Genomic DNA, 72,089 nt, shown 5'->3' on the forward strand with positions numbered 1-72,089 from the left:
TCAACTGCCTTTTCAGATGTCAGCCAGGTCACGTGATTCACTTCTTCTTTTTTAAAGTTGACTCAGCTGAATAAAGCATTCTGGTTTTTAATGAGAGGGCTTTAGGATAAGGTCTGAGTTCATTGATTCCTGATCTATCCATACATTTTCTCACTTACTTTTGTAAAGAATAAATTGTGTCTCTTTAACTTTGAAAATGGAATTTAAATTTTCACTGATTAATTTCTACTCTCATGCAAAGGACATTTGTCATATAGCCTCATGTTTTACTAATGGATTGGTTAGTTGTATTGAGTTTCCAGGTGACATTAATTTTCCAAACATTGATTTATCATCTATGATCTGATGATGATTTAGTATTGCAAGGGTCCTGTGGACTGCTTACAAACACACAAACACCTCATCCTTGGGCATAGTTGCATAAAGATGAATTAGACATTTCATAACTTGTAGGTTATGGTACAAGAGAGCACAGAAAGTGGTTCACAATGAGTTTCATTATGAAAGAAAAATGCTATGGCCAAAAAAAACAAAAAAATAAAAGAGGGATGGAATAATAAAAAGTGTTCTTCATTTGTATTTGGTGCTGGGCTCTGTGAATTATTTATGTCTCTGGGCAAGGCCTGGGAAGTATTTCAATGAAGCCTAATTTGTCAAGGTTACTTCTACTTTACCATATTTTTCCTAACTATATCTTTCTGGATAGTACCACACATAAATATTTTCATTGTGTTGTGCATTTATTTGCAATATTGATGGCACTGTAAAATGTGGGGTATTAGCACCTCTTTAACGAATGTCAGGCAAGAATTAAGATCGGAAACACCAGTGTCTTCCTTTTAGAAATATGGAGGTTAACTTTGATTATTATTCAGCTTTTGTGGCTGATGAGCCAGCTATAAGTCATACTGTGGAAAATTTATTGTCTAGAAATCATGCTACTGAATATTTTATCTTACTGGAAATGTGCTATAAAGGGGCTGCATCTTTAATCAAGTACATGGCGATGTTGCAATCTCTTGGTTGCACCGTCACGTGAAAAAGTTGAGGTTAAGCAAAACTAAAGGCCTGGCCTCTGGGGAGAGTGGTGGTTGTGGCTGTGTATGTAGACATGATTCCTCTAGGAGGTCATTTTATTTTGCCTTTGACTTGAAATCTCTAAATAAGTTGCAAAGGAAAACCTTGGCTCATTGTAATGTTCGGGTCGCAGTTGCACCAGGTGGAGACGTGTGAGTGACATGGCGGCCAGGGAGGAAAGAAAGAGGAGAATCAAATATTGTCTGCTCGAGTGTTTTCGGTTTCTATTTCTGATGTATGTTCAAAAGTTCACAGAAAATCCGAGGAAATTTCCTGTTTACAGAGGAACGACTATTCTAAGGGCAGAGATGAAGTGCCCAATTTGTACGTGGAAGTACCTTAAGTGTGCACTTGTTCTCAACCCCTGGTTGAGGGGGTGGGCAGTGCCTCAGCCCCTCCCCTCTGCCACCCCACCCATGGATGCTTGAGGGCTTTTGTTGTTGTATTGGGTTTTGTTTTGTTTAGACCTTGAAGAGAGGAAATGATTGTTTGTTGTTGGATCTGACTTTCCCTTCAAATCTTGTGATTATTGGACAACTCCATCGTGATGCTTTTATTCCTTTTCAGTGACTAAGAAACATGAGAAAGGGATTCTGAAGGAGGTTTCAGAAAAATAGCAGAATCTGAAAAGACTCTAGCTGGGAGAAGAAGACCTGTAGGGAGGTTAAAAATACCACTGAAATATTATCAAACCAGCATCAAGCTTGTTTTGACCTTGTTTAGTTACTTTTAGGGTCAATCTTACTCCTCTTTTATAATTTTTCCCCAAAGCCTAATTCTTAGCCCTTAAATATCTTTTTCCCTGTACCCCTCATAACCTGGGAGAGCCTAACTGCTTGTTGCACAAGATTCAAAACCACTTTACTTAGCCTTATAGTTGCTAGATCATTCTAAATCATTGGTATGTAAACCAGTGCTGTTCAGCAGAACATTTTTGGTGATGGGAGTATTTTGTACCGCGCTGTCTGATGCCATAGCCACTAACCACATGTTGCAATTGGGCACTTGAAATGTGGTCAGTGTGCTTGTGAAACTAATTTCTTATTTGAATTTAAATAGTCATATACAACTCTTGGTTACCGTGTTGAAACAGTATAGCTATGTACATATATTCAGTACATATAAATAAGTTGACACTTGTTTCTTGAGCAAGTTCAGTGATACTCATTTAAAATATTTCATGCACGTACTGCATGGGGCCCTGGGTGTTATACGCAAACAATGAATCATGGAACACTACAGCAAAAACTAATGATGTAATGTATGGTGACTAACATAACATAACAAAAAATATTTTTCTAGGTAAGATGCCATGTCTTATTGCATTAAACGTAATCTGAATATACTCATTTTTGTATGTTTGTGTTTGTTGGTGTTGGGAGAAGTGGGTAGTGGAAGGAGAGATAAGAGCCAATTATATTTTTATGCTTATATATATTATAGTTAAGAAAAGTTCAAGCTCTTTTGTAGGGAATATGCTTTACCATTAAGAATTTGGGTAATCTTTGGGTGCCTGGATGGCTCAGTTGTTTAGCGTCTGCCTTCGGCTCAGGTCATGATCCCGAGGTCCTGGGATCAAGCCTCATGTGGGGCTCCCTGCTCAGTGGGGAGTCTGCTTCTCCCTCTGCCTCTGCCCTACCACTCCCCCTGCTTGTGTTCTCTCTCTGTGTCAAATAAATAAATACAATCTTGGAGAAAAAAAAAAAAGAATTTGGGTCATCTCGTAAAGGAGGCCCGGTGGTGTGCTACTGTAGAACGAACAGGAGTGACAGTGACACTCTACTTGTCTGGCAGTCAGCGTACCATGAACTTTGCTTATAAGGAGGGAAGCTAAGAAGCCAGAAATAATGAAAGAGGCTTCTGAGTGGCTAGAGTATACGGCCCCAGATGTTGCCTACAGCTTTAATTTCCTATACTCTTGTACACATGTGCCCTGTGCTCTATCTCACTAGACTGTCACCTCCTCCTTTTACAAAATGTGGAGTTTTCCATCCTGCCCTGAGACTCGATTGTGTTTCTCTTCGCTCCTTTCTCTGTCTGCTGAAATCCTATCCACCTTTTGAAAGGCAAGCCCATGCTCTTTGTATTTGGGCCCTTGAGCTTCTGCTTCTTAAACACTTTGCCTGGGAATTCTTTCTCTGCTGCTAACAACCTAATAAAACATGAATGGACCCAAAAGGGAGGAGGCTGCACAGGTTTAAAGTACACTAGAAAGTTTGCTGCTGCTTGAAAACTGCTTTCCAATTAGAAGCATCATTTTCTTTGACAGCTAGGAGTTAGAAAGTGTGATGTACATGGAGACGCAAGGAAGATCAGACTTCACAGAGTCCCCGGCTCTTCTCATCTCTTTCCACTCCCATTTCCAATATTTATAGTTTCCTAATTGGTCCCCACTTTTAGGATATGATCATGTGTTTTATTCTCTTATTCACAAAAATATTTGATTATCAATTTTCATTGACCTTGAATCACTAGATAGAAAGCATTTTCCATAACAAATTTATATTCCTCCATTTGTTCTCTACTGCTTTCAAGTGGACTGGCTTGCAGTGTTGTTGTTTTTTTTCCCCTTAATACCGTACTTAAGTTTATAAGAGTTAGCCAACAGTCTTCAGTTTCCTTAAATTTTGATCTCTTGTCCTCAATTGCTCTAGGTTTTGTGAGTGTGTCTTCTGCATTCAAAAGACAATCAGTGATAGCTTAACCAACTGCTTTGCTGTTATAGAGCAAGGACTGCCATCTGCTCAGCTCAGGATCTTGGAATCCTCACACTTCTCCCCTTTTCCCAGACACAGTCAGGTCTGTCACTTGCAACATCTCATCCCTGGAAGTGTATGTACGAGTTAGGTTTATTTGGATTTCAAGTGGCAAGATCTCAAATGGACTCAGCTTCAGCAAAAGATGAGATTTATTCAAAATATACTGGACTATTTTATAGAACGATGATATCCTGGGAAGAAGCATCACAAAGCTGTTAGGCCACATTAACAAGTGAGCGTCTAGACTTAACTACCTTTAGAAATCTCTCTGCCTCTCATCTTTGCTTTTCTCTATTGGTGTCACTCTTAATTACTGCCTAGATGTATTTTCCATTGTGGGAAATATGGCCAACAACCACCCAACTTGGCTTTCTAGGTCGCAAAGCTAAATATCATGGGAAAGGCTCTGGTTTGAGTCAGCCTACCCCTAGATCATTCAGCAATAGCCAAGAAGGCAGGGTTATGTTTGATAATATGCTATCTTCACACTAACTATAGGCCTGTTGGAGGTGGGGCAGGGACACACTTTCCAGAGTACCAGGGTTGCTAGGTGCCCCCCCCCAAAAAAGCCTTTTTTAGCTCTCTCTTTTTTTTTTCTCCCTTCTTCCCACCCCTGTTGACTTCCAAGTACAGCTCAAATGCCACCATAACCACAAGACTGACCCTTTAATAATGCTGTCTAAAAGTGTGAGAGGGACACAGTTTAAACTAATTTAAGTTAAAATCCTGGATACTACTCTGTGACCTTGGCCTCATTTTCCTTACCAGTGAAAATGAAGGGATGGAAAGTAAATTGGGACTAGATTTTAAGACTTTAAATCTCATCTAGCTAAGGAAGGTTTGTATAGTTTTTTGAACAAAAAATACCAAGTAGTGTATTAGGAATTATAATCTGGCAGCTAGCATAGATCAGGAAATTTATAGCCATATTCAGTGGGTCTTGAAGATGATCAGGGCACTATTTAGCACTGGAAGATCTAATCAGATAAGAGTGAAGCCCCAAGGGATACAGGAAGTCATTCAGTCTTGAAAATAGGCTGATGGCTAGATGGTTGCTTTTTTGCCTCATTTCTTAGCACTCACATACTCTTTCTCCCTTCATATTCTATACTGAATTTCTGCTTTTTATTCACCAAACCAGCCATTTTTTACTCTTAACTCCAGAAATTTTGCATGCTTTTCTTTTTATCTAGTGAATCAAAGTGATTTTTTGAATCTTAAACTAGAATTTTTAGTGAGTGAGACAAAGCTGAGAAAATTAATAGAAAAAAGGAAATATCTTCACAACAGATTACTGGAAAACTCTAAGAGAAGAACAAATTCAATCCAATAAATCTTTCTTTTCTTATCTACTCTTTTCAAGATTGTTTCAGTCAAAAGGACTACAAAATTTCTGGATTTGGAAACAAGTCAAGTAGGGGTTAGAATAAGAAATTAGGGTAGTTGTTCTCACTTTGTGTAGATGGCAATACATCTGATATTCATAATGCTTATTGGGCAATGGGCAAAAATAATAAAATATTTGCTATCCTAAACTTAAAGGAAATAAATATAAAAATTTGTGCTTAATCAGATACCATCTTGTGCTAGATTTTAGCATAGATAATCTCTAACATCTGTCAAAGATTTAGAAATAATTATTGGGGAAAATCTTTAAACTGAGGACATGCTGTTAGCTTAATATTGTTCTCTGAATTAAGAGAAAAAATTGAGTATTTGATTTTAGTGATTGAACATTTTTTTAAATTTTAATTTCAGTGTAGTTAACGTACAGTGTTATAGTAGTTTCAAGATTACACATTTTGATAGAGCTCAGTAAAAACATGATCTAAGAACTAGTGAATTAGGGGTCAGACTTTGAGTATGCACTCCAGGGGGCAGTGATGTAAACTTCATCACGATGCATATTCTTTGCTCCCTGCCTCTTGCCTTCAGTTACATGGAGTTAAGGGTAAATAGCTGAGCATTACACACCAAAAGAGACAATGGGTTCTCCATTCTGGTTATGTATTAGAATCACTTGGGGAGCTTTAAAACAAATGTAGATGATAGAGCCTACCCTAAACCAATTCAATTAGAATCTCTAGGGTGACACATGGACATGGCTGTTTTTTAAAATGCTCCCTGGTTGATCCTAATGTGCAGCTAGTGTTGAGAATCACTGATGGAAAAGCTGAAAAAGAATCACGAATCTTCTAGTCTAGCAATCAAGAGTCTTTAGTTCTTATTCACACTTAGGGCAGTGCAATACAGCTATGTTATATCACAGTTTTCTTAGCTGGAAATGAAGGAATGAGACTAGAAAACCTTTTGTATTTTTCTAGCTCTATGAGTCTTCAGATGTACTCCTGGAAATTTGTATAATATGTTATGTGGATAGACTCATTATAGTTAAACAGATTCTACAATGGATCCTTCAGTAATGCAAATAATATATATAATGCATATAATAATGTAATATAATTTGTATATAATTCAATAGAGATTGCATTTAGAACTCAAACCATTCAATGTTTCCCTGCTAGGGATACTTTAACAAATGAAAAAGAAGGATTTGGCCCAGCAGACTAGACTCTCCCTGGTTGTCATCATTATATAGAGAAGATTTTTATCAATTCTTACAACTTTCCTTCAGTCAGTGTTTCTCAGTGACTATTAATTCATCAGGGTTTTCCTTGGAATGTTATGATGTCATTGCATGAGCTTGCTGGGCCACCTGAACAATGTTGCCCTTGTCAAAGGCCAGGAAACTTTAAAAAAAAAATTACTGATTCTTTTCATAAGTTTCACCAACATGCCGCAGTGGGTTTAGGATAGGTGTATCATCGCTTGTGAACCTAAGTTCAAAGAGTGAGATAGTGGGTAGAATTACTGCTTTCCATGAACTGTTACTTCTCTTTCATTTTCTCACTTTCTCATAACTGGTTTCATGCAACATTGTACTGTTCACATTTTCTAAAAGGAGAAAACGAGAGTGTGAGAGCTTGTAGTTACTTTCTTACCTTTCACACCGAGTGTAACAGGAAATTGATACTGGGACTCTTCCACTCCTACCTCATTAGTTTTGTGTGAGCCCCCTAAGTGTTAAATGAAGTGTGTGCTCAATAAATATTTAAGAAAAAAAAAAATAAATAAATAAATATTTAAGAAAAATAATTTGTGTGCATCGACTCATGGGTGATAGAAAGGTAATAAGATTAAGACTCATCAGGTTTTTCTTAAAAGGAGAGAACATGGGGCGCCTGGGTGGCTCAGTCGGTTAAGTATCTGCCTTCGGCTCAGGTCATGATCCCTGGGTCCTGGGATAGAGCCCCATATCAGGGCTCCCTGCTCAGTGGGGAGCCTGCTTCTCCCTCTCCCTCTGCCTCTCCCCCTGCTTGTGCTTGGTGCTCTTTTTTTTTCTCTCTCTCTCTCTGTCAAATAAATAACAAATAAAATCTTAAAAAAAAAAGAGGGAAGAACATGAGTTTTTGGTAACATGATTTGATTATTGTCCAGAATAAAAGCTAAGACCTGAGAACGCAGGGCCGAGATCTGGATGGAGCTACACTACTGAGTAAGACAGAACTTTTTGCTTATTGCTCCTGAGGGAGAGGGAGAGATCAGAGACAATGAGAAACAGAGACTGGGTACAACCTGGAAATAGCAAAGACCAAGACCTTCCTCAACCCTAGTCAAGCTAACAAGACCAGAATATATAAGGCAAGTGAATTTCATGTGGGAAACTAGTGAAGAATCTTGGTTCTTTATCTAGAACATCCCAGGACAACTGGAGATGTGTGAAGGAGGCAGTGTTGCATAGAGATGCATAAGGAAGGAAGCAGCCAAATGCCCATAGCTCAAACCATTGAACTGGGTTTAAGACAAGTTTAAAGAGATGTGTGCAGGGCAGCAGGTGGGGGTAGAGGGAGAGGAACAGTCAGTAGCTGACATGTGTTATCCGAAAATGAATGGGGTGTGTCCAACTATCCTCAGTGAAAAATGTGAGACTGAGTAATTTTAAAGACAGCAACATCATGAAAATAATTTACTTAATATTCTACTCAAAATTAATTTCAGAATATCCTTGATTATTTCCAGATATGTAAAGGATTATCAAAATAGAAAAGTTTAGAACTATAGTAAGTACTAGTGGCATCCTACATTATTTCCTTAGATAAGTAACACAGATTTGCAGAGGTAAGAATGATGGAGAAGCTCAATATTTGTATGATTATAAAAGATTTAAAGTTCAAGGATTTAATTAGATCATTTCTTTTTCCTCTTAGACACATAGTATTTCATCATGGTAGGCTTATGAGATTTTGTGTGTGTGTGTGTGTGTGTGTTTTCAATTGAATCCACCTAATTTTCTAACTTGAAATTAATTTTTCTTAGTGTAGAATTGATGAAATGAGCTTTATTACATTCATTGTATTTGAAATAACTACTGTGGCCTGCTTTATTATTTTTGGTGATGAAATATTGCTAAAATTCTCATAATGCACTAAGACAATGATTTGGACAAGTGAATCACATATTTACAAGATGTTCTTTTGTTTTAATGTGAAAGGTAATCTTATATTATTTTAAAAGAGCATATGCCTCTATAATAAGTCAGTCTCCAAAATTTAATTGTTTACAATGAATATGACAGTTTCTTTAGAAGATATACTGTTCTACTGGTTAAAAATATTAAGGAATTCCCAAAGCACTTGAATTCAATTTGGTTTGACTAGTTCACTACAGTTTTTCATTTAAGCACAGACAAGAGTCTTTAGAATAATGATTCCAGCCCCCAAACTTTCATTCTAAATTTAGGTCAGGTAATTAGTGTGTGTTTCCCACAAGAAATATGTAATTACGATGGTAAATGCCCATTGGTTAAATCTACCTGGAAGAGTAGATATCTTATTTGTGTGTTTTAACGACATAAGAATAACTCTTAAAACCAAGATCAACCTGCAACTTGTAATACTTTCAAGTCTGGCGTTTCCTACTTGTATAAATTTGTCATACCTGTTTCATACTTTCCTGCAGAAATGGCACTTGAGCTAAATGTTACTTGCATTCACTTTAGAAGAAAATCAAATGGGTATACAATCTGGCATGAAAGTACAATACCCTAACTAAGTCACCTTTTCTGACTAAGGAGGATCAGCAAAGATATTTTAGGCATCCATCAGTGAGAACCCTGCTTGAGGAGCTTGTTGTGTTCTGCTGTGTGTGTGGTTGAATAATCACTGGGGATCTGATTTGCTCCATGTATGTCTTTTCTCATTTGTCATTTAACTTATACCCATATCCAAATGAGAGTTAATGGAGGCATGATGTGGAAGTTGTCATATTTCCTTAGAGTTTTTACCTCCCCTATGCAGAAATGTACTGATAGTTTTATCTTTGTTTTCGTTTTTGTTTAATGACAAGAACATTTTTCTGTGTTGTTTTCTGGGTACATGTAAAAAAGTATAATCTTTTATGGGTCATTGAAAATGAATTGCTTCATTAAAGTGGTCATTTTAAGCAAAAGGAACCAAAAAAATCCCTGGTCTTCTGGTTTGACATGTCTCAGAGGACTTTCTTATACAGTAAGCATGTATAAGTTTCTGAATTTACAGTGCTGTGGGCCATACCCTGGACTTTGGTAAATTCCCAGAGTAAATGCTTCCCAAGACCTAATTTTTTGATGATAACTATTTGGCCCAGGCTAGTGACCTCTCTCTTCTTCATCACATTTTGTTGCACTTTTTCTTTTAAAAATCTCTACATCATTTATTCCAGCCTACCTTGGTCAGGGTTATTTACATAGGAACAAATATGAGTTATTTATGTGTATATATATATATATGGATGAATGATCTATTGTCATTCATCCTCAACTTCATTTCCCTCTTTCACGGAGTAACTGCATTGAATTTTCATATTTAGCTAATTTGTTTTGGTTAAATGATTTGCACTGTGTCTATTATTGTAAGAATGTTCTATATTGATTACTACCTAGATCCAAAGTGGAAAACCAATATACCTTAAGGTATCAACTAATTTATTGTTTGAAATGTTTCTATCCCTTTTTTTTTTACCTTAAAATATAATCTGCAAATGAATTTCTGCTGCCAAATCCAGTGGTAAGAAGTTCTCAAAAAAGGAATAAAATAGGATGGAGTTTGTTTAAGAGGAGTGCTATAAAATCTGGGTTATTGATTTAGTTACAGATTTCCTCCAAGATCATGTACAAAATGACCCTTGTTTCTTTCCTTTACATCTAAACTATTCTCAGAAGATGTTTTTTCCAGGGTTTTACTCGTGATAGATCTTTGATGAGGCACATAAAGAACTGAGGTAGGTAGACTGATAAGACAGATGCCATCAATAAATGCCTTCACAAAAATACTAGCCTGTCACAAGTTAATTTGATGCAGTATTTTCTGTCATGAGGTTGGATTAATTTTGTCCATTTTCTCCTCTTGTCGTAATTCTTGTCATGTGAATAAGAATGTATTATAAAGAAGAACATACTAGACATTATAATTCTGTGATAACTCATTTTTGTGACAAAGAATATAATGAGACCAGACAATAGTGCAAATTCATCATATTCTTACAGTGAACTTAATATTGACTTCCTGGCTTTGCTTCATGATTTTGAGGGCATGTCACTATCGTTTTATACCAACCAAATGATTAAAGAAACCACCAATGAAAGACTTGTACTGATTACAAAAAGCCTTTTCAACAGGGAAATAATAGAACCATTTCGATTTTCTTTCTTTTCCAGCTTAAACACATACTTAATGTATATCTGTGATTTCATTTTGATGAAAAAAGACTCATTGATTTGATAAAGTTCCTCAGAAAGTGTTATAAACTTGAAGATTGGACTGTATTTATTAATGAGGAAACAGTGAATTTTCTCAATAAATCACTATTATAAGTCATAAAAGAAAAAGTTTTATAATAAAGAGCTTTTCCAAAATACTCCTCATATTTTGTCTCAGTAACTCAAGCAAAGCATTCATTTTTAACATGGTCTGTCACTACAGCTACGAAGATCCGATTTAGGAAATACCTCCCTAGTGGCAGACTGGTTGTTTTTAATTGCCTAGAATTTCTATCACCCCAACTCTTAACTCTATGGAGTCTCCCTTTTTTTTTTTTTTTCTTTTCATGTTAGAAGGAGAGAAGCTAATATCTACAAGCAACTATTCCTTTTGTACAACTTCAAGCAAACATTTAAACAGAAACAGAAGAGATAGAATCTGTAGGGAATATAGGATCTGGGAGAAAATCCTACTATAGGATTATTTAAATAAAACATTTGCTACCATCCTTACACTCATTATGGTTAGTGAAAGTTACACATAATCAGTCTTTTATTCTGAGTTCGGATATCTCCTTAGAATCTTTCTTAACAGAGCACTGGAAATGAGCTGTTGATCATTGGTTTTATTTCAAGAATTGAAGCCTATTTATGATTCCTCCCATAAGATTCACTATCTATATGCTTAGCATATGGTAGTGTTAAGTAAATGTTCATTGAATGGATGATTACATATTCCAAAGTTACAAAAAGAAAAAAAATGCTACATTTACATAGTTGGAGTCTCATTTCTCTGGTGACATAAAGTAAGAGTGATTCTGTCAGCAAAGTCCTTTGCTGTTGGACCCTCCTAAATACAGAAGGTGAGGATCACACATAAAAATGCATGTGAAGAACTACTTAGAGATCTAGTGTTTAGGCACATGAAATATATACATATTACGGATATATACATAAATATAAATTCACTCGGAGTATAGTGTGGTGGAAAGACTGCTAAGCTTTGCGTCTGCTTCCCCCTTTATATGACCTTGGGTCTCCTTTTCTTCAGTTGTAAGATTTAAGCACTGGGGTTTTCTCTTTTAATTCTAGGCATCTATATTTCTACACACATGTGCAAAATCAATTATAAAATAAGCCAGCAAATTTCACTTGACCTGATTTCTTGGATTTATTTTTATGTAATAGAAAAAATTAGACGTTTTACTTGAACTTTTTGTAGGGGGCCTTTGATGAAGTTGTCAAAATCCAATGTTTGATTTTTCTTTTACTAATTACAATTACCTGTAGGAAAAATATGTGATAGTATTCTTTTCTTGTTAGAACCTGGGGATTCTATTCTGGTGTTGAAACTGGAATCTCTCCAGCCTCTTGTGAAGTAAAGTACAAAGAATACATTCTCCGGCTGAGGCAAAATTTATCCAGATAGAGACCTGCTCTTGAGTCTCCTGGAAAATCTGCCTTCTGAGAACAAAAGGCCCAGTCTGATGTGGATTCTTGCAAATGGTGTTCACACAGGAAGCCTGTCACCCAATGGGAAGCAGCTAATTGGCCAGACAGTCTTGGAATGAATTTAGCTGCTGGTTGGCAGGTGGGGTACATTGTAAAGCACCACATCCAGGCTACATAGTAATTTGTTTTTAATTACTGTGTTTGCTTGGGAAAGGCTGTAAGGTCTACTCATTGCTCATATTGGTATGCTAATTGACTGTTTGGAGATTTACAAACTGGGTTTTACACTGTGTCCTTTTATATTGCCTATGGTGATCTGAATAGCATGTTATTCATTTAGTTCTTCTAAAACTGTTTTAATATCGCAAATAAAGATAAAAGAGCAAACTTAACTCTTATTAAATCTCTAAACTTCAGGTAGTAAAGATTGTAAGAAGGTATTACCCTGTAAACATGTCTTTGATTTCATTTTGTTTCCTGGCTTAGAAAATGGAATGTTTTTGTGTGAAATGTTCTTGGATGTCAACAAGTAAATAGTGACTGATTTATGTACTTGCTCTTACAGCCCAGGGAGGTGGGAAAGGGAGGTGAGGTGGATATGAGGAGAACAGCCAGGCTGCAAGAGAAGCCAAGCAAATGGTGAGCCAGGTGCCTGCCCAGCAGGAAGCATGCCCAGGAGCAGAGACTGGGAACCCATGGTGGGTCAGATGAGGTTCACAGGAGCACAGGTGCTCGGCAAGTGGATGCCCACAACCTGGGAGCAGTCATGGATCAAGCTGGGCTGGATGAGAATAGGAACAGAGATGACATACAAGAATTATGAAGAGGCAGTCAGAACTGGGTCAGTCAGAGGACGCATGGAAGGCAGTGAATAAGGAGGTGTGCATCCACGTAGAAAGGGCCATGTGAAATTTATGCCAGCCTGGGAGGTAGTACCCTCCAGATGTTGAACTTGACAGCAGAGATTGTGTTGCTGGTAATTATGTCTCCATGGCCTCAAAGCTCTTGGGGTGGGGATGAGGGACTAATACAAATTATTTGTGATCTAAGAAGGGGTCCTATTGTCATTGTTTGTTGCATGTGTATTAATACAAAATTCCTGATACAAATTTTAAAATATAAAAATATCATGTTAAGGATTTGGCCTGTTTGTACTTCCTGGGGTTGGGAATACAACTTTTGTTTTTTAACCGGGTATACTCTAGTTCAGTCCTTCGGGGTCTGTAATAGTTTCTAACATACAATTGGTGCCTAGTGAGTTTCATCTAATATTTGTTGGATAAAAGAATGATTTTTCTTTCTGCAGTGCTTTGGCCCCAGATCTTAAAGATATCAATTGTGGCTCTGTGTCCACAGAGCTCAATATAAGCAGAATGAAGTTCAGAAGTTTCTGTGGAATGAAGGTACCAATTCATCTTGACTTGGTAATTTGAATATTTTTACTTTGCCCTTTCTGGGAGATGGGTATAGGTTATGCTTTCTGTATAACTGCCTAAATTTTCAAATTTATTTAGTCCCTGTTAGCACTGTTAGAGTCATTGTTGTATTGGGATGCTGTTAATACCATAGTATATGGTCAGGGATGCAGGAGTTCTGACCTGGACAAAAGCACCCACTCTGAATAGAAAGATGAGTGTTCACACCCATGTGCTTATAATATTTATCTTTTCCCAAATTGCACTCCTAAAATAGCTAAATCACTGCTTCTCAAATGGGAGCCCTATCTTCTTCCTTGGCATCAGTGGGGTGGTGGGGTGGTACTGATACCACACAGGGTTCAAAGTAGCAAGTCAGATTTCTCTGGGTTCAGTTTACAGCTCTGATACTTATTAATGTTATGCCATGGGTCAAGTGATCTCATCTGTAAAATGGGAGTGATAACACTACTTAATTCATAGTAATGATGTCTCTAGGATAATAATTATTATAAATTGTGATTCATATTTGAAAGGAGCAGATGAACGGAAGATAGAGAGAGGAAATTTGACCTCTTCTAAAGGTCACCAAATATGATGATAGTTGGGATGGAAGTGGAAACACACGCTGGAGAATCTGAGCAGTTTTTTTTTTCCACCTGGAAATTTAATAGATATTTTATTTTCTGTCCAGGTGTTTGACAACATGGTGGGTATAATCTATACATTTTTATGAATGAACATGATTCAATCATAGGCCACACTAGAAAAGAGTTACTTACATACAGATTGATTAATTCTCTGGGCTTTTTAAAAATTTATGAGGATAGTAATTAGGCTGTGTTTTCATGACAAGTATATTTATGAAACAATACTGACTGAATTCAACACTTGTACGATTAACGCAAAATGGTAATAACCAAGCATATTGTAATCTACTGATAATCATAAAGCAAATTTATTCCACTAAAGCAAGAAAAGAGATCTGACATGAAAACATACATGGGGGAGCCTCAAAAGTAAAGCAGAATCTGGATAGCCAAGTGATCGAAGTTGATCATCCTAGAATAATCATGACTTTAATAAAACTGTTATCAGAAGATCTTTGCTGGAGGATATTAACCCAAAGCCCACTTGTGACATCATAATCAACACATTCACCTGTATAATTTTTTCCTAGCATTGCCTTCTATTGTTTGAAATCACATTTAATCCTTCCACAATAGGAGGCTGATATGCAATTGTGAATGCCTAAATCACACTGCTTTACTTCCTAATTTCATTTGAGAAAATCATTTTATAAACTAATATCCTGATTCCAAGCAGAAAAGAGATGGAATACACAATAAAGTGTCCACAGGGAGTTTCAGCATTTCATTTGGGGTGTCATATTGAACATTAAAATGCAATGTAATAAAAAGATGTGTAGAAGAGATGAAATGATGGTGTCCTGCTGAATAACTTAAAGAAAAAAACACTGCTTCAGCTTTGAGTGCTACATTTTATTTATAGCTTCAACTGATATCTTGACTTCAATCATGGAACCTCTAGTTAGTTTGCAGAGATGGTTTATAAGCCTCCTGGGTGAAGGGAAATGGTCCTCCCTGATTGGTCCACCAATAGGAGGCCAGCTCAAGGAAAGAGAGAAGATGAAGAAAACTAGTCAGCAATGTGAAAGGTGGAACAGAAGTTCCCCGGGGGAAATGTGTGTGAGTGGAAGATCAGTTTCAAAAACTAAGAACTTGGAGGACAATGGAAGGGCAAGATAATAAGCTGAGACTACAGAAGAAAAATAGAAAGGGAGGAAACTCTGCTCTACTGTGAGCAAACAGCTGGATTGAGGGAGAAAAACTCAAACTGTATATTAAAAGAAAATTCATAGATAAAAAAAGGAATGTGGCAATAACAATATAGCTGTTGCTGTTAATAGCTCTATTGTGAAGCTTTTCAGAATACCGTGTTTTCAACAAAACACAACAAAACTGAATTTAGTTAAGTAAATTTGAGAGTATACCTACCTAGCTTACAAAATGCTTGCCCTAAGAACATACGTAGGCTATATATTTTGTTGCATATGTGACTAGATTATTTTTATTTTTTGTATTTATATATGTGGTTTTATTATGTTATGTTGTATGTGATACATGTTATACTATATTAATATAATAAATATATATATTTATAGTTTTTTTCTAGTGCCCATTTTTCTTTAAGGTTAAGATTATTTCCTTGAAAAATAACTCATTAAAAAGTGTTTTGTAGAGCAGAGTCATTTTCATATGGACAATGCTCAGTTAAATTGACTTTGAGGGTCAAATCCTGTCAGCTCTACCTTTCAAATATACCCAGAGGCTAACGGATTCTCGTCCCCTCCCCAGCTGCTACCCACTGTCTTGCACTAGATTGTGGCAATAGCCTTCTAACTGGTCTCCTTGTTTCTACTTCAGTCCCAACATCATAGCCAGAGAAATGCCATGAAAATGAAGGCTGAGTCATGTTACTCCTCTGCTCACACTCTAAGGGCTCTCCAGCTCATTCACAGTCCAAATCCAGGCATGCTCAGCACCTGTAGGAAGACCACCCTGCAGAAAGACCCGGAAACTCTGCAGAGCCCAGCCTACATGATACAGCCTTTGTATACCTATTGTATTCAAAGCACTTCTTTTCACTGGGTAGCTCACTTCAGAGAGGCTGGAAGTCAACCATTTTGCCTTCCAAGTTCCACAAAGCTGGATCTAATTTCTGGCACTGTGTCCGCTATAACCCAATTGTATTAGAATATAGACATTTGGCAGTTTCATGAAGTTTGTCATAATTGGGTTTCTCCTGTTAAACTTATTGTAGGTCACACTATGGTTTAATGATTTTTATCCAGGCCTGTCACTGCCCAAGGGTGGAGAGTTCCAAACTGACCTTTAAGAAGGATAGAATAAATATTAGAATTAATCATTTTGAGAGTGGAAAATTTGAGATGGAGATGTTCGGCCATCAGACTTTGAAGGATGTTTTTTAAACTGCGAAGAGATTTACTTTTAACTTAGGGTAACCCGAGTATTTTAAAATAGAGTGAAATGTAATTACTTGACTGAACTGATTCTTTTAAGATGTTGTCAAGTAAAGGGAGGGGGAGGTCACATCTATAATTGTTGAGAATGCAACATTGTATAAGTATTAAAAAAATATGGGCCAGATATAGTGGCTCCCAAATTTTGTGTTCATTGCTAAAATACAAATTCAAGGGTTTGCCTATAGATACTCTGATTTACAGCTAGAGCAGGGCTCAAAAATATGTGTTTATTTAAAAACAGTCCTTGAACCTCACTTTGAGAAACTCTAGGAGAAGCTGGAAAACAAGAAGCGTCTAGTCTTAACGGGACACTAAAGAGCTTTATGGCCTTGGACATATAATGTTCTCTTTTCAGTTTCTCTCTCTATGGTATTAGCAATTCACACATACATATACATTTTATAGAATATAAATATGGTTCCCACACATTATCTAATTTAATCTTCATAGAATTTTTCAAGGCAGTTTTTACTGTCCACATTTTATAGGAAGCACAATCCAAGGTTCAGAAGGGTTTATCACAGATCAGTGACAGATGGCAGATCTGACAGATGGCAGATTGGTGACATAACCAAGATGATAAACCATGCTACTTTTAACCCTTTACTATGCCTGTCACTGTACTTCGGATGCAAAAGAGAAGATTCAGACTATGTATGTTTCCTTCCAGTTTAAGTCCATGATTTAGACAGCCTGCTTAAATAGACACAGTTATTTCTAGCCCACATTTCCACTACAGCAGGGTTCAATTCCAAGCAGTTCATATTCTAGTTAAACTGATGGCTGAAACACATTAAATATGAAGCTAATCTTTTTTTGGTCCAGACTATTCTGTTTTATTAATCAATGGGTCATACAGATGGCTCACTTGATAATCGATTCCATGGATCCACAAGCACAAGGCATTGAGGAAAAAGAGGCGCTGGAAGGGGAAGGAACCAACAGAAATGAACTCTCACACTAAGAAATGGCTGAGGAAGTCATGACAGATTTCCCCTAGCACATACAGTCGTGTAGTTTTATTATGGGGCAGAAACAGCAATAGCTTCCTCCTTCCACCTGCATTCTGAACAAAATGTGAAGTAAGGCAAAAGAGATCATGAGAGATCAAAAAGAATTCGCATTAATTGCACATTTAATTGTGGAGAAGGTGGCCTCTATCTGCCCACAAGCAGGCTTCCTGATGCTGAAGCACAGTGTCAGACAGCCTCCCCTCAGAGCAGGGACCTTTCAGCAGAAGCAGATGTCCTTCCTCTGCAGGGAGGCTGTGTCCCAGAGGACAGGAGGTATGAGAAGCTGAGTTAGGCATGCAGGGTTCCTCTCTCAACTTCACCAAACAGGTCACTTGCTCCTTCTCTTTGGCGATGAGTAGAAAGCAGAGAAAGAGGCTTAGAGCTTTCAACATCATTCATCATCAGGGAAATACAAATCAAAACCACGACAAGATACCACCTCACACTCGTCAGAAGGGCTAAAATTAAAAACATAAGAAAACAACAGGTGTTGGCAAGGATGCGGAGGAAGGGGAACCCTCCTACACTGTTGGTGGGAATGCAAGCTGGTGCAGCCACTCTGGAAAACAGTATGGAGGTTCCTCAGAAAGTTAAAAATAGAACTACCCTATGACCCAGGAATTGCGCTACTAGGTATTTACCCAAAGGATACAAAAATACAGATTCAAAGGGGTAGATGGGCCCTGCTATTTATAGCAGCATTATCAACAATAGCCAAACTATGGAAAGAGCCCAAATGTCCATGGACTGATGAACAGCTAAAGAAGAGGTGGTATATATGCACAGTGAAATATTACTCAGCCATCAAAAAGAATGAAATCTTGTCATTTGCAATGACATGGATAAAGCTAGAGTGTGTTATGCTAAGTGAAATCAGTCAAAGAAAGACAAATACCATGTGATTTCACTTATATGTGGAATTTAAGAAACAGAACAGATGAACATATGGTAGGTGTGGGGAAAAAGAGAGGGAAACAAACCGTAAGAGACTCTTAATAATAGAGAACAAACCAAGGGATGATGGAGGGAGGTGGGTGGGGATGGGCTAGATGGGGGATGGGTATTAAGGTGGGTGATTGTTGTGATGAGCACTGGGTGTTGTATGTAAGTGGGGAATCACTGAATTCTACTCCAGAAACCAATATTGCACTGTATGTTAACTAACTAGAATTTAAATAAAATTTGAAAAAGGAAAAAAAGAGGCCTGGAGATTTGAGGAAAGCAAAACCAGAGGAGTAGTGAATAAATGTGGCCTCCTAGCAATTGCATTTCATCTGATAAGACCCATGTGGGACTTAACAACAGAAACGGGGATCTCGAGAAGAATTTGGGAGGTATTCCTTGTGGTGGGAGAAAGAGTGAGAGAGGAGTGGACCTTTTTCTGTGTCCTCACTGTTGTTCTCACATATAAACTTCAGTGTCTGCTTTCTTTGACCTGCTAGGAAATGAAAGATTCTGCTTTCTTTACACACTGTATTTCTCTCTTTTTAGAGGCTCCCCTGAGGAAACCTGCCTCCATTCTGGCTTAAGATTCCAACCCATTACATCCAGCACATTTCTCCGTGCCTCCTTGCACACACTGCTCCACAATAAGAAAAAAATCCTCATGTCCTCAGCAGACAGAAATAGAAGGACTATATTTTTGAGCGGTTACTAAGTGGAAGACTTGTCTAGTTGCTTTGTTGATATTTTATTTTCAGGAATAGAAGAACACCTAATTTGAAGGGATAGGGAGTAAATAGCATTGCACAAAATTGGCATCATATTAAGCCTGCACAGTCAAAACTCACTGAGTAACATTGGCTAGAGAGAGCTCTATGGTAACCTAGGAAATAAGAATTTAGAGTGTCAGGCAACAGAGAAAATCAAATTATTGTCAACTTACTGTAGGAGTTCTGTTCAAGCGAATATGTCATGCAGTCAATGGCAGACATTTAAAAAGGCCTGCCTCTAAGCAAATATATTGCTTGGTTACTCTCTTAAAGCATTTTCATTTTTAACCTCAACTCCAGGATCTTCTCTTTCTATATTTGCTCTTGCTTTCTCCTACCACAAAGCTTTCTTCTACCACCACCAGAACAGATTGTATGTTTGAGAATCATAGTGCAGTAGAGCTGAAAGCAACCTGAACACTTCTATTGCAAGAGTCTCATTTTACACAGAGAAACTGAGTCTCAGTAACATGAAGTGATTTGCCTGAGGTGCCCTCCCCCCCATAACACAACAGCACAGCCAGTGGTAGAGCTCAGCTCCCCTACACAGCTGCCCAAAGCAAAAGGTCCCACAATTACCTTACGGTAGCTGTTTCCTATTTGTTTCCTTCTTTCACTTTAACATTTGAAAAGCCATCTAATTTAAAGGTAATGCATGACCCTTTTAGCAGGTTCTAAGGTTGATGCTTCTGGAGGTTCTTGGAGCTGTCCTTAAAAGAACTACTTGTTATAATAGCACTGTTATTGTTGGTGCTATTGATCACTCTATGCTTGACACTATGCTAAGCACTTCATAGATCTAATCTCATTTAACCTTCCCAACCCTATTACAGGAATCGCAGAGACGTTGAGTTCTTAAGGAGCTACGATGTCAGATCTCATCAAATTCAGTTACAGCCTTTACTGTAGGATCCCATTGAGGACAACGAAGGGATCATCATTTCCTTTAAAGCAGAGACCCTTACTAATCATAACTGAATTCACAAGATGGTGTCAGGTAGAGTGCTATTTACTCCGTGGGTGCCAAATGGTATTTCCGGTGAGGTGTTCATGGGGGCAAGGGGGTGGGGGGAGTATGTTGGTAAATATGGCTATTACAGAATTTGTCTTGAACGCAGCAGGCCCGGGCTCAAGTGAACAATTAACTGAGTCTGTGATCCTGGACAAGACACTGTACAGTGTGGGCCGTGAGTACCCATTGAGGTGACTGACTTGCTGGACCCGAATGTTGGCGACTCACGGAACAGGTTTGCATGCAAGCGTTCAGATGTAGCCCGTCTTACTGAGTTACCATACATGGTGCTCATCACTTAAGTTTCACACCTGGACTAGGTCCTTTAGAGTCTTATTTTTAATTTTCATGGCAACTGCTTTCTTGCCATTTCATATAGAAAAATATTGAGGTCTAATGCTTAGATGCTAATAAATGATGGAGCTGGGCTTTGCCCCTGGTGTGACTGGCTCCCAAGTGTGCTCTCTTCACAATATACCACAGAACCAGCTCCTTTTAGCTCTTCCCCTTTCCACCCTGTCCCCAAACTGCTCTGGCAATACAGTTTGTTCGGACTTCCCTGGACATGACTTATATTTTGAAAGAAAAAAAAATTAGGAATTCCACAACTGCTGGTGAAATTGATTTCCTGAGATTTCCCACTTGACTGATCTGTGACTGACATTCCTAGTCATACCAGTTTTTTGAGTAGTTCATTGCAAGAACACTTACCAGCAATTGCTATCTGTAAAATGTATCAAGTGAGTGTTATTGCTATGACAGCTCATGAGTTCCAAACTGCTTTTATAAGCCCAGGGCTTGATGTAGCAAAGATGGATATTACCAGTTCAAATTGTTTTTCACCGGTAATTTCTGCAGTGACTAATATCGTAACTTGGATGCCTCTAATGCATACAAATAAGGGAGGATGAAGCAAATACAGTGCAGATGTATCATATTTTTTTTGTGGAAACCAGTTTGGTTTTAAACATTTATTAAGAGTTTATTGAGTGCCTACTATGTGCTGAGCACTGCAGTAGGTGCTAAAGGGAATACAAATAATTATTTGACACTGTTCCATCTGTATATTTATATCTGAGGTAGGATGGAAATACACACAAACACACACACGTACACAGACACAACCATAGCCCACATATGTTTTATTTGGCAAAAATTTCAAGGCACATATACGTATATAATACCATTCAGTCCTCACAACAGCCCAATGAAGCTTGTATCACCAGCCCTAATTATAGCAAAAACAGAGGCTGAGAAGAGGTAGAGAATTCAGCAAGGGTTTTGGAGAGCCAGGACTTGAAACCAGGTTTTCTGACTATAGGTCTTTGTGCTTTTCACTGTTCTACTTTGCTGCGCAATAATACAATCTTCAAGCGAGTGCTACAGAATTAAGTACTATAGCCGTTCAGAAAACGGAGAAATCCCTGTAAGCCAGAATCGCTGGTCTTGGGTGATGGACAAGATGCAGAGAGATGAAGAGGAAGGAGAAAGGTGACTTCCAAGGAGATGTGAGAAGAACGCCTAACAGCAATATGAATAAGATGTGTTCAGGGCAATAGATAAGCCCAAGTGAAAGAAGTAAAGAAGTGGTATGAAACGGGGGTCAAAGGTTATGTTGAGGAGCAGGTGGGGCCAGATTGTGGCCAACAAAGGATCCCAGTTTATCAAACTCTGACCTTCCTCAGACCTGGGAACTCCCTGGAGGATGAAGAAATGTCTTCTCTTTGTTTCTCCTCTGCTTCTGCTTGGCTGAAACAAATTATTTTCTTGTTTTAAAGGTCACTTTAAGTCTTCAGGAAGCTTTTACTGACTGTTACAATTTGGATATTTTCCCTTCAAAGAACGCCTAGAGCATCGATTTTTGTCCTGCAAAATTTATCACTTAAATAAGATTCTGTACTTTTTTCCCCCTGTTTTAAGTGAGTGTGTCTTATGACCTCAGCCAGACAATACACTTCTGGAAAGCAGAGACTATGTCTTATTTAGTAGAAGTTACTGAGACTTTTATAATATGCAAAGATGCGTATTAAAAAACAATGGTAAATACATCTAAGAACAAAGAACAGTGATAATATAAAAGGAATAACATAAATGGGAGTGTCATAAATATGCACACTTTGAGAATGATAACATGACTTTTTATAGATGCCAGCTCGGAAGGGAGTAAGGTGAGTACTCTAATTCTTACCATCAAAGAGAACAAAACATACAATATCCTCAGACAAGCTGCACTTTTCTTAGCAATTTCTTTTCAAAGTTTAATTCTGAGTTCTATCATGCACATTATTTAGCAGTTACAAACGGTAGTGTGCCGGTTATCAGTTCATTGCCTCTTGGCTCCAAGTCCACTCTTCATTGCCTGCTGTGCAAAACCAGAGCTGGACTAAGTATTACTCCTTTGCCAGCAATCATGTTGTTAAACTTTGTCTGTAGAATGCTTTGGAAAGACACTGGAGGAGGAAGGGGCTTCTCTTTCTGGTTCTGACCTGCTCCTTTCAGTGGCTCCTGGAGATCAGGGATGTCTCCATGGAAAGCTTCTCACAGCATTCTGAAAGCAGTGTCCCAGCCTCCCAGTATCACAGTGTCGCTCCTTCTGGTGGATGGCTTCCCTTGGCACCTGTTTGTGTCCTGGAACTTTGGTAGCAAGTTCCAAGGAACAGTACCTCCCTGTGGACAGCTCCGATGGCACCCCCCACAGGGAGTCATGAGGCATGGCCTCTCCCTGTGGATAGCTTTCCCCAGCACTACCGCTCAACTGGCTTCCAAGGGCATTCTGAGACACCTCCTCATGGGTACAACCACTGGCACTCCAGAGAGCAGTTTCCTGGTGAGAGCCCCTTTTGTGGCATCTCCCTTGTGGATGGCTTGTTTTGGCACCCAAGAGGGTGGCTTCCCAATGAATCTTGCCAGTGTAGCACCTCGAAGAATTTTTATGCCTTGCAGTAGGGCCACAGCTGCATCCTCTGAAGCAAGATCTGGAGTTCAGCCCTTGGGTAGGGGGTTGCTTTCCAGATTTCTTCCTTGCTTGGGTCTTTTGCCTCCACCCTAGGTGTAGTGGCCTCTCTGTATATCTATTTTTATATTCTTCAGAGTCCCCTTCACCTGCTAGTAGCTAATACTCCAGTAGGGCAAACTCCTGTTATAGTTAATAATGTTTTTAAAAAGATTTTATCTATTTCTTTGAGAGAGAGAGCAAATGAGCAGCACGTGTTGGGGGAGGAGCAGAGTGAAAGGGAGGAGCAGACCCCCAGCTGAGCAGGGAGATTGAGGACATGGGGCTGGATCCCGGGATCTGGGATCATGACCTGAGCCGAAGGTAGATGCCCAGGCACCCCTAGGTAAAAATTTTTTATTATTAAAGTTTTTTTGTTCAAATCACTATGTAGTTACTTTGTCCTAATTGGACCTAACTGAAACAAGGGCGGAAAAGCTTAAGGAAAACAGCAGTCCCTGACTCTATCCATCCTTTACCACCCATCCCCTCTCCTCAGAGGTGATATTTAATACATGTGTATACATTTGTATTTCATAAATATATATGTATTTATATACTTAATTTATTTATACTGTTATTTCTGGGTTTATCAATTTTAGACATTTTCCACTTATATTTCTTCAATCATCCCAACAGCATTGTCATCATTTTTGTTTAAAATAATAGTTACTGCTTACATTATTATGACTATGTAAATATTGTTTGCCATTCAACCAAGTGATATTCTATGATTATATTTCTTTTCTTGTGTGATTTTTTAAAAATTTGCTTTAAAACTAATAATTGCCTCAGCTATTATGTTTTTAGAATTCAGAACATCTACTTATATTTTTTTAAATTGCTGTGACAGATCTGCCAAATATCTATTAATAATGTTTTCCATATGTGCAAATTGAGGAGTGAATTTTTAAAAATTCATTTTCTGACAGAAGCAGTACATTATTAGACACACAGAAACCACTCAAGAATGTCTAACTCTGCTATCTAGCTTCTAGCCTTGATGTTGACCCAAGGGATGTGAGCTTGGACATATTTCTTAAGCTTGTTGGGCTTATCTTATCTTCTACAAAATGAGGACAATGAAGCTATACGTCTATGAAGTATATTCTAACTCTTGGATTCATGGATCCCTAAGTTGTCTGTTCAGTTATTACTCCTGTTCTAGGGTTAAGCTGAATTTTTAGTATCTTAGTATTGGCTGATCTAAGTAAGGTACAACCCTAGAGTAACTGCTATCTCTCAGGGACTTTGTAAAGATATTATATGCTGTGTTTTCCAGAGCCATTTACTCCAGGTAGGAAACTGATACTTTTTTTTTTTTAATATTATATTTATTTATTTGAGAGAGGGAGAGAGAGTGCACCAGAGAGGGGCAGGGCAGAGGGACAGGGAGAAGCAGACTCCCCGCTGAGCGAGGAACCTGACGAGGAGCTCCATCCCACAACCCTGAGATTATGACCTGAGTTGAAGTCAGATGCTTAACTGACTGAGCCAGCCAGGTGCCCCAGAAACTGGTACTCATTGTCTCTGCTCTTACCATATACAGGTCAAAACCAGCCATTGTGAACCTTTCCCTGGGCTGTGCGTAAACACAATTCTGTCTGTAAAACACAATTCTGTCTGTATGACTTTAATTCTAGTTCTTAAATGTGCATTAAGCAACTGATAGTTGAAAGCATTATACTAGACAATATGGTGCTTCATTTTCTTCATGGAGGATAATGGCATAACAATGTGGAAAAGAAATTATGTAATCAAGAATCCCTGAAAATATTCTTACCTCATTTGTTGGTGTATTTGAGAAATACTTCCTGAGTGCCTATGTCTTGGGCACTTTTCTAGGTTCTGGGGAAATGGTAGTGAACACAGATACACTCAGAACTTACCGTTAGTGGCAGAGGTGAACAATAGCAAATGATTACATGCAAAACTGATACAGACTGGTGCATGGGAGTACGAACTTGGAAAAAAGGATTTATCTTTTTTAGTAAGTAGTAGTAAGTAGTAAGTAGGAGTTAATTAGGCAAGAGGGGAGGGAACAGTCCTCCATTTAGAGAAAACGGTGCATATAAAGAGCCCATGGCCCCAGAGAGCACAGCGATATAAGGGACGCGAAGGCCTGGGCACCTGGGGAGCAGGGAGCAAGAGGGAGAGTGATGTAAGATGGGGCAGGTGGCAGCTACGCATTGCGGAGCCTTGTAGCCCCTATCGAGGGTTGTGTTTAACCTAACGAGTCCTTGGAAGATTTTAGGCAGAAGGGTGGGCATTGTTGTGCATTGTTGGTATGTTCATCTTAGAGAAAATCTCTTACACAGCCTCATAGAGAAGAATGGAGGGGGTCAGAGTGTATTCAAGCAGGCCAGTTAGGAAGCTAAGATAGAATTACATATTTTAACTATTAAATATTTCGCCTCAATTTTAACTAGAGACTGTTGGGTCTTTAAAGGAAGTAATTACTCCCCAGACTACACTTTTGCTGCAAGCTTCCGCCTTTGTCATCTCTCAAATATTTGTCCTTCTTTATTGGCTGGATCTATTGCCAGCTCCTGGACTGTCCTGCTGTAAACAACTGAAGCGTCCTGATGCAGGATCGTAATTGCAATGTAAGACCCAAATCCTTCCCTCCAGTCATAAACCGGACATGAATTCCTAATAGCCAGGCAACTGCAAAAAATGTATTGAGGCACAGTTGAAACATGATTTTATATCTCCTTGATGAACAAATTGGCTTACCACACAGGCGGTCTGATGGTTAGCCTCACAGCCAATTACTAAGACAACAGAAAATTGCAAATCTGCTTAGCCAGTGAATTTGGCCATGCCATGTACCCGTGGTAATAAACTCTATTTCCAACTGTCTTCATAAAAACTAAACATACAACATTTGAAAAATCATACTGAAGGATATAGCAGACATTTTTTTTCAAATTTGTTCTGATGATACTGATGTTGCTGTATTAAAAACTTCAATTCTATTGCTTCAATTAAATAATTTATTCTGAGTCGCCTTTTTTCTTGCTTTGCCTCAACTAGAAGAGCTGGAATTGCCTTTTTCTCCCTAATATTTTCAATGATATATGGCAGGGAGAATGATCTATTCAGTAATTAAGCTAAAGATAAATGTCTTCTTTCTATTTAGGTCACTGTAGAGGCCCCTTTTTAAGTTTCAAACTTGCATTGTATATAAACTTTAATAAGAACTAGTGCCTGAGGCGTGCTTGCCATAGGTAAATAAGGATTTTCACAGTAGTAAAAAACATGAAAATAAGTTGCTATGTGCCCTGCTTTATTCTAACCAGAGAGCTCAAATAGAAAGATAATATTTTGTGTTTACTTTAGTGATTATGCAGGTTCTTTTCATAGGACCATGAATTATCATACTAAAAATCCAGAAAACTAATCCAAAGAAATAATTTGTCTATTTTTCTTCCCCATGTCAGATGTGTACTAGTGAAGAGATTTACTAAATAGTGCTCTCCCTAACAACTTAAGAATCTAAACCATAGGTGTTACCCATTTTAAGTTCCAGGAACCGTAGGACTTGGGGAAGTTGTTACTTGGGAAAGTGCTATGTAGATAAAATTCTACATACTTTCTTTCCTATGGCTTCAACCATAGTGAAGTTACTGATGGTTCTTTATGACTTACTACTTAGAGAATCTAAAATTCTTACTATTACATCCCAGACATTTCTTACCATGATATACTGTGATCTTTTGTTTAAGGTAGCCATTAAGATATCATTATTTATTAATTTTTCATACTTTTATAACAAATGACTAAAAACTTAGTGGCTTAATACAAGTTTTTGATCTTGTAACTATTATAGATAAGTCTTATCAAGCTAAAATCAAGGTGTTGGCAGGCTGCATCTCTTTCTAAAGGCTTTTCCAGGGCAGAATCATCTTCTAGGTTGATTCAAGCTGTTGGCAGAATTTAGTTCTTTGCAGTTATCAGACCAAGATTCACATTTTCTTGTTGGCTGTAAACTTAGGGCTAGTCCCATCTTCTTGAGCCCACCATATTTTTTGTGGGCTCATATCTCATATCTCTGGTCTACCTTTCTGCTCTTCTTCCATGTTTAAGGACTCATGATTAGATTGGGCCCATCTAAATAATCCATGGTACTCTCTCCAGCTCCAAGTCAGCTGAGTAGCAACTCAATCTAATCTGCAGCCTTAATTTTCTTTTGCCAGGCAAAGTAACATGTTAACAGGATTGGTACGTGGCCATCTTTGGGTACAGGGGGCATTTTTTCTATCTGCCACACACTATAATTTGTTTTTTAATGGGCTTGCTCGTTCTTGAGGGAGGGGACAATGAACAGTTTATCTGTATAACTGTGGTGCTAAACAGTATAGTGTCTGGTCATCAGTTGTCATTCAAAATGTGTTTAAATAATGAATGAAGAATTAAGTTTTTAAATAATTAGCCACAAATACCATCCAGCAAGGAATCTTACTTTCACTAATTAATATGATGGATATAAAGATGCTTTGGGACATAAATATTGTGTAATAATTGTATGGTATTATTATTAGTATTTTTTTAAATTTCTTTTGCCCCTTGACTGGGGACTGTTTTTTTAAAGATTTTTTTTTTTTTTATTCATTGAGAGAGAGAGAGAGAGACAGAGAGAGACAGAGCACAAACAAGGGGAGAGGCAGAGGGAGGGGGAGAAGCAGGCTCCCCGCTGAACCAGGAGCCTGATGTGGGGCTCAATACCAGGACCTGGGATCATGACCTGAGCTGAAAGCAGACACCCAACCCTCTGAGCCACCCAGGTGCCCCTATATGGTATTATTTTTAATGTGTTTGCTTTGGTGACAAATATAATATCCATCCCCATTCCCTTGATCCTTGCTTGCTTCCATTATGGATTGTAGGACAGGTGCTCACTTCCTCAGCCTCTCTGCTGTGGAAAAAAAGTGACACATTTCTGGCCAATAGGTTTAAGCAAGCATCTACTAGGAGAGATTCTGGGAAGGCTTTTGCTTTTTTTGATAAAAGGGACAGTTACGGTCAACACATAGTGATACACTCCAAAGTGTGAAAGGCAGCAGAGCAGAATCTGAGTCTTTTATGGCATTATTAATCAAGTAAATTAACACTCGTGACCTGCCATGTCCAAACTTCTCAAGTAAGAAAATAAATCTGATTCACTTTTGTTACTTGAAGCCAATAGATGCCTTTCTCATCTAATATATATATATGTATATATATATTTCAGGAGAGAGAGAGAATATCATATATAATGTATATATACGAACACACATACAGACTTTCTGCACATGTTCCTCATCATCTTCTCAGAAACAAATCAAATCAAATTTAATAAGACATGAATTAGTGTACTTAAATTTATGAAGGCAAAAGAGTTTGAAACTTAGTTGAACTAGCTAAGTGAGAAAAAGAATCTATCAAAACCCTATGGCCTCTGAAGAAAATCTTTGGAAGGAAATTTTAAAGGAGAGAAGAGTGTTCAATTATTTCTTTTCCAATATTAGGAGTTAAGAAAGGCTTTTACTCAAGGCCTTCTTCATTATTCTCTAGAACTAAAAGTGGAAAAACAGTTATCTATTTATCTGAGATCAAAAAGCCAGGGCAATTCATTCAACAGTTTTCTTCTTTTCTACACTGCTCTAATTTTCTTGAAGAAATCAAACCACTTGGGGAACTCTAGTCCCAATCTATAAAAAGTATTTTGGAGACTGGGGTCAACTAGATTTAAAGAAAGGCCAAATGTATGAATAATCATAATTTTTTTTGTTTTAGTTTCATCGATCAAAGTATCTAGAGATCAAAGCTTGAATCTGATATTTTTTAAGTTAATTTCAATAATAATAAAATCTAAGACTTTTCTGACATATATAGTTATCTGTACAATTTTGTAAAACTTTTTTTTTCAGATAGAATGAAAGGATAAAATAATTTAACAATTAGATGCATCTCTTCTGAAGTTTAAGCCTGGCATCCAATAGGAGAAACTCTACAGAGACTATCAGTCATTGTTATACTATGTGCAATGTCTGGCAAAGAAGCCTCTGTAGAAATTACTAGGCATAATGCATAGGAATAATCATTTTAGTACTGTACTTAAAGCCTGCAAATATATTTTTTAGTGGGCATCAATACCTATTTCGTAGGTGTTGAGGCTCTGTGTCAAACATTTCACATGCTTTAAATCATGCTTTCATCCTCTAATGACCCTGCGGAATAGGTGTTTTTATTGTTGTTATTCTCATTTTACCTATGAGGAAGCAGCCTGAGGAGTGGCTGGTAATTTGTTCATGGTTGCACAAGTTGGGGTAGAGCAGAGTTTCAAATCCCAGCAATCTGACTGTAGAGATACCTCTTAGCTACTGCTGCTTGGTAGAAGACTGGAGATGGCTCCATATACTAGGTTGAACTAGTCTAGTTCGACCAGCCAGTAGACACAACATTTCATAATTTCAAAAGGACAAATCATCTAGGAAGGCTAAGCCAACCTCTGCATGGTGTGCCTTTTAAAACCAAATATATTGCAGTAAATGTTACAGATTTTCATGGGAGGGGATTACCATGAAGCTGAGGATGCTCTGCCTCACATTGTCTCACTTCGGTCTGGACCCTTTCCAAGGCTCTGGTACTTGATTTTGTATTTGTAATGTTGTGTGTATATTTTTGTTTGTTTTTTGTTTTTTAACCCCAAAAGGATCCTCCAAATTGTACAAACTTCAGACCCCTAAACCCTGAGTCCACCTCTGGTTAAGGTAAATATATTGTTTGCATTCAGGGACTTATTAAATAGTTTGCAGTTATCTTAGCAATTTGGAAAAATTCAGGCCAGTAAATAAATTTGTCACAGTCTCATCTATAATTATCAAATGTATTGTGGTTTCTCCTTAATCATAGCAGGTAAAGTAATTGGAGTACATGTTATTAAACTGAAAAATGTATTGTCATTTCTAATATTAATCAGGATTGACATTTTGTTTATCCAATATGAGAGGGAAATTGCTATCTATCACTTTTTTACAAATATGGTACAGGTGCTAGGTTCTAATATTATTCCTAACCTCTCCACATTTACCTAAATTCTTTAATCTTTCAACTTGAGAGGTAAAGGTGTATTTTAGTGCATTTTATGTCATACTTACCCCTCAGATAATTCCTCCCCTTAAAAATCTATCTAACTCTACAAAATTCTGATGATGCTTAGGAAAATAATTATTCTGTATCTTCCAAACATAACACAGAGATTGAAACTTTAAAAGTACAGTGGAAAAGTAAAGCTATACCAGGTAATTCATCTGCTTCTAAATACCACAAGCTAAGTTGCAAATTTGGGAATAAAAGAAGACCTTCAGATACCATCTATAATTAAGGGATCAGATGCCTACTAATGCGAACAATGTGGGTATCACGCACACTTTTGAGAAGTAGTTAATACTGCATTGGACTTACCCAGACTACATACAACGTTTGCATATCACTTATTGCTTAAATCCAAATTGTTATATTAGGAATCTTGGTAGGCAGACAGGTGAGTATAAAATTAAGGGCTTGCAATTTCAAGGCAAGAAACTTGTTTGGATTCTGGATTTGGGTGTGAACAGTTAATTATATACCCATGTATTATAATTAAATAGTAGAGATATGTGAATAAAATGTGAATCAACTATCACACATTAAAGTCAATGGGAACTTTTGCTTACAAAGAACAGATGAAATAGGACTATTGAAATTGGCTTGAATTTTTTAGGCATTTTCCTTGAGTCTATGTAAATCCAGTTAAGGGTAATTATAGCTGATTTAATTACTTCTCATAACACTTCACCTGCCCTTTATAGCAGTTATTAACAGTTTGTTAGGTATTGCGTATCAGCCTTTTCTCTTCCAGTGTATTTTAAAATCTCACAGGTAGGGCTTTAGCCTGAATGTTCTTTTTGTCCTTCAGTTCACCTTTAATTGTTGGTATTCAATGGATTGTTGTTAAATGAATTGACATTCTGTTCAGTTTAGTGCGAGAAAAATTCAAGACCCGCATTTGTGTGTGGAGAACATTGAGCTGAATTCTTTTAGCACGTAAGATGGTTACTGATAATGAAATAGGCACCTCAGGAATCAGTGTCAAAATTTCCTGGTTTACTAGATAATATTTATCACAAAAGCACAGGAAGGATAAAGGCTTAAAAAGAGAGTGCACATATCTATCTATTACATGATACAGAGAAAGCTGAGAGAAAAGGCATTTATTTACCTTTATTGGTTTATTCAGCGCAAATTTGTGAGGCATTTACTATGTGCAAATGCTCTGATGGGAGTTGGGACCAGCACATTGAATGACACCTGGTCACTGCTCTTGAGGACCCTACAGGATAGGAGTCAGATTTATGCCTAATGCACAAAGTTAAAAACCAAGCAGTTCCATCCAGGTGTTTGCTTACATAATCATAAAAATAAACTTAAGTATAGTTTAACAGACTCCCGACTGAATTGATTAACTTGTGCAGGTTGTTAGTCTCCATGCTGATAAAGCATTTATACACAAAAACGCCTCCCGGAGGCTGAGACTAACCAAATTGTAATGAAGATGATATTAGGCCACTTGACTCTTTGTAGTTTCCAGAAATAATCATGAAAAATTGAGGGGCACTTAGGATGCCACTCTAATACTTTTAATACAATTAGGCTTGGTTTTATAGGTACAAGCCAATCAAAACAACCAGTGTAGCCTAAGATGGATTTAAATAAACCTGATTAAGTTAATTTCATGGTTCTATTTACTCTTGTCATAAAGGCCCCTTCTTAGAACAGAGTGGTTTGCAACTTGAGAACTCTCTCCTTTTGTCAGCCAGGTTTTGACATTTTGAATGAAGAAATAAGAAAGAAATCAAGTTGTATACTTTAAGATTTTCTTTCAATTTATCAATATATTTTCTATTAATAATCCCAGTCTTAGAGTCTCAACAAATTGAAATTGAAGGATCCTTGAAGAGAATCTTGAAGAGTAACTAGTCCCGTGATTTCCTCTGTGGCCTGTGGTCTCTGGAAGATCTCAGGGTTGTGGTGCAGAGTCTGTAATTCCACATGGACACCAATCCTTTTCTTTAGCTGAAGTAAAAAATATCATACTTACAAGGACTATTTCTCACTAGTTTTCAAACCAGTTTAGATGTTATTTTGAATAGTATCGAATAGAGTTACTTTAAAGTGTTTCTGAAGCTGCAGTGGTGCTTTGACAATACTTCCCTAATCAGTGGTATCTAAAAATCTGTTGGCAGTCCTTTGGAGAGGATTGTATGAAAATTTAAAAGGTCCCTATTTTAAAAATGAATTGGAAACATTAGCGCCTAGCACATAATAGACATTCAATAAATATGCGTTGAATGATGGAGGAAATAACTGCACTCTGGATCCAGCCAAATCTTTTAATTTTAGGGACATAGATAAATGCCTTTCCTATGGTTGTGATAAAAGATGGTGGCAGGTCCTATATAGAAGGACCTGTGTTACTCTAGGTCTGTCTCATACAAATGTAATTGATTTCAATTGTGAAAAGATCATTTATGCTTAATTCAGCCTATTGAAACTGCAAGACCATGCAGACTTTGAGACAAGGTTTGTCTGGAGGTCATTTCAAGACAACAACCAGAAAATATCAGGAAAAGTCATAGCAAAGTCTCTAGTATAGAGTTCATCAATGTGTGGTCCAAAGAACTTGCGTTAAAACCTCTTGGGGTATCTGTTAAAAGACAGATTTCTGAACACACTCGTCCTACTGAATCTAATTTTCTGCAAGTAAGGTCTGTAGATTCTCATTTTCTCTCATCTCTCTAGTGATGCTTGTGGGCACTGAAGTTGAGGAACTGGTAGGTGAGAGAGGGATTAGACTCACTCCCTCAGCTTAGACTTAAAGCAACTGATCATTACACCTTCTTACTGATCAGTAAAAGATGGGACCTTTCTATATGTTCACCATTGCACTGGAAAGAGAGGGATTTAGACAGGAACCCCCTTTTCTTGAGGTTATACAAGGACACGTGTGACCTGAGAATATAGAGAAACAGCCATGCATCACAAGTCAGGTTATCTAAAGCCAACAGTCTCCACATTGACTTGCCTTTTGTTATTCCCCGACATTCCATAAGTCTTATCTAAATGTTCTAGACTGCCTTAGCAGTGCAAGAGGAAAAGGTGTGGGGCACTTTTAAGGGGAGTCATCATCCTCCCTGAGGATGACAGTAGTGGAAATTAATGAGTCTCTGAGAGAAAGGGGGATTTGGGGACAGAGCAGATCCAAGTAGTCCAGGTTGTCCACTCTAATACTTATCCTTTCCTGTACTGATCATGAAGGGTCTTCTTCATTATTATTTTTTTTTTTTATTAAGTAGAATAAAATTTCTTTCAGGAGGTAAGTTTAGAGCAAAATATTCCCTGGTGTTAGTCTGTGGAAACTCTTAGCTGACCTTGAGAAACCATTATCTTTTATTATATGTGGGGAGGGAAGTTGCTTTTCATGTGATCATATATGTAAACATCTTAAGTTGCTACACTGCCACAGGAAATGGGAGGTTGTTTCTTTGTGAGTTACTGCTAATGTTTATTTTTCAGGGATCGATGAAAAATTTAGTTCACATAAAATATAATCGGAAGCACGAGTCTCAAAATGGAACCAAATACACCACAGTGGTTTGCATTAAATTGCCTGAAATTGCTGTTAAAGAAACAAGTCCTAACTGCCATTCTTCATCAAATTATTCATTTTTAGAAACTAAAGCTTTTAGATAGTGCATTAATGAGATTCCCAATCAATCTAACTGGAAGCATAGGAAGTAATTAAAATTTAGTAGGGAAAGTATGAAAGGAAATTACTGATGGTATAAAAGTTTTCTCTGACTTAAGGAGAAATGCTTTTAAATAATGGTAAGGCCTCCCAAGATAATAATCACTGTCTTGCACAAATACAGCTGCTATGAAATTAACTTTTGAATCATTTAGATCAATCATTGTCCTTTTATTCACATCCTCAAAGCATTGGTCTGACAAAACACCAGAAATAAATCATGTTCTTTCCTTTTTTAATGTTTATATAGTACAAGTTAAGATTAGGACAAAAAAATTGTAGTGGATACAGTATTAGCCTTGAACCACTTGCTGTTTTTATTTCATACTCAGTAAAGACCGGAGTGTGAACAATTATCAACAACGAATTCAGGTTTCACATGGCACTGAGTGTGTACAGAATAACACAAATAAAAATGTCCAATAGTTTCACGGTCCTCTTACTATGATTTCTGCCTTAACCCTTCTGCCCAATCATAAATCATAAACATGCTTTAAAACTTAGATCAAATGTCACTTCTTACTCAAATATTTTCTATTCTTTTTTAATCATGTCACATCTGCCTCCTATAAACATTTTATACTTGACTCATTATACTTATTAGAGTTAATGTAATAGTTTATGCATTTGTATGCAAATCTTATCCCTAATTACTCTCCAGTTTCCTTATTGTGAATGCCATACCCAATCCCCATTTCTACCCTACCCCATGTGCTACTTAGCACATAACTGCTCAATCAGTGGTGAACAAAGGAGTAAGGACATTGAGAATGAATCCAGCTTGAGTTGCAGTTGCTTACAAGCTTGTATTCCAGGTGGGATTAAGACATGTCTAGTGATCTGCTGAGACAGATTTGCCAGAGGCTCAGTTACAGGAAGATCAAGGAGCCCCTTGGAAGAGATGTTACCATAAATGAAGAAAGAATCTGGCATGATAAGCTTGCCAAGAAGAAGACCTTTGTGATTGAAAGAGTGGGCTGATTGTGAGGAGAGCCTGGGATCGGACACTATCCCAATGCTTTCTCTCACTGGACTCAAGTGTGAGTCCTTGCACTTGAATGAACATGAAAGTCCTCTTTCCTTGGAAACTTCGGGCACTCGGCATCGGCATGACTTTCCAAATACCCTATAAAGTGTTGAAAATCAGAACGGAGAGAGACATTGTTTTTCCTCACTTCACGATAGAGCAGAGCTATGCAGTGTGGTCCTTGCACTGGTGTCAGTCTATCAATTGGTCTGTGATGCAAAAAGGAGCTTGAGTCAGAACATAAGTAATAAACCATGTCAGTGAGCACACTGTTTAGTTCAGCTGATATTTTTCTTTTTATAATAGCAAGACATTCTTGATGAAGGAGAAAGAGTGTTCATTAGCATTCCGGCAGGACCTCCTTACTCTTGGTAACAATTTGTGAATTGGCTATTTTGAGAACCTCTGTAAAGAAAGCCATGTTGTTTTGATATCTCTTGGGTTCCAGAGCACCACTCATGGTGACAGAAGTTATTGGTAGTATTAGCTGTACTAATAAGGGTATTTACATTGGGGGAATGAGCTTGATGGTTCCCTGGGAGAATGGTGGTACCCAGTGGAGCAGCATCAGGTGAGTTGGGACTGGTTTGTGAGCATGTGTGAAGTATCTCCTGCGGATTCTCTAATGTACTGAGGAGTAATTTGTAGCAGTATAGTTATATACGAGGATATAGGAGCAAGAATGTGTGGAATGTGTGTTAGTTCTTTGGCTTCTTGCAGCCACAGGTGACAGAGTTCCTAAGATGGACTTCTTCTACAAATTTGGACATTTCATTTTGTCCTTTAATAAAAATCTTTTAAAAAAAATAAAACTGACAAAGAATACTCCCCTTTCTACCTCCCCCACCTCCACACATATCCTCTGTCTCTAGGTTCACAACTTTCAGAAGAGTAACCGAATTTCCCAAATCTCTAATTGTGACCAATAGCATGCATGTTCAAATGCCAGCAAAACAGGAGAATGCTTAGGATGAAATTTTTTCTTCTCATCAGTGTCACCTCCATTATCAACAAAGACATTCAAAAAGCGACTATAAAAATAATTGTTTGTGGGGGGCCTGGGTGGCTCATTCGGTTAAACCTCTGCCTTCGGCTCACGTCATGATCCCAGTGTCCTGGGATGGAGCCCCACATTTGGCTCCATGCTCAGTGGGGAGCCTGCTTCTCCCTCTGCTTGTGCTCTCTCTCTCTCTGTCAAATAAATAAATAAAATCTTTAAAAAAAATTAAAAAAGTTTGTATGCAATTCTGTCCTCTAGAAGTGCCCACAACCTAAAATGAAAGTGGAAATTTGAATGAAATCTTAGGTCTTTACCTAAAAAAATGAATTAAATGGTATTACCAGCCATTAGTTCTTGTGTATACGCTTTGCATCTTAAGAGTATCTAGCACAAATATCTCATAATACTTAATAAATGTAACAAACAAATAATTTGTGTGGTTGAGCTAAATGGACAACAGGGATTAAGAATTTTGAGGCGTTACCCTCAGAGTCCTCACTTTTCCTGGAACAGTTTGACCCTAATCATAACTTTATTTGCTGAGACCTAATGTCTCTACAGATGATCATGTGTATTTCCCTAGCCCATTCAGTTACAGATTAGCATTTTTGTTGTATCTGAATAAGAGTACTTGATTCCTGTTTTTTTAGTGACCCCAGAGATAGTCTAATACTGGAAACCCAAGAGTTGAACCATGGTGGGACCTGAGACACCCATTTAGCTTAATCATCTCATTTTACTGAGAGAGAAACTGAGGTCCAGAGAGGCAAACTGACTTACTCCAAATCATGCTGTTGATTTTTTTCCCCGTTAGGCTACTTGTTTCCTCTGAATAGTTGCTGGTAAAAGATAATCCAATATCGCTTCCAGGCACTTTGCTGAAAAACCACGTACAAAGTGATTGTCAGGCGAAAGTGATTGTCTATGCAACATTCAAAATGGCCGACTCCAATAAAATCACCGCGTTCACTTATTTAGTTCCAAATCCACTCTTAATTTACTTGGTGTATTCCAAAACAACTGACAACAGGCTACCTCTGTCCTGGCTCAGCACAGTTTTATAGTTTGGTAATTTGCCAATTACTCCTTCCAGCCTCTTTTAACAACCTGAATTTGCAAATGTTTTCTGATTGACTCACCACTGGACCCTAGGAGTCTTTTTTCAAACTCTTACCATCTGGGGCACAGCTACTGCCCAACAACCATCCATCACGATTTGATTTCCATGCTGGTACTGGTTCCAGGGCCCTCGGCACAGTCATCCTAAGACTGAATCCATCCTCCTTTTCTGTCAGGATGCCTGTAACTCATCTTGCTTTTATATCTTCCTGCAATAAGAGCTTAAAGTACCTGACTTCAGGGTGGGTTTATTAGCAAAGCACTGAGAGCAATTAACATTTGAATGAAAGCTACCTGTGGATTCCCCTATTTAACAGCTGTTATATGAAATTACTTGTCTGCTTCAAACTCCAGGCTGGTGGGTTGTTTCTACCCAGATGGGAATTACAGTGCACATATACAAGTGGGGATTAAATGAATCGGATAGCATAAATCAAATTGCAATTTTGAAATCCAGGCAGTAATCCCAATGACTTCTGAGGAAGAGTCCATGGAAATGGATCCATATGTAATATATCAGAAATATTCCAGGATATTTCAGTATTTAATTGTCTCAACTCCATTTGCCAAACAAGAATTGACTGAGATCTTCTGGATAATCAAAAACCGAAAAGAACAGAAGCAGCAATATCTTTTCTCATATTAATAATATCAGAAATATTATAATATTTATTCCCACATTTCAAATTTCCCTTTCAATTAAATGCTCTCCCAGATGGGTCACCTAATATTGATGATTTCTGGCCAAACCAGGGGTTTTAACAGACGCGTAAGATTTTGCACTTTGGTGGTGTTTTTTTTGTGTGTGTGGCTCTTTCGGCTATCAGACCATTACACCGGGTTGTAAATGGCAGAGTGAAAAACAGATTAATACTTTAGATTGTGCTGACTCAACCAAAAATAAAAGATTTGGCAATTCCTCATTGAATATAAGCAATTTAGAAGCTAAATTACCTATAACGCAAAGTGAAGATTTTACTATAAAATCTTGCCTATGTTAATCCAAACCATACAGACATTGTTGAAACATACCTTTGACCAGTGATATTTATTTACTATCCTCCAAAGCACTTTGGACTTTAAATTATCTGGAGATAATGATTCTCAAGTAAGTCAAACACTAAACCTAACATATTTAGGATCACATTTTGGCTCGGTACAAAAAAGTGCTTCAGCGTGTTCCTTGAATCCTTACAGCAACCCACAGAGTGGTGCTATTAACAAACATGTGTTTACTTGTTGAGGTTGGAGCACAAATGGTATGTGACTTGTACAAGGTCACAGAGCTAATAGGCTGGGAGAGCCAGTGTTGATACAAGTAGTCTGATTTTTTGGCCTTAGTTCTCAACCTCTCTACCTTATATTGCAGTTACATTTCCTCTCTGCTTTGTTCTGCTAGACAGAAGGTTTGTGAAGCAGATGCCTGGAAGGGAAATGTAAATGTATATATATATATATATATATATATATACCTCAATAATGGCTTAGTGGTTATATTCTGCAGCTTCCTGTCAATGGCTATTGGGATAGTGAGTGGCAAGAGTTATGAAAAGCCTGTCTGTCTTTATCTGAGCCCTCTGTTGCCCCACTTGGCTCTCCCTCCTTCTTTTGGAACTTTTGTTCTTCATTGGTTTATATCTCTGCTGATCGCCTTCATTTCTGTGTTTGAGCCATGGAGGTTGTCAGTTTTAGAACTGAGAATTTATAACTGAGAATTAATACACTTCGGGAAGAAAAAAATTTTCTTTTTGTCTTTTTTTTTTTTTGCCATGAAAGTATCTATTGGAAGTCCTACCCTCACCTGTACCACTAATAAGTGAATGGTACAGGTTCTATTTAGCAAGATGTACATTATGCAAATTATCTGGTATTACATTTGCCATTAATATTTTCATTCACTTTTTTGTTTTAGAGTTTGTTTTTTTTAATTAGGTAGCTATACATCATTGGGCATTGAAAAATACTAATGCATTCTTATTACAGTTACCAATATAAAAAATCATAGATGAAAGAAATGTGTTTTTTTATATTTTATCAGTATTGAAACTTATTTTTGTTTTATTCTAGCATGAAAAATCCATGAATAAAGCATAAGTAGCAACTTCTTTCATTTAATTAAAGTTACAGTTTTGTACACAAACACAATCCATAGTATAGTCATATAACTAGACTATAACTAATATCCAATTGTGGAGTTTCTAGAGGGTTTAATGCAGATGATATAATGGAATATTTCACCCAAACTATTATTATTTAGAAAATTTTATTCCTGTCACATCTAACCTTCAGTTTAACTAACGCTAAATGAGTAATGAATAATGGAAGTGAAAGACATTTCTTCATTTAAAATGCAAAATACCTATTAATAAATAAAACCGTAAGATTAGGTGTGAAGCAATAAAACATTAAATTAAGTTGTTAGCAATATACTGCTGTATATTAATTTCCATAGCAACTGACCAGAATAATTTACCTGAGGAATAACATCACAGACTTCCTTTGGGCAACGCCTGAAAACTTGTTCTTCCTGCATGTCTGCCTATGGCGTTAGCTGTCAGAAAAAAGCAAAAGAGGTTGATGAGACTGAATTCTGCAGTTCGATATGTTTGATGAGAGAAGAAAAAACAAAGCTACCTCCCTTTAGCCTTTTGGGTCAAATCAGGTTTTTGTAATAATTTCCAGAATATTTAGACTGACTCCAATTAATTTTTAATTAAATAAGAAAGTATTTTATTTGTAGAGCAATTTAGAAATTCTAAAGTGTTTGCAGGTCAATTAAGTTATTGACTCTCAAAATAATCACTTGAGGAAGGGAGGACATGTGTTAATTGTTCCATTTTACATAATGGGAAATAGAGGCTCAGAGACATCTGCTGATATTCCCACAGAGTGTGGATTTTGATTGGTCTGTTAACTCTAGAGAGTTTAATTATTATCTTGAGATGAAAATCCTAGCCAAATACTTTTGGAAAGCAAAAAGAATAGTTGTTTTTAGAAAGGAAGGGAAATAAGTGATCAGGGTTTATGGGGAGAAAGCCATAGTTATTTAAATATTCAAAGATGCCTGTTGGTGGAAAGATTCATAGTGGGGCAGTGTCAATATTGGTTCTACTCTTCATTTAACTCTGTTGTAAGTGTGTGCGTGTGCGTGTGTGTGTGTGTGTGTGTGTGTGTGTGTGTGTGTGTGTGGCAGAATCTGAATGCTCATCGCTACTCCCAAAGAAAGGGATGGGGTGACCCTGCTCTGGGAGTAGGCTAGTACTTCTTGGGCTGCTGACTACCAGGGTTCCTACCCCTGATCCTGAAAAGGACAAAACTGATTGCTTGATGGCTATTTTGTATGAAAACATAGGTAAGGGATGATTTTGTTCTCCTTTCAGTAAATTATACTACTAAGGTAGATTGAACCATCACATTTAATTTACCATGCCCTTTCCATATTATAATTGTGAGTCCATGTTCCTTGCTATATTACTTTGCAGTACTACCCACTGGAGAAGGTAGAATATATTTTTTTCTGGCTGATTAATGTTGACCTTGGCCACGTGACTTGCAAAGGTTAATGGAATGTTGGTGAAGTGAATGTGGCCAGCTTGGGGTCCAGGCCTTGAGAAACATCATGGGTTTCTTGTCATCCTCTTGTGGTCTTACCAGTTACTATGAGAAAGACTAATATGTAGATGGTGGTCCAAGGAGAATGACAGACACATGGAGTTTACTTAAACCTAACCAGATGCCTGGAGCTCAGCCCACCCAATTAGAGCCAAACCCATCAGAGCCAACTCATGAAACCACAGAAAAATAAATATTCAATGTAGGCCATTGAATTTGGAGTAGTTTGTTTTATAGTATTATTGTAGGAATAGCTAGCTAACATAATCACTATCTATCTAGTACTCCAAGCTGGAAACCTGGGCATCATAACTGTTGAGTTTTGTTTTTAAGGAAAACTAGGTTATGGTTTTCTGAAAAAAAAAAAATTATTACAAAGAATTTATGCAATAAAGAACAGATGAAAGTAAAGAAAGAAAGAAAAGAGGAGAGTAAGATGCCAACTTCCTACCTCCCCCCAAGAAAACCATTTTCAACAGTAGGTGAATAACATCATTGTAAACATCTATTATTTTTCCATAAACTTTTTATCTTAGAATAGTTTAGATATACAGAAAACATTTGAAGACAGCACAAAGAGTTCCTGAATACCCTTCACCCAGTTTCTTCTATTGTTAACATCTTAAGTTACTATGGTGTATTTGTCAAAACTAAGGAACCAACATTAGTATGTTACTAATAACTAGATTCTATAATGTATTCAGATTTCACCACCATTTTCCCTACTTTCCTTTTTTTGTTGAAGGGGCTCATCCCTTTACATTTAATCATCATGTGTCTTTGTCTCCTCTGGTCTGTGGCAGTTTCTCAGATTCCCCTTGTTTTTTGACCTTAACAGTTTTGAGGATTATTGAACATATTTTATAGAGTGTTCTTCAACTGAAATCTGATCTTTCTCTCAAGGTTAGACAGGTAATGGGTTTTATCTATTCTATGTCAATTACTGTGCTGTGTTGATTTCTGTAGTTTCATATTAATTTTGAAACCGGGAAGCTCTTCTTGTTTAACGCATCGAATTTCTCTTACAATTTTAATGGTAGGTTTTGAACATTTCTTCTTTGTATAATCTGTCTCCTCTCGATCTTGTTTGTTTGTCTGCCTGCTATTTTTCTTTCACAAAAGTAGCTTTCTTCAGCTATCTGTTAACTGCTAGTTGTCAGCTTCTGTTTAAAGGGGAAGATTGAACATCTACTCGTGTGCTCTCAAATATGTCACTGAGAATTGTGGCCTTTGGGCTTCATTGTAGGGTGATGTTTCTGTAGTCACAGTTTGGGGGTAGGTTAGCAAATAATTTATAAAGTCACGGCCATCATGTAAAAAGCTTCTTTTCGTATAGAGAAACCTACCTGTGATCTTCTAAGTGAAGAAGCAGAGAGAGCCTGGGGGTGGGGTGGGGAGATGGTATCCTGCTCCCTTGATAAATTTGAAATCAGAGATTATAGAAAAAATATATTCCGATTTGAAGAATCACTAAGATAATTCTGACAACAGGGATAATTTAAATTTTTCTTTTCTTGCCTCAGTGTTCAAATAATGATTCACTTATTTTCATTTCCAGTCTTCTTGGAACATGTGTTCTTTTATTCTCCAATGTCAGTCTACCCAGGTTTAAATTCTGGCTCTTTTTTTTTTTTTGTGGTGACCAGGGGCAAGTTACTTCAGTTTTGGCATCAAAAATAAGGATAATAATAGCATTTATTTCATACTGAGTTAGCATATTTAAAGTACCTAGAGCAATGCCCAAGAGAGCTAGTTCCACATAAATATTTTGTGTGTGTGTGTGTGTGTTTTTCTTCTTCTTCTCTTCCCCTCTTCTTCTTTCTTCCTTCCTTTCTGGGAAACTTCCTTGTGTTACATTTTAAGATGTCTTTTCTGTACCATTTGTAGAGTTTTCTATTTAGAGCTAACAACAATACCCATGTTGGACAATCTTTGTTCTTCAGGTTTTCTAGTTTAGCTTTGATTGCTTTACATGCTATCCTTCAAATCTGCATTTGCAGTGTTTACAGCCAGCCATTTCTCTATGCCGGTTAACTGAGTTTTCCATTCCTTGATGTTTTGAATTTATTTTTTTCTGTGAATAAATAATTTTATATCCTAAGGACAACAGTCTCCCGACTCATGTCATTTTGTTGTTTTAACATCTTTACATTGAACACAGACCTCAATGATGATGAAAGAGGATCTTTTTCTTTAAGACAAGACTGCTACAGACAGTTTCCATCAAAAGATGGCTAAATAGAGTTATAGGTGGGTTGTATGAAAACGAGAAACCAAGTAATTAGATGTACGTATAGGGATTTGTTTACATTACTAGACAGAAATAGAAAAATTGGCTTTATAGCCGAGGAAGGTAACAGAGGATAAAAGGGCCCTCAAATCCAATTCCTTCATGTTCAGGTGAACTCTCAACTCTTAATTTTGAAGGGATAAAATGACCTTGTTTATGTGGCTCAAATAAATTGTGTACCACTATAAGTAGTATTCTCCATCAATTCATATTGGTTTGAACTCAGGATACAAGGTGACATCACAGATTCTCTGGCACAAGTCACAACTGTCATGGTGGTGGAGAAAATAATAAAAATAATATAATAATAATAATGATGATGGACATGATTAATAGTAGGCACATGATTCATGGAAAGTAATGGTAATAGCTTCCATATGCCAGGGATTACACTTATATTATCTTTAATTCTCAACACACTGTGTAGTTTTTTCATCAGTAATAGAGAAAACTGAGGTTTGGAAAGTCAGGTGCCTGTCCCAAGATTACACCTGGTAACATAGCTGTGGTAATATGGCCAGTATTCAGTCTGTCCTTTCTCAGAGTCTTCTGCTCTAGCAAACTGGAGATGTTTAATAATCCGTCAGACCCATGTTCCACCAAACCAGTGTTCTTTTTTGCAGAGGTATATCACAGGACTGTGTATGACAGGGCCTGATTGCCTTCGTGAAGTCAATCAATGCAAAAGTGAGCGAGTATAAGTCAGTGCCTGGCACCCAGCATGCAGTTAGTTAATGCTGGGAAGAATGAATAAGGAAATGGTCCAGCTTTTCCTATAGACACCATTGTCTGTATCACTCAAAATTTTACTGGTAAAATTTTTGAATTTATATTTGTTTTTGTTCATATCTCCATCCTTACTCTTTAGTCAATGGTTCTCAACAGGGAGAGAGATTCTGTCCCTCAGCGGAGAGTTGGCAATGTCTGGAGACATTTTTGGTTTTCACAACTATAAGAGTAGGAAAGGTGAGGGATGCTCGAGCACCAGATGGCTAGAGACAAGGGATGCTGCTACACATCTCACAATACACACGACAGCCTCCACAGCAAAGAATTATCCAGGCCAAAATGTCAAGAGAGCTTGCCCTTTAACTAAGGCATTAAAAGTTTTGAGGACAGAAAAATATTTCTTTGTGGTACAAAAAAGATTTTCTAAAGTTATTTGTGGCTTCCGTTTCATTATTATTACTTTACAGTCTTTCTGCTTTGGTTGAGCTAAACTGAGCTTCTGAAATTTAAAACAACGCAAGGCTTTATGTTTTTATAGCGCCACTTTTGTATCACCATGGTTTCATTTGACTTTTTGCCAACACTGTCTTATCAAAATGCCTTTTCACATTTCGATATAGAATTGCTAACTTTGACTGTAATGCTTGTATTTTGAGAATGGGCTTTGAAAGAAGGGGTAGGATGAGGAGACCAGAAAAGATAGACTAGTTCCAGATGTGTGCCAAAAATTGGGGTCTTCATTTGTGAACAGTCACAACTGCTCTTTAGCTTATTATTCCCAGCCCACTTCTCATTATCCCCGTCATCAAAATATGTGTAAGGGAAATTAAAGAATGTGTTTTGGAGGCAGTGATGTTGGCAAGAAGCCCAGAACTTCTGGTGGTTAGTTTATGATAGAAGAGGTCACCAAAAGCTGGCAATCATGCATGATGACCATTTTGGCCAAAAGTCACTTTCATCTGCAATAACTCGCTGGGGGTGGGATAGGAATGCCTTGTAAAATCATACAAATCATTCAAAATTTGTTTCTCCTTTTCACATGGAAACATCTTAGCATTTGCCACGTCTGGGGCCAACACATGCATTCTTACATTTTCTTGGTCAGAGAAGTATTTCTTTTTTAAGAATTTTAATTAAAATCATGTACATTTTAATTGCAAATAAGAAATATATAAAAACTAAATAATATGTAATTTCTTAACTGATTAAGAATTTCCAATATGTCAAAAATATTGTACTAATAGGCTTCCTACTGAATGTTTGTGTCACCCCAATATTCATGTTTTGAAATTCTGACCTCCCGGGTGATGGTATTAGGAGGTAAGGTCTTTTGGAGGTGATTAGATTTTAAGAGTTTTCATAAATAGGATTAGTGCCTTATTAAAAAAAAAAGACTCTTTTTTTCTTTTCTTTTGCTCTTTTTTTCTCTGCTCTATGTCATATGAACACCAAGAAGACGGCCATCTGCAAACCAGGGAGCAGGCCTCACCAGACATCGGATCAATGGGCCCCTTGGTCTTGGACTCTCCAGCCTGAAGAATTGTAAGACATAAATTTCTGTTATTTGAGCCATCCAGTCTATGGTATTCTGCATTAACACCTTGAACAGACAAAGGCAAGACTATAGGACATAAACACAAAAACAAAATTAAAACTTTTATTAAATGCTAAGGAATGTTACCCCATTCTGACTGAGGGCAGAAGGTTAAATATCTACAAAGAACCCCAACTTTCATGTGTGGGACAAAGGATTTGGGGTGAAATAGCCAAAAGACAGTCTAAACCCACCTTCGGAAAATCCAACTCTGAGAAATGCAGAAAAATAAAAGCTGGATAATTGTTTGCTTTACCTCTAAAATGGATGTAACATGGAGAAAGCAATATTTTCTCACTGATAAATAGTCATGGGTGGATATTATATATATATATTTATATTAATTATTAAATAATTACGTGAGTATCTGCTAAAAGTACAGTCTAATTTGTCAAGATAGGTTAATGTGTACAAGTTACGAGGCTGAACAGCATAGAAAATATGAAGATGGGTAAGACTTATTTCCTGTCTAGTAAGAATTTGGATCAAATAAAGGAGATAATGTACATGTGAAAGTACTTTAACAAGTAATTGTTAATTGTAACTGTAGATGGGGTAAGATGGGTTGTTTTGACTTGAATTCCGTGTAGGAATGATAAGCTTCAATTGTAAGTTAGTCACTGTCAATGGGCTTTCCTTCCAGAGTGCACAGAACTTTCCTAGTCTTTGTTTTCATGGCTTCAAAATTGAAATACAAATCCCTTCTGCAAATAACTTATAAGATATTTGAAAGAGCCAAAGAAAATAAAATAGGTGAACCAGTTTTTAAACTCCTGAGGTCTATAGATATAAGTGGTTTTCATGGTATGAAGAACTCAGAGCCCATTCTGCCTCTCTTTAAATGAGTCTTTTCTTATGAAATTGAGAATGCTCAATTTTCCCAAATCCCTTGATCCTAGTTTACATGTTGCAATTCTTGATGTATTCCTTAATGGTGTAAAAGATGTAATTTAGTAAAATGGGTCCAGTTTGTCTAAGCTCACTTCATCGAAGTTCAGAATTTACCTTCTGAATAATCTACTTCAGTCAGCTTAAAAAAGGGTGAAGAAAAAAATTAGTCCTGGTTCAAGATATGCACATACTGTGTCAGACTTAGCCTTATTCTAAGACAAGCAAATATAATCAAATTACTGATTTACATATTTGTTAACTTAATCAACCCTGTCAAGCTAATCTCAAAGGTTAAATGAACTGACCTATGTATAAACACTGTAGCCTATGAAAGGGCTCATCGCAGCTGCATCTTCATGGAGGATGGGATGAAATCAGACCATGATTATCCTGACTTCAGCCCCTGAAGGGCAGAAGTCATGACAATAGGCACCAGGCAGCCTCACATGCCTTGGAGGAGTGGAAGTCATTTTACTTTTCAGTTCCTCTTGGGTAAGAGCACCCTCTTGCCAAGCAAACATTCTGAATACTAAGAGAGCCCCATTCTCATGTAGGTGAATGTGTGGGCATTGGATCTGTACAGATCACATGCTTTGGCTTGTTGCTGCAAAACCTTTCCTCTTAAGCAGCTTAGCTTTCCTCCAAATTTGATCGTGGTGCTTACGATGTCATTTCCTCAGTTAGCCAAACAGGACAAGAATTATTTGTCATGAAAGACAATGATCACATTTCATTTTTAGTCTCGAGTAAACCTGCCAAAACCGAAAGCCTGTGCATTATATGAAGAAAAAATCTTAACCCAAGAGAAAAGCTATTCTTGGTTTTGAATGTCTCTATTCTCTCTGCTCACTGGAGAAAAACTGTGCCATCATATTTTATACCATACTACTGAACTATTAGAACTTTTGCAGCTTCTTAAATTTGTGCTCTTTATTGGGATATATATATATATATATATTTATTATATAAATAAATATGCATTATTTATATGTTTAAATATATATTTCCTAATGGAGTACACAAGCATATATATATTTCACACCTTTTTGAGGTATGGTATTTCTAAGATTAGCATATGCATAAAGCTCATTAAGCTGAATAAATGTGGATTCAGAGGAAGACTTGTTGGAGTTCCTGGAAGCCTATCCCTTAGAAGCAGGTGCACAGCACATGATTAGGAGAAAATGCAATTGTGAGGAGCAGGATGGTAGCAGCAGCTACATTTGACTCATCTGAGGTTGCACCTATGTATTTATAACTTTTATTTTTAACTAGGAACTATTTCTTTTCATAGGAATTGGATGTGTTTTTAGGAGGGATTTGTTACAAAGGAATAGGTTAACATGAGGCTGTGATAATAATATAAGTGAAATAAAATACCCTTGAAGAGTTCCTTTAGAATATGTCTCATATGAAGCTTTTAACCATAACAGCCTAGCAAATGACATAATTGTATTAGAGAGCATTGGTTTGAGTGTTGGAAGATATTAATCATCTGCCTCACTTTGCAAATTGCATGATTTCTCAGGATCTTGCTTTTCTGAGGTTCTTCAAATACCATTAAGGTCTCCTCTCTCTTTTTTTTTTTTCCTATTCCACCCTTCCCCCTTCCTCCCTTCTGGCAACCACCTATTTGTTCTGTATATTTGAGTCTGCTTTTTTGTTTTACTCTTTTTCCTTTGTTTGTTTAAGTTCTATACATAAGTGAAATCATATGGTTTTTGTCTTTCTCTGAATGATTTATTCTCATGTAGCCTTATATCCTCTAGATCCATCAATGTCATTGCAAATGGCAAGATTTCATTCTCTTCTGTGACTGAGTAATATTCCATTGTATATATATCACCTCTTCTTTTCCCATTCATCTATGGATGGACACTTGGGCTGCTTCCATATCTTGGCTTTTGTAGATAATACTGCAATAAACATAGGGTGTATGTATCTTTTCAAATTTTCTGGTGAAGGAACTACTTGATCATATGGTAGTTCTATTTTTACTTTTTAGAGGAATTTCCATACTGTTTTCTACAATGGCTGCTTCAGCTTACATTCCCACCAACGGGGCATGAAGGTTCCTTTTTCTTCACATCCTAGCCAACATTTGTTACTTCTTGTGTTTTTGATTTTAGCCATTCTAACAGGTATGAGGTGATATCTTATTGGGTTTTAATTTGTATGTCCCTGATGATGAGTGATGTTGAGCATCTTTTCATGTGTCTGTTTTGTGTCTGTCTGTCTTCTTTGGAAAAATGTCTGTTCATGACCTCTGCTCATTTTTTTTTTTTTAAGAGTTATATATTTATTAGATGGGGCGCCTGGGTGGCTCAATTGGTTAAGAGTTATATATTTATTAGAGAGGGAGAGAGAGAGAGAGAAAGAGTTTGCATGTGAGTGGGGGGAGGGGCAGAGGGAAAGAAGCAGACTCCCCTAAGAGGGGCTCAATCCCATGATCCTGGGGCTTGATCCCAGGACCCTGACCTCATAACCTGAATTCACGACCTGAGCTGAAATCAAGAGTCTGACACTTAACTGAACCACCCAGGTGCCCCATCCTCTGCCCATTTTTAAATTGGATTATTTGGGTTTTTTTTTTTTTTTTTTGGTATTGAGCTGTAAAAGTTCTTTATATATTTTGATATTAACCTCTTCTCAGATATAACATTTGCACATATCTTCTCCCATTCAGTAAGTTGTCTTTTCATTTTTCTGATGGTTCCCCTTACTATGCAAAAGTTTTTATTTTGTTGTAGTCCCAATAGTTTATTTTGGGTTTTGTTTCCCCTTACCTCAGGGGACATATCTAGAAAGATGTTTTTATGGCTAGTGTCAAAGAGATTACTGCTTTATTTTCTTCTGAGACTTTTATGGTTTCAGGTCTCACATTTAGGTCTTTAATTCATTTTGAGTTTATTTTTTTGTATATAGTGTAAAAACGTGGCCCAGTCTCATTCTTTTGCCTATAGCTGTCCAGTTTCCCAACACCATTTGTTGAAGAGACTGTCTTTCCCATTGAATATTCTTGCCTACTTTGTCATAGATTCATTGGCATTATAATTGTGGGTTTGTTTCTGGACACTCTATTCTGTTCTGTTGATCTATGTGTTCATTTTTTGTGTCAGTACCATACTCTTTTGATTACTACAGCTTTGTAGTATATCTTGAAATCTGGGATTGTGATACCTTCAGTTTTATTCTTCTCTTTCAAGATTACTTTGGCTGTTTGGGGTTTTTGTGATTCCATACAAATTTGAGGATTATTTGCCTGAGATCTGTGAAACCCTTCTCCTTTTAAAAATGCTATGAGCTTGAGCGTGTGACAAAGTTCCCAGAGTAGGCCCTGTTCAGTAGTCAATGAGCTTATAAACTGAAACCAACTAGAGGAAACAAAATTGTGAATGCTAGCCATTTTGCAGAAAGAAGATTTTCTTTTGCTAAAAGTGGAAATAACTATGGAATTGAGAGCTTAAGAAATTTAAAGATATGCTTGGGATTCAGATTTATATATTTTTAAAATTAGGTTTACATTTTAAGGCAAAGTCCCAGTCTTTCAAATGGTAGCAGGATGAAGTTCTCAGGAGCACCAAATGAGGCTCTCTGATCCAAAGTGTTCCCCCCACATCTATCATTAACTCTTATTTCTTTGGATCTTGGAAGGCCATTATTTTTCTTTAATTTCTCTTAAAATCTTTAAATAAAAGAAAGCATAGCATGAGTTGTTGAGCTAATATATTGATTATATTAGCTTTCAGGGTTTAATTCATGGCCGGCTGAGAATAAAACTGGGTTCTGGTAGATGTTTGGAAGAGAGAATTCCACTGGGAAGAATAGGTCTCCAGCAGGAAGGAAAAGATGCTGACGGGGAAATGCCCTAAGGAAGCTGAACTTGCATTTGGGAGAAGAGAAAGTACTGATCCCTTAAAACAAAACCACAGAACATTGAAGGCTCAAAGGTGGAATGAAGTCCCAATGAAAAGTGTAAAAATACTAAAAGCAATGCAAATGGAAAGATATACAGAATATTTAAAAAAAAAAAAGACGAAACCTGCAACAACTGAATGTTATAAGAAGGTGCAAATATTGAGGAATTCCTGCTGTATATGCTTTAGGCGTAATCAGATTAAAGAGGGCCACTGAGAACTGGCAAGCACCTCTCCCTTCTGAGAAGTGCTAAAATACCAGGTGGTGGGTAGACGAGATCTGGACAGAACTCCTCCAATGAGTCCTAGGTGGTCAGCTTGGGGCAGGCTGTGGAACAGGGTGTGTCACAGAACTTAGATTATTTTCCTGTTGTAGGAAGCAGCATTTATGAGAGACAAATTGAGAGCTGAGAGAGGGAGAGAAACATAGATGATTAATCTCACTAGTGAGAATTCAAACTAACAATATTTGGATGGTTTTCGGATATCCTTCCAGGATAGCTTTTCTGTTGACAGGGTACTGCTTGTGAGAGAATACTAACTTTCCAGAAGTCATCTTGCAAAATGTATCAGAATTCTGTAAATATTCATTGAGCTTTGTCATAGTTATGGCAATTCTAGAAAATAAAAGGGCAGAAATAAAAAATGCACATAGTGTTATGTGAACAAAGACATTCTCTAAAATATTCTTGGTAAAACTGGAAAAAATCTGTATGTACATCACTTTAGAACTGATTAATAAAGGCACTGCCTTGTAATAGAGTAACATTTTAATACACTATTAAATGACATGGAAAATATATACGGAGGAGCAGATACACACAGCAGTACATAGAATATGGTGTTAAATTTATAAAATAAACAATATATAAAAGAAGATGGGCAAATATAACAACATAATAATAGTCGTTATATCCGTGTAGTATAATGGTGAAACATTTTTATTTTCTTTCTTTTTTATATTTTAAACTTTTTATAATGAATATCAACTCATTTTCTAATCAGAAAGATAAACATAAATTTTTAAGGGCACACAACACTTTGTGAAATTCCAGAAAAGGCTGCAGACTTCTGAAACATCACATTCGGAGCTTTTAAGTTTCAGCCAGATGCCAGACACTCTGACTGACATTTGGCAAAATGGTTTCTTGGTTTAAAGTTCCCTTGGCCCAAGTCTTAGAAGTTCATGGAACAGATGGCTTCAATTTGAAGGACATATCTGGTAATAGACAAAGGCAAATCTGTCCCTCTGTGCTAAAGGAAATAGGGCATTGACCAAGAGACATTTTGAGTTCTGGCATTTTTTTCCTACTCTTTCATACAAAGGTTTTTATTGCTGAACTCTGGCTCACAGAAAGGGTAAAATCAATGTCACAGAAGTTTCTGTAGATAATTTAACCTTCTCTGTGGTGGTTCCCCTTACAGAGTACGGACCAATGACTTAACACGAAAGTGGTTTGGAATGTCAGTTGGTCCAGTGTAGAAGCGACGTAGAATTTGAGATGGCCTTGTCCACTCTGTCCTTTCTAATCCCTTAGCTATTCCAGTGCACTTGGGGCCAGTAGAACCAGGAAGATACTGGCAGGTAGCCGCTATCACAACCACTCACAACCCATGACCAACCCACCAAGTTATTTAAAGTTCTAGTCTTGAGATTCTTCCCATGGATCATCATGTAGAAGTAGGAGGACAGTGCAGATGCCAAAAACACTGAGTTTAGTACGTTAACTGATAAAGCCAAAAGCACATCCAGCTGACCTGTTGTATCTAAGAAGTTAACAAACTTGCTGGCCCAGAAAAATAGCAACCTCTTTGACTCACAACTTTCATGATGTCATTCTTTGTCTCTTGCACAAATTTCTCCTTAATGCTTTCCCGTATTGGAACTAGCGAGGCTAAGTGTTGCTCTGCCCTACTTACTATTTATTTTACAGGTAAGTTTTATTATGACAATGTGTTTAGCGGGAGGAGGAGTCTTTAATTGTGGCAGTGTCGAGGGGAGCCCATGTAGTCCAGGTTCTGGCAAGGAAAATCCTAAATCTCACTTAGCCTGGCTCCTCCCGTTTACTCTGCTCACTTCACTCTTGTAAAATTGCCCAACATTTTCAAAGAATTCGGTATGTGTCAAAAAGAAGAGTGCAAACAACAGTAGACTGATAATCTGAAATAGTCCGTTTGAGTGCTGACTTTCACAGTCCACTTGTGTGACCTTGAAGAAGTTACTTCATTTCTCTGGCTTGTCTCTCAGCTGTGGATGACTGCTTCTTTACTTACTTCCTATGCCTGCTGTGAGATCAAATGGGGGCATTGTGTGTGGAAAGGAACTGTAAATCTCTACACAAACATAACATATCATCAATGCTGAAATATTAGCCTTGGTATCTGCATGATGCTGGAAAAATGACAAATAGTTTTATGAGTGGAACTCGTTCTAAAAAACAATACAGAACAGAACAAGAAAAATCTCCTCAGAAGCATTATCTTCCTGTGTTAAGGATCTTTCATTTTTGACCAAAATATCTTGAGCTCCTTTCAGGATAAAAGTCATATACGATTCATATTTATATTCTCATTACTGAAGGGAATATCCCAGTCTCAATAGGTGTCATGGTAAGAAAAAACACAAGGGTATATGTGTGGAAATGCACTGTTTCCCCATTATTGTAGATTCCCACAAAAGCAAACTCAGCCCTGAAGGATGGGTAGAGCATGTTAAATCACTTTCTAGAAGGCCCTGTTTAAATTTCATTACATCTTATGCCTGAATTATTTCTTCAGACTAATTTTTACTTCTTCAGAATTAAGGCCAGTTTTTGATTCACACTCTATGAAATTGTTAGTTTTCATGAATCGAGTATCCAAATGAACAATTCCCAGCTGATTCACCTTATCTTCATTGGCGCAGATGGTGATTCTCATTTCAATAATAGTATTAGAGATTGTTTTGCAAACTATTCAAAGATAAGAGAAATCTCAAGGATTTCCACGTGTAACAGTCTGTGTGTGCTTGTTGCCCACATGCACATTTTTTTAACTTTTATTGGGAAGAGGTAGTTTGAAAGAGATTCGTTGTGTACATTTCATTAATAGCTGATATACTAAAGGAATAATGAGTGAAAAATTGTCTCTAATGTAGCAACCACAGGAGAAAGTAACTCCTGAGATGGTGGCAAGTGAACCAAACTAAAGAATAGCAAATAACAACAGGAAAAGAATAAGGAAGGAACATGCTTAGGAGTCACAAAGCCTAAATTGAGTCTCAAAGCCACTTTTTCCTAATGGTATTAAAATTCATATCTTTAACAGGAACTCAGGAGGCATTATTAGTATTAGTATTATTAATTATTATTATTTTAGATTCTGTTCTTTTGGAAGAATCCATTTAGGAAACAAAAGAAAGGTATTACTATTTGTTCATTTCAACGTAGAGAACAGTTCAATTGTATATAGGATGTGAAGGAAGGCATTTGCAAGGGAAATCTGTGCCAACAAACTGCATCATTTACATGGAAATACCTTATGCATTACTAACATAACTGCAGTGTTTAGGATCAGTTTCAGTTGCTTTAGGAAGTGCTGTTTAAATACTCAAGATATTCCACTGAATATCCTAACAACACAGTAGGGCATTATATATCTTAGGGAGTTGGAGTTCGATACTTCAAAGTTTTCTGTTTAAGGAGTAAAATCCATGAAAATATCACATTTTATTTCATAATATGTTAGTAATTGTCAAATGATATTTCAACTCCAATTGAGAAGATTGGATAAACAGGAAGTAAGGCCGGCTCCATCAAAGCAGTCTCTGTATGTTTATAACCTCTCCTCAACAATTGCCCATATCTTCAGGTATACACATATCCCACTTTGAGCATCAGAGTTTTAGAATAATTTATATAGTATTTCTAGAATCAGAAAACGTAAAATATATGAAAAAGGGTTATTTACTCTAACTCTTTGATTTTGTAGATAAAAATCAATACCAGAAAGGTTAAATGACTTTCTTATCGTTTCAGAGCTAGCAAATAACAAACTTAGGATTCAATTTTCTGTATTTCCAGTGCCAAGTTGTTTTCATTGTATCATATTGCATTCTCATTTTTTTTTTTACTTTTAAAGAATAATTGTACTTTTAAACAACAGGAATATTCAACAAAGGAGAACAGATTGAATTATACTTTCTCTATAATATAGAATAACATGTAGGAAGTCCTGTTGAGAAACACTTTTAATAACATGGAAAACGGTCCTGACATATTATGTGTAAACATGGTTATGGAAGATACCTTATGAACCCAAATTTGTAAAATTTAAATTTGTGTAAAATCACCCAATATGATCAATTATTATCCCTGGGTGGCAGGATTATAGGTGATATTTATATTCTTTGCAGTTTTCTCTATAGTCCTAGTTTTCTAATCATGAGTTATATTACTTTGTTAATTACATAAATGAATAGGTGTAAACCAAGCAAATAACTGCTTAGGGTAGGTTAAATTATGCTTTATTTTAGTTAATTTATCATATGTGTGTGAGAATATGATATGATCAAAATATGTATTGGAATCACATGGATATGGGTTTATATTTTAGCTCTGTTGGTGACTAGTTGTGCAACCAGGGACACACTTGCACTCTCCGAGGCTCCACTTTCTTATGGAAAGTGGGATTAATAACTACCTTACAGATTGCTGGTGGAGATGAAGTGCGATCATGCATATAATGCATATAAAATGCCTACCCGATGGAGACACTTGGTAGTAGCCATTCTGTAAACGTTCACTTCATTTAGTTAGTTCACTTTTATGAACTCATAAATTTTTATTAATAAAAACTACTGTAAAATGCTATTTTCATTAAATAGTTACAAAAACCTGACTTTTAAATCAATGATACTACTGCTAAAATGCCTTACTGCAGCATAAAGTGGGAATGCTGAGGACGAGAGGGACAGATGAGAGGGTGGGTCAGTGTTTGTGATTCTCATGTGAGAATGCAGGACAGAGGGTAAAGTGTAATTCTGGGGCCAAAATGTTTCAAATTACTCACTTTGTGGCCCTAGAGCTTCTTTAGTACTTTGGATGCAAAGGCATCTTTTTGGGTTCCACTTGAGAAACTAGAAACTGAAAACCCTCTCCAGATCTTTGAAGTAATTTACCTAAATGTATGAGCCCATATATATAAGGTGTCAAGCAACCTTAACTCATTAGACTAATGATTTTTCTTGTTTGAGGAACAGCATGATCCAGATGTTAGAAAATACCTGTGTGAGCCAGTAACTCACTTTATTTTAGCAATCTAGCAACTGGGTGCCATTTTTGTCTTGGCACTCAGTGAAAATGTCGCGTTGCATTTAATCAGCTAGACTGCATTATTACCCAGTATTTCCACACATCTGTCATGCAACCTTTAGAGCCTTGAGGATCATCAAAGAAATGTTACCTTGCACACAGTCTGGATTTTGTGGTACGCCTATTTAAATGTATTACAGTCGCATATGTGAAGATTCCCTAATCAGAATGTCTGATGTTCTAGAAGAGTCCTTTCTCTCACGGTATTAGAAAACAAAGAGATGTCTCTATAGAAATACCTTTTGCTTTTTTGCTCCTTTTAAAAGTGTCAAGTGTCAAAGCATCTACCAAAGCAGCCGAGGAAATGAGAAACTCGGAATGATGTTAAAAAGAAAAAGCAGAAGTGAATGGTTTCACTGGATGGGATTCATAATGTAAAGTGAGTGAAAGCACCTTTCAACTCCCTTGTTTCACACCTGCATGATTTTTCCTGTCACAAAACAGTTTAAAATACTGTGCGGTCCAAAGAATCGGTAATACATCTGATGAAACGCCAGGTCTTCTAACCTGGGCTGCTCCTTCCAGTCATGAGCCTGACTGTTTAGATGTCTTGATAAAACAAAACATACTTTTTTCTTATAAAATTTGCAGCTGCCTCTTGTCATTCATGGCGAAATATTTTCAGGTTTCATTAACCTGGTGTCTGCTAGGTAAATACGTGGTAACATTTACTGCTTAAAGAAGTGCTTTTGTCAAGTGAAGGCAATTTTATTGCAAAATTTTAACCTAAAACTAAATGGAAAATGAGGTTGGCATTTCATTTTCTATAAACTCTAATATGGATATTGAAGAGCATGTTTGAAGTGTCACAAATGAAGGCTTTTCTTGCCCAAATTAGCAAAATGACATTTTAATGGATGGCATCATCTTTCTCATCAATGGGCTTGATACCACGAGAAGTAACTCAGAAATGCACGTTTCTCTGTTCCAGCAAGATAGGCAAGCAGGCTCAGGCACTTGTCAAGAGAATGCATTGATACGGGAATGTTCTGAGAAAGCAAAGGTTTGCAGCATAGACTTAGTTCCACTTAGAGGACAGAGTTCTGCCTGCCACGGTTATGTAGCCAGAAAATAATACTTGGAACAGTGGATTGTTTCTGCCCAAAGGCAAATGCTTTTGTTTTTATCCATTTCTATCTTTCTTCTTCATGCACAGACAGGCACCAATTTGTGGCTTGCTGATAGCGGAAACAGAGACCAACCACTGTGAGTGACATTCATTTCCCTCACAGATGACCCTGATTTATACTTTTAACTACAGCTTTGACTTGATGTAGGAAAAGGCCTAAGACTGAATATAGTGCAGTCGAGTCTGCTAGGCCTGTACAAGTCTTAAGTCACTTTGCTTTGAAGTCAAGATGGAGTCTCTAGATGTTGGCTGCTCAAAATATGTACCTGGATCAGCAGCATTGGCATTAGCTTCAGCATTTTCTGGGATCTTGTCTGAAATGTGGAGTCTCAGGTCCCACCTCACACCTGCGATTCAGAATCTGCATTTTGAGAAGATCCCCAAGAACATTTATGCATAGTAATGTTTGAGAGGCACTGGTCTGAACAGTGGTGTGTGGGTTTTACTTGGTTATCACGTTAGATGATACAGCCACTGGAAACATTAGCCGATTAGAAAACACCTAACAACTAGATTAGTCAGGGTTCTCCAGAGAAACACAACCAATAGGACATATAGAAAGGGATTTATTATAAGGAGTTGGCTCACATAATGGTGGAGGCTGAGAACTCCCAATCTGCTGTTGGCAAGCTAGAAATCCAGGAGAGCCAATGATGTAAGTCTGGTCCAAGACCAAAGGCCTAAGAACCAGGAGAGCTGATGGTGCAAGTTCCAGTCTAAGAGTCGGCAGGCTCGAGACCCTGGAAAAGTGAACGTTTCAGTTCAGGTTTGAAGACATGAAAAGACTCAGGTGTCAGCTCACTCAGGCTGGAGGAGTTTTCCCCTCCCTGTCTTGCGGGAGGGCCAGACTTTCTGATCTCTTCAGGCCTTCAGTTGATTGGCTAAAAGCCACCTACATTAGGGAAGGCCATCTGCTTTACTCAGTTTACCAATTCAAATGTTAATCTCATCCAGAAATACCTTCCTAGACATACCCAGAATGACCTTGACCAAATATCTGAGTACCCATGGCCCAGTCAAGTTGAATATAAAATTAATCATCATAACAACTGTCATAGATAAAGCACTTTGAAAGAAACATTTTTCTGGCCAGTTTTCGATATTGGTCCAAGCCCCTAGAAGCACCGCAGCAGAATATTGTGCTCAAAAATCTGAGACACAGTTTTCCTTGCTCTGTCACCGCCACCCATGTCAACAACCTCCCACTGTGTGGATAATAACAGCACTACCAGAGAAAGCAAAACCCTAGGAAAAAGTCACACATAAAGCAATGCGTTTCCTTCACCATTGCTTGCTTTGGTCTGTAGGTGTCTCCAGTTGCAATTTTTTCTGCCCTTATCCTATTTTCTCTATTTGGAGACATTTTAGCAATGGCTGTAATTTTATTACGTTTGTATATTCATCATCAACTATGGCAATTCACTTCTCCAGTTGATTTATGTTATTTATAAAGCATCTATCACCATAAGCCTGTCACCATAAATTAGAGATTATTTACTGTGTTGACACAATACTTTGAATTTCGCTGATGTAGACCTAGTCATCAACTACTTCTTTGTTTTAATCTCTTAATGAATCTGATTTTTCAAGTATTAATATTTTTGTGTTACTCCGGTATTCTCTACCATAGTTTTTCAGTAAATCCAGAAAAAAAAAATTCTCCTGTCTCTCATTTATCTAAAAACTTTATGGTATCCTAAATGGCTAAAACATTTTAATTCAAATGCATCTTCTCACAGAGTTCATCTCTTCAACAACTTGTCGTAGCTCTCCTTACCTTATTTATTTTCACTAGCCAAATCTCAGAATAGGTATATTTTTTCCTTTTCTTTTTTAAAACTTTTTAAAAAATATTTATTTTTTTTATTTGAGAGAGAGAGAGAGTAAGTGGGGGGCAGGGGCAGAGGGAGAAGCAGACTCCCTGCTGAGCCAGGAGCCCGGAAGATGACACGGGGCTCTATTCTAGGACCCATGAAGTCATGACCTGAGCTGAAGGCATACGCTTAACTGACTGCACCACCCAGGCGTCTCTATTTTTTTCCATTTCTATTTAAAAAAAAATAAAAGAAATCTGTTTGTGATGATGTCACCTGGAAGAGACCAAGAAAACAGGAAAGTGTCAGCCTATATGTCGGGAATAGCTATCATAATGTCATTGCAGTTTTCTCCTCTTGATAAAGGCATAAACATATGCTGATTATGTTTAGGATAATACGCTCTTTAGTTAAAAATTGACAGTAAATTACAGATAGCTGTATAGCTTAGCAATACATGACTGTATAAATTTTTAATTTTTACTCAAGACAGCTAAGTTAATAATATAGCTCAACATCTCTATTTAGGACTTAAGTAGAAATCAGTCAATGATTTTGATTATAGAAGATCTTCTAATACCTGGTACTTGGTTCTGTTCTAGTATTTGGCATATGGGAGATTATACTTCTCTTTATTCTTGAAATTAAGCCTGCTGAGTTGACCCGCTCTAATCAAGGCACCATCACATGTGTCCCATCTTGGTGGAAGAATTTAAGTATTTTGACGTGCTACACTTTAGTCTTTTGCTGTTGCTATTGTAATTTTCCAGATGGGAAAGATTTCATCGATCTGGCAAAGTTAGGATGGCAGAGGTCAGAAATGCCCACCAATGCCAGAGGACATATAATGAAAGTGACTACAGATTATCACAGCATAGACTAATTTATCCTGGTAAATTCACTGATGTGAAATTACAGCCTTGGAGAATACTGAACAGATTGAAGCAGAACTGCTTGGTGTGGGCAAAGGACTATGATAGACTGAACCCTGGCCAGAGGGTAGGATTATACCTCTTGGACGTTAAAATGATGCTTCAAAACCCAACGTGAGTCCGATTATGTCTCCTGTAAGAACAAGCAAAGTAGACACAAAAGGACGCCCAATAGCTGCCAAGTCAGGGTTCATGAGACCATGAACTTCATGGCCAGCTACTTCAAACTTGAGAATGAACACCTGGATAAGGAAAGTATCTTTCCGTGTGACCTGGCAGAGAAAACTAAATATGGACTATTTGTATCAATATCTACTTATTTTTTTTTCTTTGTCCACAAAACCCAGTCAATGGGTCCTACTTCCTTTTTTAAGTTCTTGTAACTGAGTAGCTACTTTAAACTACCCATGAGGGAGGCTTCTGGGATGTGTAGATGCACTTAGTCTTTAAATTCTTATATTAATTGGAAGCCGTTCTAGAAATATTCTACCACTTTTTCGGGGGAGGGTAGCCTGGCTGTGACATTTACTAGCCCCACACACCTGGGTATGTTACTTAATTTCCATAAACCTCTGTATCCTTTTTTTTTTTTTAAATCATTTTTGTTGTTGTTTAAAGGCCTCACAGTATTGTTATAATTAGTACAGGGAAAACCTCAAAAGGGTTCTCTCTTCCTCTTCTTCCTTCTTTCTCTTCCTGTTCCTCCCTTGCTTTCCCTTCTCTCTCTTTCCCCCCATTTCCTCCTGTTCTTCTGCTCCTTCTCCCCTTCTATCTTTCCTTCCTCTTTTACTTTTTTTTTTAAATGTTCTAAATATAGGACCATTGGTCCAGGTAAATCTATTCACTATTTTATGTGATGTATTTTGCACTTTCCTTGATCTTTTCACAGATCCCTTTCACTTCTGTATGTCCATCTTTGCTAATTTCTTCCTTCAAAAACAGTATTTATCTTCAAGAAATATCTTCTAATTAGCATTAATTTATTCATGTCACTTTTTTTTCCCACATGATATCCCCTCTCTTCAAATTCCTTCAGGTATTGCTGTGTGTTAATCTTTTTAAAAGCATTTCATTTAAAGTTCCTTAGTTGCAGGGCTATTGTATTTTGTTTTAGTTTTTAAAAATTATGAAAAATCAACTTTTTTTTTGTAAGCATGATGCAAGATCATTATGAGAATGAGGAAAGAGAAAAAAAGGTAGAAATCCTCATGACTGAGACATTATCTCTGTTTTCTTTGTTCTACATGGTTCCAGAAATCTTTTAACACATATATACCATGAGGAGAACTGATATAATGATTTACTTTTATTAAATACGGCCATGCAATTTTTAATGAAACCACTTAGTTTAATTGCATTAGAATGTTTCAGAAGGAAAACCTTGGAGTAGTGGGAGCCATTGCAGATTCATATACTTTTCTTTAGAAGAGATTTTATTGCCTAAAAGAGTCTTCTGCTATGAAAAAAGAGGGTTATGAAAGCCATTCAGAGGTTGGAATCAATTTTTTGAAACTATGTTTCAGTTTACCTCTGTATCACTTGACTCCCAGTTGACTCCGGGCTAGGAAAGACAGACGCAATTCTTCTATTCTCCTCACTTTTCCAATTTTATTTGTATTTTTTCATGTTCCAGGTATATAAATGTAATATTGTGACCTGTAAGCATATCCACACAATAGTTTTCCTATGATTTCTGTATTTAATTGCATTTGGTGCCCACCAGCATTTCTTGTTCTTTATTTTGATTGTATTTCATTTATAAGTAGTTTTTCAAAGAAAGCCTCGGGGGCATCTATCTGTTTTCTGGATTCTTTCCTGTTTACTTTGTATTGGTACAGTAGCTCTGCTCAATATAATATCATTGGATAATAGTTGCTTTTACTCATATTATTGTAGATGTGGTCTGTTTCTCTATTACAGTAGACGAGTCTGAGGCCAACCTGTTATTTCTCCCTTTGCATGTGACTTGCTTTTTCTCCCTGGATACATGGAGTATTCTTATTTGCTCTTAAAATTCTTCACCAGGATGCATCTCCATGTTGAGCATCCTCTAAAAAATTTCCCTGAAACCTCACAGATTTCATTATTATTATTATTTTTTGGTATTATATATCTTATTTTTTTCTGTTCCATTTGTTGAATTCTTAACTTCAGGGATACCAAATATTCTTAGGTTGGCTTGCACTTGTGAGTCCTTTGTGTCTATTAACTTCCTTCCATTAAGTCAGTCTTTTTGGGTTTCGTATCTACTTTCACTGAAATTTTCTCAGTCTTTTCCTCTGTGATATTAATTGATTTCCAGACATGTCTACTTTGTCCCATAATTTTTCAGTATATTCATTAATTTTCTAATAAGTATTAACCTGAACAATATCATACGTATATAGGTCAGCAAACTCTCACTCCCACCTTTTTAAAAATCTCATGCTATTGCTTTATTATCTCATCTTTGAGTTCCTGCTGGTACAATTCATATTCACAATACATTGTTCTATAGTGTGCTGACTTTTCTTCTTTTTATTGGGGGGAATATGTTTTCTTCTAGGTTAGTATTTACCTTGCAAAGGATTTTCCTTTTTTTTTTTTTTTTAATGCAATGCTTTTGCTTAGTTGCCATGTGAATTCTGTCATCTTGTTTATGCTTGAGTGGTCCTGTCCAAGGCTCCTTCTATTCAATCTGATGTAGTATCTCACTGTATTTGAGAATTATGCCTTTTCTCCTCCAACAACAGCTTGAAGACTGAGTCTTTCATATGCTTTCTATTTTTTCGGTAGCCCTGGGAATTGTCAGGGGCTGAGGGAGAACTCAGCTGTGGAGGTACACAGATTTACTTGGGCTATGCTCTTCTGAAAGTCTATGAAATGCATGATGTTTCACTCCTTTTTGTGGGGAGGTAGAATTTACATTTCCACAGGGGAACACGTAGATTTCAGCCCATTGTTCCAGGTCAGTATGCAGCCCTAGAGGCTTTATTTCTGTCAGTCAGCTCTGTTGTTCACACTCCTCATTTGTCTATTTTCCCCACATGTATTTTCATTAGTCAGAATTCAAACAACATGCTACTCACTCAGTTTGTCTTCCTTTTATTGAAGACTTTTACTGAGAGTTCTTAGGAATTTTGCCACACTGTGTTGTATGTTGCCTCTTCCCTGTGTTCAAAATCTTACCTTTCCTACTTTGACCATGGTTTTGAAGTTTTTGGGTATGGACAAAGTTCCCTTCTTGGGTTGCTGCCAGGTTATTGCTTTCTTGTTTGGATCTTATTTGGTTGTTGTTGTTGTTAGTTATGAGAAAGGGAGATCGCTTATTCATGTTTATTCTGCTATTTTAACGTGAATTTTCCCTCACATTTAAATTGTATATTCCCATATAGTGAGATATGATGTTCAAGTTATGTGAAATCTCAGTAAGTACTATACTCTAGTGATTATCCTGGGAAATTAGCCCAAATCAGATTTGGGTTAGAGTCTTGTCTCTGTCACTTAGTAGTTACCTGACCTTAGGTAAGTCACTTTTCCTCTTTGGGCCTGATTCTTCATTGGCAAAACATGAGTGATAATACCAATAACTTCTTCACTGGGTAGTTATGTAGGGTACAGCAGAGAACATATGTGTAAATGGCAGGTATGCAAGAAATACTCAATATTTAAAGATTTATTTATTTATTTATTTATTTATTTATTTATTTATTTGACAGAGAGAGAGAGTGAGCACAAGCAGGGGGAGGGGCAGGCAGAGGGAGAGGGAGAAGCAGGCTTCCCACTGAGCAGGGAGCCTGATGAGGGGCTCAATCCCAGGACCCTGAGATCATGACCTGAGCCAAAGGCCAATGCTTAACCGATGAGCCACCCAGGGGCCCCAAAATACTTAGTATTTATGGTTTGAATGCCTTTCAACATGTAACCAGAGCGATACTAAAATATTGACATGTACTTTTAGGAGTGGTTAGAATTAAATTTGAAATAATTTTGGTACATTATTGCATGTTTTGTATGCTTATTATAAAAAGAAGGTGAACCTATAAAATAGAATGAGATATAGCAATTAACCAAAATCTCAGGCTCCATTTTCACAGAATATTGGAAGTTGCTTCAAGTTTTATTGGTAATGGTTCTGTTTTCTGCTGCATGTAGGTCCTATGAATTTAGAAGCTACCTTTTGTTCTTTATGGGAAATTTCAGTTTCTGTATTTAGCTTCTTTTCATTTGCTTCACCTTCCTTAAATAAATAATGCAGGGCAGCGTGAGTACGGAAGTCTCTGCTGACTGGAAAACAAGTCTGTCAGGTACATTTTCTATGAGAAATACCAGGTTTGCAGTAGAGGGAAGTGAAAATCAACAAGGTTTTGTCCAGTGTACATCCCCTGGCTGAAATATTCAAGAAAGGATTTTTTATGCTTCTGTATATGCAGGCCTGAGTAGGAGAGACATGAGCTGGCAGGTAGAACTTAGAAATGGCTCAAGGCTCAGCCCACCAGCTCTGACCTGACCATAAGCTGACTTGTTCTAGGTTTTTAGTTCACACACCCAGAACTGTGAAAGTTTATCATGCCGCTTTGCATTAGCCTTAATATATGAGTGCCACAATTCACAAATAATAATAAAATTAAAATTGTAGCTGTCATTTACTGAGCAGCTCTCATGGGACTGTACTGGGAATTTACATCTATTTTCTCATGGAATCCTAACATGACTGCAAGGAGAGTATTACACCACACTGCAGTGATGAGGAAAATGTTACCAGGATGGTCAAATAACTTGCCACTGTCAAGTGTCTCAGCCTCGAGGTGACAAGCAGCTATAAGTGTCACTCAGCTGTAAATGGCTAGCAAGAATGTGTGTCCTGGTTTCTCAGATTATAAAGTTCTCATTTTCCACTATTCTGTATTGGTTCCCAGAAATCCCAATTAACAAGAAGTTATTTTCTTCATTCTATGTTTTTACAGCTTTATTGAGATATAATTTACATTCCAAAGGTTCACCCATTTAAAGTGCATAATTCGATGAGTTTAGTATATTTAGAGATGGCCAACCATTAGCATCATCGAATTTTAGAATATTTTTATGAGACCAAAAGGAAACCGTAGGGGATAAAGATGTAAACTATACAGTGGAAGCAGTAAAAAAAAAAAAAAAAGGGCTAATTTTTATCTCATACTTGATATACATTCAGCTATGGTTATATCTTCTTCTATTGTGGAATCACTGGTATTTGAAATGATGAACCCAAAGGGTTTATAGGTCTTAAACTTCAGTGAGGTTTATGTTTGGTCCTTGACTTTATCTTTCCAAACTTAACTCCTACTTGCTTTCTTTTCTCTCTGTTCCAATCATACAATCTGATAATACACAGTCATCTGCCCTTCCTCCAAGATATCCAACACTTTGCTCCTTTCCTGAAGGTTTCAGCTGCTTGAAATCCTCTTCCCAAGAATCTTCTGTCTGTTGCCTATTCCCTTTCCATCAGTCTTTCCCACTTCTACTATAGTGTGCTGCTGATTGATTGATTGATTGATTTCCCAAGTATGACATGTAGACTTTACGTTGATCTCTTTCAGTCTTTACATCAACGTATTTGGTAGAAATAGTTACCGTTTTTTTTTTTTAATAAATGGGAAAAGTTGACCTTGAGGATTCCAAGATTACTGCTAGCAAGTACAAATGCGTTGGTATTCACGTATCTGACTACAAAGTGGGTAGATAGTCTTAGCTTCAGAGCAGTAAATCTGCCAGACTAGTTGGCTGGAATTACAATTATTCCTGTGCAAATCTGAATTGCCCACTAAGACGTGGACCAAAGCCAAAAATGTAGAACATATGTTCCAAGATGGAGTCACTTGTAAAGAAGCCAGTAGGGGACTTGATACTATTGATGACTTCTCTCCTCAGTGATCTACACCCTTGCTGTACTTGGATTTGAGTCTTTCCTTCTCCAGGCTTCTCCACGTTTCTGCCCAAGAGCTGTGTAAGCCTTCTGCTGCTCTAAAACTCTTGGAAGGGAAAGGCTGCCATATTTACATGCCAGTGCTATAGCAGGGCCCTAGCTGGGTGCCTGGTGCCAGCTCAGTTCTACAGGATTGAGCGCCAGGTTCTGCCCCGTGAATGTGCTAAGCCATGCAAGTCTGAGATAAGCAAAACCCTTTGATTCACATAGTAAATAAATGTGATCTGGATATACTTGTGAAGGGAAGTGCAGTTGTCAAGTACAGGCACGTAGATGGGACTGTATGGCTGACAGTTTAAAGGATTTATCTCATTCAGTCCTCACAACAGCCCGATTATTTAGGTACTCTTGTTATATCTAATAGATGAGAAACCAAGACCTGGTAAGTGACCAAACCAGATGAGTCCCCAGGTCTGGTTGATACCACAAGTGGTAATCTTTCTTTTTTTTTAAAGATTTTATTTATTTATTTGACAGAGGAAGATACAGCGAGAGAGGGAACACAAGCAGGGGGAGTGGGAAAGGGAGAAGCAGGTTTCCCGCTGAGCAGGGAGCCCGATGCAGGGCTTGATCCCAGGACCCTGGGACCATGACTTGAGCCGAAGGCAGACACTTAACGACTGAGCCACCCAGGCACCCCCCCCCGACACATGGTACTCTTAATCAGTTCAATATGTTATAAAAATTGAGTCATCCAATATGTATATAGTCATATATATATTTAATATAGTAATGTATATTTATGTATTTTCAGCTTTTGCTCTATTGTCTGTATAGTGAAAGTGGTCATAAATTACTTAACAATATTGACACAAAGTATAAAGACATTAATTTTAGAATACTTTATATAAACAAAAATAAATGTTTTTTTTTTTTGTCTTGTTTTTTTGTTTTGAGAACAGAGAGAGAGTGTGTTTGTGCAAGTGCAGCGATGGGGGGGGAAGAGGAGGGGGGAGGGGCAGAGGAAGAGGGAGAGAGAGAATCCTGGGCAGGCTCCCTGCTGAGCACGGAGCCCAACACAGGGCTCAATCTTATGATCCTGAGATTAAGACCTGAACTGAAATCAAGAGTAGGACACTTAACTGACTGAGCCACCCAGGCACCTGTCCCCCCGAAAATAAATGTTTTAATATACTTTTAAATAGAACTATTCCATGAGGTAGATATATAGTTGACAACAAAGGGCCACGTGAGGCTTTGCCTTTCCTTGCATACTTAAATATAATTTATTATCTAATTATATTAGTCAAACTAAAACATCTACATAATTCAATAAAAAGTACATAATTTTCTTTGTGGAGACTACAAAACATTTTGTAACTACTCTTAAGCATTTAATTTTTATTTAATTAGAATCACTGTGCGACTAAATGTCTTTTCTATTATGTTAAATGTCTTTTTCTAGTGGTAGAATGTGATATACTTTTATATGAATTTATACAATATTTCTAAATCTGTTTGCCGTATACAGAAACAAATCTGTATGTGCATTTATATATGTATGTATATGAATTTGAAGTTTGAAAAGTATATAAATGTCCCTGTTTGATCACCTCTTATCTTTCAGCTCTGCTTTTTTCCCCTTAAGAGTTTAAATAGAAGTTGTTAGGTATTCTACTGATTGTCTTTTTCATCTAAAGCAGTAATAAGTAGTACTTTAGGCATTTCGATTGTAAAGTGGCCAAACTGCTGTTCTTAGATAAGAGTTCTTTTGTGGTAGAAGACGATCTTGGTGGAAGATCTTGTTCACGTCCTGCACCCTTAAGTTTTGAAATTTGAGATTACGTATAATTTTTTTAAAGTATTATCACTTAAAAATTAACTTTCTAGAGTTTTTTTGTTTCTATGTTCATAAACATACTTTAATTATTAGAAGATTAACTAGTTGAGAACAATGGCTGTGTCTTATTCATAATTGTGATCCTAGAGCTCAAGATCCTGGCACATAGAGGAAACCCAAAGACGTTTTATGAATGAATGAACGAATGAATGAATGAATGAATAGCATGTTGAATAACTGGCAGGTGCCTTTGACTTTGTAAGTGTAAGCAAGGAATTCCATGTATAGCAGAAAGATTTCTCCATACCTAAGATGAATGTTCAGGAACATTCTTGCCCTTGTTTCCCAAGCCGTTTTTCCCTAATTGAAAGAGTGAGGATAAAGTAGAAGGGAGTATTTTTGAGCTAATATTCTTGGTAGCTCGATAGGTGCAAGATTATAATAACACATTATGAAGAAAGAGTGGGAAATTTTCCTCTTGCCTCCTTTCTATCAAAATTTGGATTCCTTATTTTTTTGCTTCCTGTCATGGAGTTTGTTTTCACTGCTGTATAGACCAGCATAAATGTGGAAACACCTACATTTACCCTGTAGTTTAGAAGATTCCTTGTAACTTGGGCTAGGGAGGTGGCAATGTTAGTGGCAAAAAGTCCATATACTGGTGGCATATTATGGAGAAGACTTGGTAGGATTTGACAGACTGTATTGTACAAGTGAGGAAAAAGGAAGAATCAAGGACAACACGGAGTTTCTGGTATGAGCAATGATGCCTTTTCCTAAGAGAGGGAGCAGGGGGGGTCTATTGTAGGATACAATTACACATGGTATAAAAAGTCTAATTCTTCTTCAGTCCTGGCGTGACAGGAACTGGATTTACCCTCACACTTGAAACAACTGAAAAATGGACAAAATACATGAAACAATGACTATCAAATATCAACCATCAATCAATAAAAGATTGATCCATCCCTGAAAGACAGGAAACAAGAGGTTAGTCTTATGCTTGTCCCAGCTGACTGTCTGGAGAATTTCCAAGTTTCTGCACAGGGAGAAGAAACACAAACCTCATAATCTTTTTAAATTGAAGAGATAGAGCTAGGAATCTGGGGAAGCTAAGGATGCCAGAGATTGCAAGGTAACGTACATGGGAGGAGAGGTGGTAGAAGTGGGAGAGAGGAACTCTGGAGACATACAGAGAAACCCATGAGAATTACCTCCAAACACATGGATGAAAAGATTCTTAACAAAATTTTAGCGAATAGAATCCAACAATATATAGAAAGGATAATACATCAAGACCGAATAGGTTTTAACCCAGGAAGATAATATTGCTTTTGTATTCACAAAGCAGTAAATGTTTCTCACCACATTAACAAACATGAAAATTCATGTGATCATCTCAATAGATGCAGAAAAAAAGAAACATTTGATCTCTACCATACATTGCTGATAAACACTCTCAGTAAACTACGTTATAGAGGGACATTCCTCAACATTATAAAAGGCATTAAAGAATAATCTGCAGCTAGTAGCATACTAAATAGGTCCCCCTCCGATCAGGAACAAGGCCATGACATCTGTCTATTTCTATTTATTTAGCATTTTTTGAAGATTGAAAATAAGATCAATTAAAAACTATTTCCTGATTGTTACTAGCATATAGAAAAAAGCTTGATTATAGAATGTCAACCTTGTGGATGGTAACTTTGCTAAAATTTATTTTTCAATTCTAGTAGATATTGAATTTTAGATTCTCTTGAATTAGAGATTTCTCGAATTTTCTACTTATGTAATCTTATTATCTATGTATGATGACATTATTGATTTTGTTTAAAGCCCTATGCCTTTACTTTTTTTATTTTTTTGCCTTAATATACTCTCTAAGACCTCAAGTACAATGCTGAATAGAAGTAGAGATAGCATAGACTTCTATATTTGATTATAGAACTTAAAAATTAAGAAGATGTCTTAGGGGCACCTGAGTGGTTCAGTGGGTTAAGTGTCTGCCTTCAGCTTAAGTCATGATCTTAAGTGGGATCTCAAGTGGGATCAAGTCCTGCTTAGGGCTCCTGGTTCAGTGGGGAGTCTGCTTCTCCCTCTCCTTCTGCCTCTCCCCTTGCTCATGCTCTCACTCTCTCTCAAACAAATAAATAAAATCTTAAAAAAAGATATTTTAAAATATTTCATATTAAGTTTAATGTTTGCTATAGATGTTTGTGGATATCCTTTAATAGAAAACAAGTTCCTGTCTATTACTAACATGATACAAGTTTATAACTTGGAAGAGTATAAATATTTATTAATTTTTTATTTATTGACATTATCATATATTTTAACCTTTATTCTGTTAATCTGACAACATAGCTTGATTTCCAAATTTTAAACATTTCTAGAATAAGCTTATTTTGGCTTATTTCTTTTACATAAATTGAAATTTAACTTGCTGTAGTCTGACAATTTTGCATCTACGTTCATGTCATTGGTCTGTAATTTTCTTTTATATTTTTCTCATCTTTATCTTTAAGGTTAAGATAGCCTTCTGGAATAAGTTGGAAATGTTTTCTGTTTTTTAATCTCTAGAATGTTTTGTATAAAATTGGTCTTATTTTTTCCTTAAGTGCTTGGAGGAATTTGCCAGTAATATTACATGCCCTTATCTTCATGAGAAGTTTCTAAAATACAGATTAAATTCCATGATAAGATAAAGAACAAATCAGATTTCCTATTCCTCTTTGTTTCAGATTTGGCAAGTTATGTTTTTTTAAGGGATTTTTCTTTTTTTTTTTTTAAAGATTTTATTTATTTATTTGAAAGAGAGAATGAGATAGAGAGCATGAGAGGGGAGAGGGACAGAGGGAGAAGCGGACTCCCTGCTGAGCAGGGAACCCGATGCGGGATTGATCCCCAGACTCCAGGATCATGACCTGGGCTGAATGCAGTTGAGCATAAAGTTATTAATAATATATTTTTATTACCTTTTTTTAATTTTTGGAGAATCTGTGGTAAGATGTCCTCCATTCTTGATATTGGTAATTTGCATTTCTTTTTTTCTTTATCAGTTTGCTAAGGATTTATTCCCTTTTAGCAACCAATTTTTGCATTTGTTAATTTTTTCCATTTTATGTGAGGTTTTTGTTTCATTGACCTCTGCTCTTTTTAAAAATATTTTCTTAAAAAGATAAATAAAATAAAAATATTTTCTTGCTTCTTGAGGTGAAAGCTTAGATCGTTGATTTTGTCTTCTTTCTAAAATTTATATAGTTAAGGCTACATAGGCATTGCATTCTATTAGTAGAAATTAGTTATATTTTCAAAATATTTTCTAATTATTTATTTAAATTTGTTTTGGTCCAAGTGGATTTATATTTCGTTTATTTTAAATGACCTGGTTATCCTTTTGTTATTTAGTTCTAGATCAATTTCATTGCAGTCAGAAAACATACTTTGTGTATATTTGTTTCTGTTTATTTAGTCAATTACAGAGAGGGGACTGCTGAAACATTCAATCAAGATTTTGCGTTTTCTATTTTACCTCTTAATTTTGTCAGTTTTTGTAAGGCTGTGTATTTTCTGTTTGTGCTTTGTCCTATGGCAGAATCTTTCGGGGATCTTAATAGACAACCAGGACTGGAGTCAATTGCCCTCCTCCTTGGTGAACCTTGAACTACAATGTTTGTCTTCTAAGGAACTGCGAAATTACAACAATCTCCGCTTGTTTTTATAGCCCCTTAGCAACTGCTTTCTGATTGGCCTTGGCATTTTATACTGGATATGCACAGCTAGGAACTGGCAAATGTCTCTAGGGGAAATTTCATATAGAACATTGGGCTCATTTCTCAGAGCCTCAGGAGCTTGGGATCTCAGCCCTCCAAATCTTAGGTGCCTAGATTGCTCTCAGTTGGTTCAAATCAGAGTTCTTAATCAACCCAATTTTTGGAATTGTTTTCAATCAATGGGTAACTCTGATACCAGTGCTACATCAGAGTTGCTGTATCTTATTTATTTCAACTTGACTGTAAGCCTTTTTGAGGGTGAATGGAATGCTGTCTTAAAAAGTTTAGACCTAGTACATTGGTAAGCATATTACATATTTTATCAATGTATAAAAGGGAATATAATTCTTTTGCTTTTCAATCACTAAATCCCACTAAATCCTGCAAGAAGGATAGCAGCATGGAAAAAATTAATGTTTTGTAGTTGGAAATAGTTGGACGCTTAATCTAAGTTTTATATTATAAAGTGTGTCACTTAGCCAAGTTATTTAATATGACTTTGCACAAAAAGATGGTAACATTTCACAGTATTTGCATGGAAATTGAGTGACATAAGATGGAGTAAGTGCTCCTAAATATTCAGTTGACTTCTTTGACTCTCCATCCAGCTTAATAACACACATTTTGACTTAACGACCAAGTCAGCATTTATTTTTCCAAAGAAGAACAAGAATGACATTATTAAGTCCTTGTATAAAGTTTCAGTTTTATAGATTTAGGGATAGCAGTGAGACAAATGACAGGGAAGCTGGTACTAATACAGAACCTTCCAATGTCGCTTCAATTCTACTGGTGCACTCCAGGGAATCAAATAATACATCATATGTTAAAAAAAAAAAGAAGAAGATAGCAGGGGGGGAAGAATGAAGGGGGGGAAATCGGAGGGGGAGACTAGTCATGAGAGACTATGGACTCTGAAAAACAAACAGAGTTTCTAGAGGGGAGGGGTGTGGGGGGATGGGTTAGCCTGGTGATGGGTATTAAGGAGGGTACGTTCTACATGGAGCACTGGGTGTTATACGCAAACAATGAATCATGGAACACTCCATCAAAAACTAATG

Source organism: Callorhinus ursinus, unplaced genomic scaffold (assembly GCF_003265705.2).
Source record: "Callorhinus ursinus isolate GAN/ISIS: 27379988/994484 unplaced genomic scaffold, GSC_fseal_2.0 scaffold1, whole genome shotgun sequence".
NCBI lineage: Eukaryota > Metazoa > Chordata > Mammalia > Carnivora > Otariidae > Callorhinus > Callorhinus ursinus.